This window comes from Lathyrus oleraceus, chromosome 2 (genome assembly GCF_024323335.1).
Source record: "Lathyrus oleraceus cultivar Zhongwan6 chromosome 2, CAAS_Psat_ZW6_1.0, whole genome shotgun sequence".
NCBI lineage: Eukaryota > Viridiplantae > Streptophyta > Magnoliopsida > Fabales > Fabaceae > Lathyrus > Lathyrus oleraceus.
Window position 1 is genome coordinate 485709252 of NC_066580.1, and position 72089 is coordinate 485781340.

The 72089-nt window shown below is 38.1% G+C and overlaps 2 protein-coding genes across 4 annotated transcripts; both read right to left on the reverse strand.

Annotated features, from left to right (window-relative positions):
* Nucleotides 1–19636: 19636 nt before the first annotated feature.
* LOC127120768 (endoglucanase) lies at nt 19637–22111 on the reverse strand. The gene is made up of 8 exons (XM_051051308.1): nt 21826–22111; nt 21469–21681; nt 21182–21382; nt 20947–21024; nt 20690–20842; nt 20489–20597; nt 20238–20404; nt 19637–20156 (listed from the first exon to the last, which is right to left on the reverse strand). The coding sequence occupies exons 1-8, from the start codon at nt 22066–22068 to the stop codon at nt 19806–19808; spliced, it is 1515 nt and encodes a 504-aa protein (XP_050907265.1). The 5' UTR covers nt 22069–22111; the 3' UTR covers nt 19637–19805.
* Nucleotides 22112–23285: 1174 nt separating this feature from the next.
* Nucleotides 23286–28964, reverse strand: LOC127120769 (meiotic recombination protein SPO11-2). 3 transcript variants are annotated; one of them, XM_051051310.1, is made up of 12 exons: nt 28286–28963; nt 27067–28160; nt 26897–26980; nt 26235–26364; nt 26005–26142; nt 25820–25908; nt 25294–25422; nt 25050–25144; nt 24769–24831; nt 24557–24633; nt 24307–24434; nt 23286–23454 (listed from the first exon to the last, which is right to left on the reverse strand). In XM_051051310.1, the coding sequence occupies exons 2-12, from the start codon at nt 27241–27243 to the stop codon at nt 23320–23322; spliced, it is 1245 nt and encodes a 414-aa protein (XP_050907267.1). In that variant the 5' UTR covers nt 27244–28160; nt 28286–28963; the 3' UTR covers nt 23286–23319. The 3 variants fall into 3 exon arrangements, with proteins under 3 accessions (XP_050907267.1, XP_050907268.1, XP_050907266.1); XM_051051311.1 differs by having other exon boundaries at nt 24283–24434; nt 27067–28964; XM_051051309.1 differs by having other exon boundaries at nt 27067–28962.
* Nucleotides 28965–72089: the final 43125 nt, after the last annotated feature.

Genomic DNA, 72089 nt, shown 5'->3' on the forward strand with positions numbered 1-72089 from the left:
CTAATCCAGGTTAGTTCAGTGCTGTCAAAAAGTCACAAAAGGAGTCTTGAGAAAAAGTACAATTGTTTTAGATACTTATTTGGCAAATAAATCATTTTATAAGCTCAACGGTGTCCCAGAAATTGATGCAAGGAAAGGTACTAATAAGATAAAACAGCATGCTTTCAGAAAGAAACTGCATCAGGTACAAACTGATACAGTTGAAGATAGGAATTCCAGTGTGCCAAGCTTCAAAGTTGCAATGAAGACTGCCAGAGATGATTTGTTATCTCTATAGAGTCCTAGGTGTTTGAAAGAAATTCAAGTGCAAGAAAGAACTTGAAATGCCAAGGTGTTTGTCAAAGCAACTTGATGGCAATGAATCTGAAGTACTGTACTATCTAAAATTTTGATTTAATGTTAAAATTTTGTAATTTCAGTGTCACTTGTTACAAAATTTCCACTTATTAGGTGCCATATATTTATGTCTTTTTTCCCCAGATACACTTGCATTACTGTTGTGTGCATTGTAGATTGTTTATGGCATCATCAACTGCTACTGCAAGTGATTGCTTGATGATTATAGAAATTTCGAATGACGGGTTGATTGTTTGATTCTAGATGAATTTCTTTAATCCATTACTCATGTTACTACTTTTTCAACTCTGTCCCGATATCTTAATGGCAGTAAAGATGTCAAAGGGTCCCAAATGACTCAATTGACAAACCCATTATCTAACTAACGTCTAGTGCTTTAATTAAGTTAATGTATGGATTTTGTTACACTTGAATAAATTATATGAATGTGAATTAGATTTTATCATTAATAGTCATATATTTTTACATTTTAATTATGTATTAATAATATTTAAATGGATAATATTTTAAATTATAAAAAATTTAGATAATTATTTATTCATTTGAATGTTATTTATAATAGTTTAAAATATTAAAGTGATAGTTTAAACTTGTGTCAAAAATATAAAAATTATAATTGTGCCTGATAAAACCACCTCAATCCCTAAACTAATAGTCGTAAACTTTTTTTTTCTTGTAGTGGGTTAAAGATTTTTTTTTTAAATTGAAAATATTTTTTGTTATTATAATTACCACATGAATTTTAAAAAATGGAAAAAAATTTAAATTTATTTTTGGTTTATATTTTCATTTTTAATCTTTTGATTCATAATTGGTCCCTACATTTTCAAAAAGAATTAGAATTTTAGTTCCCATCCAATTTGGATGTCATTTAAAATAATGTGTTTGTTTGTTTGTTCATTTGATGATGTAAAAAAATTAACTGACATAATAGAAATTACATATCTTTAATTGTTATTTTATATTACACAATATTAAAAGTCCTTTGTAGTATGGACTTAATAGAAGTACTATTTAAATTTATAATAACGACAATAGCAAAGTCCTTTGTAGGATGGACTTATTTAACTAATTAACTTGTTTTGATAATTAATAACGGTTAGAAAGATTATGTCAATATTGCAATATGGGGGAAATGGACTTGAAAAGGTTTTTTAAATTCTACTTTAAAACTTCTTAATCCTATATTGTTTAGGTGAGATATTTTAACTACCTCATTTCATTATATTAGAAAAAATTTTGTTTCATTTCAAAACACATCAAAAATTTATTTTGTTGAATTTTTCCTTCCTCACTCTCATAACTCTGCGTCTTTTGAATTATCGAATCGCCAATTTCTCCCCATTTCTTTCTACTCGTGGAATTTTCTGAATACTTTCTTGAATTCTCTTTTGAGAATTATGTTAATTTCTTCTAGTTTGAATTGAGAAATTATCAAGTATAATTTTTAGATTCTCTTTAGAGAGTTATTTGAAATTCTCTTTGTTTGAAAAATCATTGAGTGGTCAAATGACCATTATTGAATTCTCTTTGAAGAATTATTAGAATTTCTCTTGGTTTGAGAAATTATTATGACGAGTCGTTATACCAAATACTACGAGTGATATTTATACCATATTCGAATGGTCTTTGTACCATTAGAGGGTGCATTTCTAGATCGATTATCTATCGTACAAGTAGTAATCGTATAGTATAGGACTGAGCTATTTTATCCTGGAGGTGGTGCAGTAGTTCGAATGCTTTGCATAATTTTGGGTAGCATCGTGAAACGTCTTAAAGAGAGCGACCTAGTCCGCGACTCGACCCGGTAATTTCGTTAGTGGCTGATTTTCAAAACCGTGAACCAACAATTTTAAGACGTTTCAAAACCGCCATGGCTACTAAAGAAATTATTGGTAATATTGCGGTTGTTGTCTCTGACAAACCATTCAAGTTTGAGGGTCTTCACCTCAAACGTTGGCAAGCTAAAATGAAAAAAAAATCTAACCTTAAATAAGGTTATCAACGTTTTGACTGAGGATATTTCTGTTGCTCCTTCTGGATCAACCGAACAAACTAATGGTAAAAACTATGTGGATTTAGATGGAAATGCTAAAACTGTTGAATCTACTGTGAATGTTTTACAACTTAGGAAAGAAATCACCATATGGAAAGAGAATTATAATCTCTACAAAATCATATTTTGAATAGACTCGCAGATAATCTGTATGATTACAGTAGATGCAATACTGCAAAACATGGTTGGGAGACTCTGCAAAAGAAGCATGTTATTAGCTGCTACCTCAAGTATCAAATGGTAAAGATTAAAGGTCTATGGAGACTCAATGTTACGAACTTCAAGAGATTGATTATGAGAACATCATTGAAGGTGTGTGTTTAGATGAACAATTTCAAATTTATTTTATTATTGACAAATTGCCTCATAGTTTGAATGTTTAAAAAAAATTATCCATCACAAGACAAGAATTTTTAATTGAGAGTCTGATTATTCGCCTTCGAGTTGAAGAAGAATCTCAAAGACAAGATCAAAAAGAAAATTATTGGTTGTTTCAAACAACAAAAAGAATTTTGGTGTAGTTCTGAAGCTATTTGACAAATGATTAAAGAATCAGAACTGCAATATTGTGAACCGGATTAAGAATGAGAGTTCCTCTAGAGCCTCATCTGCTCTGATTTCTAGGCAACAACCACCACCTCAAAGAAATGACGCTCAGACGTTCATTTGTTTTAATTGTGGAAAGTCGGCCATATGGCTAAGAGATGTAAGAGCAGGTCTAAACCTGCAGCTGGCTCTAATGCACATGTTAACCTGATTGATCAGGAACTTGTTGCTATGATAACTGAAATCAAAATGGTTGGTGGATTTCATGGTTGATGGACATACATTGTCTCTTCTCGTCATGTCTATTATGATTGTGCAATATTCAAAACATACTTAATAAGAAAGCATTGTTGGGAGTTTCTCACACCACTAATGTTGATATTTGAGAAGTGGAGATGAATCACACCTCCGAAAAGGCTTTAATCTTGAAGGATCTCATGCATACTCCTGATATTATAAAGAATCTTGTTTATTTAATGGTAAGGGAACTGAATATTATTTCAGTTTATTTAATGAATTTTATAAACAACATTGAATTTTACATGAAACGACTGCACCATATTTTCCAGAAATGAATGGTAAAGCAGATAGAAAGAATAGAAATCTTACTGAACTAGTTGTTGTTATTATGTTTAATTCTGGTGTTGCATCTCACTATGGGGGGAAATTTGTTGACTATTTGTTATGTCCTGAATAGAGTTCCCCAGTAAAAAAGTAACTCTCTCCTTATGAGATATTAAAGAAAAAACAACCAACCTTATCTTATTTACGAACTTGGGACTACCTGGCTTATGTCGTAATTTTGGATCTGAAGCGAGTCAAACTCGTTAATAGAGCCTATGAATGTTTATTCATTTGGTATGCCACAAACAATAAAGCATATAGACTTTATGACCTAAATGCTAAAGTGATCATAGAATCGAATGATGTTGAATTCTATGAATACAAATTTTCTTTTAAATTGAGAAATAATTGGGGCACTGAATTGAATCACATCGTCGTGATTACAAGCACTGAAAGCAACAACAAAGTAGAAATAGAACTTCAACGAAGTAAAAGAGTAAGAGTTGCTAAAGACTATGGGCCCGATTATGAGGCTTATAATGTAGAAGAAGATCCAATAAATCTTCAAGAAGCCTTGTCATTTTTGGATGCGGATTTGTGGCAAGAAGCTATTTATGATAAGATAGATTCTCTGGAATCTAACATGACCTTGCACTTAGTAGACTTGCCTCATGGTTGTAAACCAATCGTTTGTAAATGTGTTTTGAAAAAGAAACTAAAACCTTATGGAACAATTGATAAGTAAAAGGCTCACCTTGTAGCCAAAGGTTTTATGCAAAGAGAAAATATATATTTTTTCGATACTTTTTCTCCAGACACTTGAACTACATCCATTAGGGGACTTATTTCAATGGATTCTATTTATAACTTAATAGTACACCAAATAGATGTTAAAACAACTTTTTTTAAATGGTGACTTAGAAGAAGAAAACTATTGGACCAACTGGAAGGGTTTGTAATTCATGGGCAAGAAAACAAGGTTTGTAAGTTAGATAAGTCTTTGTATGGTCTAAAGTAAGGTTCAATGCAATGACATGAGAAGTTTGATAATTTAATAAGATCGAATGGGTACAAAGTGAATGAAAGTGACAAATGCGTTTATTACAAATCTGAGAATTGCATTTGCATTATCATATGTCTCTATGTAGAGGATCTATTCATATTTGGATCAAACATTCAGGTCGTTAATGATGTGAAATCATTATTATGCAACAACTTTGATATGAAAGACCTCGGAGAAGTGAGTGTGATTCTTGGTATCAAGATCACGAGACACGAACAAATACTTTCTTTGGATCAATCACATTATTTGGAGAAGATCTTAAAGAAATATAATTACTTTGACTATAAATCTGCGTGCACGCCATGAAATCCAAGTGCGAAACTGTTTAAGAACATTAGTGAAAGTGCCAAACAAACAGAATATGCGGGCATCATTGGCAGTCTTAGGTATGCCTTGATTGTCCTAGACCCGACATTGCATATGTCGTAGGATTGTTGTGCAAGTTTACTAGTAGACCGAGTAATGAGCATTGACAAGCTATTTAGTGAGTCATGCGGTATCTTAAAAATACTGTGAATCTTGGTTTGCATTATCAAATATTTCCTGTTTTACTTGAAGGATATAATGATTCAGACTAGAATATCTAATCAGATGATTCCAAAGTAACTAGTGTCTATATATTTAATATAGTCAGATGACTTGTATCTTGGAAATCAAAGAAACAAACTATCCTGCCTCAGTCCACGATGGAGTCTGAGATGATAGCATTAGCGACTGCTGATGAAGAAGCAAGTTAGTTAAGATGCTTGCTAGCTGAGATCCCTTTGTTTAAAAAACACATGTCAGATGTGTTGATCCACTGAGATAGTACCGTGGCTGATGCAAAAATTGAGAACCATTATTATAATGGTAAAAGACATCAAATTATAAGAAAGTGCATCATTGCTAGAGATTGTATCTCTAAAGGAGTTGTAAGAGTGGATCATGTACGCACTTATGTAAATTTAGCAGATCCTTTGACGAAAGGATTAGCTAGAGAGAAAGTCCAAAATACATCAAAGAAGATGAGACTAATGCCTATAGAGAAATGAGTTGCTCATGATAGTAACCCGATCTAAATGACTGAAGATCCCAAGAAATAGTTTCAATGGGTAATAATAAGTTATGAGCAATATGAGGTGATAATGCTAGAGTAAATAAGATAATCATGAATCCTAAAGCGATAAGAGGATGAGATAATAGAAAATATTAATGAGATCTATACTTTGTATGAGGTAATATATATGCTACAGGAGTATTCTTGATAGACTCAGCTATGTGATTGTGGAACTTAGGTTGGTTCCTATGGAATTGCGAGGCATAATTCCTAGAGCCTTCACTAAACGTGATACACATGCAGGACCATTAAAGCATGGACCATTAGAATACACCTTAAGAAAAGGTTGTGTGAGAGTTTGATGTCTGAGATAGAGTTCAAGACAATTGTGTCACTCTTGTTGAATCGGAATCCTACTTCCTACGCAAAGGTTCAAGTCGTAGACACCTTTATTTATGCACAATCTTATAAATGTTTGACGTTACTTATAAAACACTTTTTTAAATTCAAGTGGGGGATTGTTGAAATATCATGTCAATATTATAATATAGGGAGATAAATTTGAAAAGGTTCCACAAGCCCCACATTGCGTGTTAGTTAAAAAAAATCCTTAGTCCCACGTTGCTTAGGTGAGATATCTTAGCTATTTCACTTTATTATATAAGAAAATTCCTTGTTTCATTCTAAAACACACCAAACACTCCTTTTGTAGAGGTTTCCTTCCTCACTCCAATAACTCCGTGTCTTTTGAATTGTCAAAGTGCCAACTTCTCCCCCTTTCTTTCTACTCGTGAAATTTTTCGAGTACTTTCTTGAATTCTCTTTTGAGAATTATGTTAATTTCTCCTCGTTTGAGTTGAGAAATTATCAAGTATAATTTTTATATTCTCTTTAGAGAGTTATTCAAAATTCTCTTTGTTTGAGAAATCATTGAGTGGTCAAATGACCATTATTGAATTCTCTTTGAAGAATTATTAGAATTTCTCTTGGTTTGAAAAATTATTATGACGTGTCGTTATACCAGATACTACGAGTGGTATTTATACCATATTTGTATGGTCTTTGTACTATCATAGGGTGTGTTTATAGACTGGTTGTCTACCGTGCAAGTAGTAATCATACAGTATAAAACTGAGTTGTTTTATCCTGGAGGTGGCACGGTAGTTCGAATGTTTTGTATAATTTTGGGAAGTGTCACGAAACGTCTTAAAGAGAGCGACCTAGTCCGCGACTCGACCAAGTAATTTCTTCCGTGGCTAATTTTCAAAACCGTGAACCAACAATAATAGCTATACAGTATTAATAATTTTTCCTAACCATTGGCATGATCAGTTTAGGAAAATTGTATAGTCACCATTTTAGTTTCAGCAAGCAAAGTTGCAATAGAACCTACAAAAGCAACATTCATATATGTGGTAGGTTTGGCATGTGAGTAATCAGATATTGCATCATTGTATTGGTAATTAGAATTTGATCCTCCAACAACAGCACAAACATGAGTATTAGGATTTGGATTAGAGGAAGAGAAATATTTTGATTGACCATCATTGCAACCCACTTTAGCCGAGTGAGCTTTGATCAAAGGAATCAAAGAACCTATATGATGTAGTTACTTTGGATATTTACTCCCATATTCCACCATGTATGACATCTTCGAGCATTTAACTTGACACCCCACACTTAGACCTGGCACTTCCTCACCGCGTATGAAAATATGACACTGTCCTTGTAAAATCGTTTCCAAGAATTTTGAAATTTACATTCTAGACACGTGAATTTCATATTGTTGGGGCGATACCGGAAATTTGGAGCAAGTACCGGAAATTTCAAAAACAGTGAGTAGTTATACCGATTTTTCAAATTTTTGGTATTTTGTATTTGAAATTTAAAAATTTCAGAAACTTCAATATTTTCGGTACAAAATCCCATTGAATATACCGGAAATTTCATAATTTCCGATAGTTATAAAAACCTGGTTTTGTATCGAAAATTATGAAATTTCCGGTATATATTGTAACACCCTTCTAAAATACCCCAAATATTTAATTAAAATAACAATAACAAATATATATCAGAGTAATTATGCACCAAGGGTGTCACACAATACTTCACACATTTCACCATAAAATCCAGTCATGCTCATTATTTAATTCAAAATAACATTTTTGCATAATTCGCAGCGGATATAAATCAACCAATTATTCAAAACATATAACATATTACAGGTAAAAAGGTTCAACAACCAACAATAAAACAATTAAAACATCCCGTCCCGATGTTACATCTATCAGAGCACGACCCACTACGGAGACTACACTAGACTCCAAGCACTAGCTTCTACTCAATCACTGCTCGTTACCTGAAAAATAGTTGTAAGGGTGAGTTCCTCAATCGATATAATAAACATTATAAAATATCATGTCATGTTAAGTAATTTAACACATTAATCACCCTAATCGTATCACACATTCAGTAACGGCACATCAACTCAAACATCATACTCAATATCAACACAAACACCACTTCTCAATTAAATTAAATATTCATACAACAATCAACTAAAATGCAACTCTAATGAGACTCGACTCGTCATGCATGTGGTACCATTCGGAGTAAAACTCCCAACTTAAAATCATTGCCATTTTATTGGGCATCAAGGCATAAGCCTTCAACTTTCAACTTAAAATTTGCCAATCCCGGCCAACGTGGTGTGAGCAAAGCTCCAACTTTTGCCAATCCAGGCCAACGTGGTGTGAGCAACGCTCCGACTTAATGCATATGAATGTATATGGCATACACGACTTCAAAATTCCGACAACATAATAATAACAACAACACAACACTGGTTTCAACATAATCAACTTATAACACAACAATGTTTTCAACATAATCAACTCATAATCAACTTTGGCTCACCAAACCTACAACTCAGTATTTTCAACAACTTTAACACAACTTATCAACATATTTGTATCAACACTTCATAACATAAACTCAACAAAGTTACTCATCGCAAATCAACTATAATAGGCAAATCTCCAATTATGTTCACAACATTAAAAATATCAATTTTTCCAATTTCCAACAGTGTTAACCGGTTAACGCCCTGGGTTAACCGGTTAACGCAGACAAAACACGCTTTCTGGCAAAACTTAACAGTGTTAACCGGTTAACGCCCTGGGTTAACCGGTTAACGCAGGCAAAACAACACATTTTCACAAAATATAACAGTGTTAACCGGTTAACGCCCTGGGTTAACCGGTTAACGCAGACAAAACAGCAGTTCCTGCGCTAACACAAGGCAGAATGCAGAATTCTCCGCATTTTCCGCCGTTGGAGGACTTCCGGACCTCCGATTCCAATTCCGTAAAAAGCTATACGTTCGGGGAATCACTACTCACACAATTACCGATTCAATTACAGCTTAAACACAGTTTACTCATCACGATTTTTTCAGCATTCTACAATCCCAATTAGGGTCAAATCCACGGTTTATCACTACCCATTACATGTTAATCTATAATACCCATTAAACGACGATAAACCCCCCTTACCTGAGATAATCCGGCAATCTCTAAGCTTCGAGCTTTTCCGTTCTTCGACCTTTGCTCTCTAGCTCTTCCTCTTTGCCCTTTCTCCACTTTTTCACCTTTCAGCCGCTTCTCTGTTTCACGTGAAAACTTTTTACCAACAAATGAAAAACCCTTTTTCCTTATTTCCAACTTATATATATATTTTCCACTAATTATTATTCCAAATAATAATAATAATAATCCAATAATTCAATTTATTTAATTAAATTAATAAATATATTATTAACTTAATTTAAATAATTCTCTTATGTGATTCGGGGTGTTACAACTCTCCCCCACTAAAAGAGTTTTCGTCCTCGAAAACATACCTCAAGCAAATAACTCTGGATAAGACTCTTTCATCTGACTCTCCAGTTCCCAAGTCACATTGTCACCTGCTGGTCCTCCCCAAGCTACCTTCACTAAGGCAATCTCTTTACCCCGCAACTGCTTCAACTCTCGATCCTCAATCCTCATAGGCGATATTTCAACAGTCAGGTTATCTCTCACCTGTACATCATCTACTTGGATCACATGCGACGGATCAGGAATGTACCTCCTCAACTGGGATACATGAAAAACCTCATGCAAATTCGCAAGTGACGGCGGTAAAGCGATACGATAGGCTACCTCTCCTATCCTCTCCAAAATCTGATAAGGACCAATAAATCGAGGTGTCAACTTCTTTGACTTCAAAGCTCGACCAACCCCAGTTATCGGAGTAACACGAAGAAACACATGATCTCCCTCTTGGAACTCAAGTGACTTCCTCCTCTTGTCATGATAACTCTTCTGACGACTCTGAGCAATTCTCATCTTATCCTGAATCATCTTAATCTTTTCCGTAGTTTGTTGAACAATCTCCGGTCCAACCACAACACTCTCACCGGACTCATACCAACATAACGGTGTCCGACATCTCCTACCATACAAAGCTTCAAACGGCGCCATACCAATGCTCGAATGAAAACTATTGTTGTAGGTAAACTCAATCAAAGGTAAATAACAATCCCAAGCACCTCCCTTTTCCAAAACACAAGCTCTCAAAAGATCCTCTAATGACTGAATCGTCCTCTCAGTCTGACCATCAGTCTGCGGATGATATGCAGAGCTCAATCTCAGCTTGGTTCCCAAAGCCTTCTGCAAACCTTCCCAGAATTTCGATGTAAATCTAGGATCTCTGTCCGAAACAATACTCGACGGAATACCATGCAAACTTACAATTTTCTCGGTATACAACTCAGCTAATTTCTCTAACGGATAGTCCATTCGGATCGGAATGAAATGAGCCGACTTTGTCAATCTGTCAGCAATCACCCAAATAGCTTCAAAATTCTTAATTGTCCTCGGTAAACCAGAAACAAAATCCATACTGATACTATCCCACTTCCACTCTGGAATAGCCAACGGTTGCATTAGCCCAGACGGCTTCTGATGCTCAATCTTTGACTTCTGACAAGTCAAACAAGAATAAACAAAACTCGCAATTTCTCTTTTCATTCCCGGCCACCAAAATAACTTTTTCAAATCATGATACATCTTCGTAGCTCCAGGGTGAATACTCAACCCACTACGATGTCCTTCCTCAAGAATACTCTTCTTAAGTTCGGTAACATCCGGAATGCACACCCGACTACCAAATCTCACAACACCATTCTCATCAACTCTGAATTCGCCACCTTGACCTTGATTCACTAGAGTCAACTTATCAACCAAAAGCACATCGGATTTCTGACCCTCTCTGATCTCATCCAGAATACCACTTGTTAACTTCAACATTCCCAATTTAACACTATTGTGAGTACTCTCACACACCAAACTCAAGTCTCTAAACTGCTCAATTAAATCCAATTCCTTAACCATTAGCATAGACATATGTAATGATTTCCGACTCAATGCATCAGCCACTACGTTTGCTTTACCCGGATGGTAATTCAAACCAAAGTCATAATCCTTCAGAAACTCTAACCATCTTCTCTGTCTCATATTCAGCTCTTTCTGATCAAACAAATACTTTAAACTTTTATGGTCACTGAAAACCTCAAATCTTGACCCGTACAAGTAATGCCTCCATAACTTCAGAACAAACACCACAACCGCCAACTCTAAATCGTGCGTCGGATAGTTCCTCTCATGAACCCTCAGCTGTCTTGAAGCATAAGCTATAACCTGCTTATTCTGCATCAACACGCCACCCAAACCCAACAATGAAGCATCATAGTAAACTTCAAATGATTCCGACGAACTCGGTAATATCAGAATAAGAGCAGTAGTTAACCTTCTCTTTAACTCTTGGAAACCTTCTTCACATTTTGAGTCCCAAACAAACGCTTGCCCCTTCCTAGTCAACATCGTCAATGGTAACGCCAACTTAGAAAATCCTTCAATGAACTTCCTATAATAACCAGCCAAACCAAGGAAACTTCGAATCTCAGCAACAGACTTCGGAGCTTCCCACTTAGATACCGCTTCTATCTTAAAAGGATCAACAGCAACGCCACCCCTTGAAATCACATGACCAAGAAAACTTACCTCTTCTAACCAAAATTCACACTTGGATAGTTTAGCAAATAACTTCTTTTCTCGGAGAACTTCTAAAACCACTCTCAAATGCTCAGCATGTTCTTCTTCAGATTTCGAATACACCAAAATATCATCAATAAACACCACAACAAACTTGTCTAGGTACGGATGAAAAATCCTATTCATATACTCCATAAATACTCCAGGCGCATTAGTTACACCAAAAGGCATTACAGAATACTCATAATGTCCATATCTTGTTCTGAAAGCAGTCTTCTGAATATCCTCAGTTTTCACACGAATCTGATGATACCCAGATCTCAAATCTATTTTGCTGAACACTCTTGCACCAACCAACTGATCCATCAAATCATCAATCCTCGGCAAAGGATACCGATTCTTGATCGTCACTTTATTCAGTTGCCTGTAGTCCACACACAACCTCATAGTACCTTCTTTCTTCTTAACCAATAGCACTGGTGCACCCCACGGTGACACACTCGGACGAATAAATTTCTTATCCAACAGATCTTCCAACTGACTTTTCAATTCAGTTAACTCAACAGCAGACATACGGTACGGAGCCATCGATATCGGCCTAGTACCAGGTACCAAATCAATCGAGAACTCCACTTCGCGCTCTGGCGGTAACTCATTCACCTCTCCCGGAAACACATCAGGAAAATCACACACCACGGCTAGATCGCCAATCACCAGTTTATCTTTAGCCTCCAAAGTCGCTAACAACATAAACAACTCTGCCCCATCAGCTACTTCCTCATTCACTTGCCTTGCTGATAGAAACAAACTCTTTCCCTCCTCAATCTCAGGAAAGACCACCGTCTTATCAAAACAATTGATAGAAACTCGGTTAAACACCAACCAGTTCATACCCAAAATAACATCAATCTGCACTAGTGGAAGACACACTAGGTCCATCCCAAAGTTTCTACCAAAAATACTCAAAGGACAATTTAAACAAACCGAAGTAGTAGTCACTGAACCCTTCGCAGGAGTATCAATTACCATACTACCAAACATCTCAGATATCTCTAACTTAAGTTTCACAGCACAATCCAAAGATATAAAGGAATGAGTCGCACCTGTGTCAATAATAGCTACAAGAGGAAAGCCATTAATATAACACGTACCTCGGATAAGTCTGTCCTCACTGGAGGTTTGAGTTCCGGTCAATGCGAACACCTTCCCAGTCTGAGATTTCTTTGGCTTCTGACACTGACTTCCAATATGCCCTTCTTCGCCACAATTAAAACAAATCATTTCCTTGTGCTTGCAATCAGCTATTGCATGACCAGTCTTACCACAGCGAAAACACCTCTTTATTTCAGCAGTGCATACATTACTCTTATGACCAGCCTGACCACATTTGAAGCAAACTATACCAGCAGGAGCACCTCCCCTACTGGTCCTCTGAGCCGGAGCAGCTCCTTGTTTCCCTTTTCCCACTGGGGCATCATACGGCTTGCCACGGTTTTGATGTTGCTTGCCCCTGCGGTCACTGACAATCTTGTAATGAGCATTATTGTCTTCTTCAAATATCCTGCAGCTATCAACCAATTCCGTAAAAATGCGTATCTTCTGATACCCAACAGCCTTCTTAATTTCAGAGCGCAGTCCATTTTCAAACTTGATGCACTTTGAAAATTCAGCACCGGCACCAGTGTAATGAGGATAAAATTTGGACAGCTCCACAAATTTCGCAGCATAATCAGTGACAAACATGTTTCCTTGCTTCAGCTCAAGGAACTCAATTTCCTTCTTACCACGGACATCTTCTGGATAATACTTTCTCATGAAATCCCTACGGAATACATCCCAAGTAATGACTTCACCTGCCACGGTCAACCTCTCGTGAGTCTCTAGCCACCAGTCATCAGCTTCGACTGCTAGCATGTGAGTACCATACCGAACCTTCTGAGCTGGAGTGCAATCCATAACACGGAAGATTCTCTCAATCTCTTTCAACCATCCCAAGGCTGCATCTGGATCATGCTTCCCTTTAAACACCGGCGGATTCTCTCTCTGAAAAGTCGCCAAGCTACGTGATCCAGCATCTCCACCAGCATTTGGCAAGTTCTGCACAGCTTGTGCCATCGCTTGCATTGCGGCAGCCATTGCAGCGTCATTCCTTCCAGCCATTTCAACTTATCAATACAACACAACTTAAAAGTTAGATTGGTAACAATGCACAATTGTTAGACAGTAACGACACGACAACTGGCCGGACAGACCGACCTGCTCTGATACCACTAATGTAACACCCTTCTAAAATACCCCAAATATTTAATTAAAATAACAATAACAAATATATATCAGAGTAATTATGCACCAAGGGTGTCACACAATACTTCACACATTTCACCATAAAATCCAGTCATGCTCATTATTTAATTCAAAATAACATTTTTTGCATAATTCGCAGCGGATATAAATCAACCAATTATTCAAAACATATAACATATTACAGGTAAAAAGGTTCAACAACCAACAATAAAACAATTAAAACATCCCGTCCCGATGTTACATCTATCAGAGCACGACCCACTACGGAGACTACACTAGACTCCAAGCACTAGCTTCTACTCAATCACTGCTCGTTACCTGAAAAATAGTTGTAAGGGTGAGTTCCTCAATCGATATAATAAACATTATAAAATATCATGTCATGTTAAGTAATTTAACACATTAATCACCCTAATCGTATCACACATTCAGTAACGGCACATCAACTCAAACATCATACTCAATATCAACACAAACACCACTTCTCAATTAAATTAAATATTCATACAACAATCAACTAAAATGCAACTCTAATGAGACTCGACTCGTCATGCATGTGGTACCATTCGGAGTAAAACTCCCAACTTAAAATCATTGCCATTTTATTGGGCATCAAGGCATAAGCCTTCAACTTTCAACTTAAAATTTGCCAATCCCGGCCAACGTGGTGTGAGCAAAGCTCCAACTTTTGCCAATCCAGGCCAACGTGGTGTGAGCAACGCTCCGACTTAATGCATATGAATGTATATGGCATACACGACTTCAAAATTCCGACAACATAATAATAACAGCAACACAACACTGGTTTCAACATAATCAACTTATAACACAACAATGTTTTCAACATAATCAACTCATAATCAACTTTGGCTCACCAAGCCTACAACTCAGTATTTTCAACAACTTTAACACAACTTATCAACATATTTGTATCAACACTTCATAACATAAACTCAACAAAGTTACTCATCGCAAATCAACTATAATAGGCAAATCTCCAATTATGTTCACAACATTAAAAATATCAATTTTTCCAATTTCCAACAGTGTTAACCGGTTAACGCCCTGGGTTAACCGGTTAACGCAGACAAAACACGCTTTCTGGCAAAACTTAACAGTGTTAACCGGTTAACGCCCTGGGTTAACCGGTTAACGCAGGCAAAACAACACATTTTCACAAAATATAACAGTGTTAACCGGTTAACGCCCTGGGTTAACCGGTTAACGCAGACAAAACAGCAGTTCCTGCGCTAACACAAGGCAGAATGCAGAATTCTCCGCATTTTCCGCCGTTGGAGGACTTCCGGACCTCCGATTCCAATTCCGTAAAAAGCTATACGTTCGGGGAATCACTACTCACACAATTACCGATTCAATTACAGCTTAAACACAGTTTACTCATCATGATTTTTTCAGCATTCTACAATCCCAATTAGGGTCAAATCCACGGTTTATCACTACCCATTACATGTTAATCTATAATACCCATTAAACGACGATAAACCCCCCTTACCTGAGATAATTCGGCAATCTCTAAGCTTCGAGCTTTTCCGTTCTTCGACCTTTGCTCTCTAGCTCTTCCTCTTTGCCCTTTCTCCACTTTTTCACCTTTCAGCCGCTTCTCTGTTTCACGTGAAAACTTTTTACCAACAAATGAAAAACCCTTTTTCCTTATTTCCAACTTATATATATATTTTCCACTAATTATTATTCCAAATAATAATAATAATAATCCAATAATTCAATTTATTTAATTAAATTAATAAATATATTATTAACTTAATTTAAATAATTCTCTTATGTGATTCGGGGTGTTACATATATACCATGGGAATTTATACCAGAAATTATGAAATTTCCGATAGTTGCTAATATTTTTTCCCTTCTTTTGCATTGAAATACAGAGACAGAGACGACACTATTATAGGAAAATTTGTTGATCAAGCAGTAGACTAGGCCAGGGCTGCCATGGGTGCTGAGACTAGGTCTTCCTAGATACGGGTTGGACGAGTGGCCCCAACCGATTCACAACAGAAGCAGTTGGCTGAGCATGGCCAATTCTGGATATCTCGTAGCACTCGACGTCGACCGGTACGGTCAGTAGAGCAGCCTAGAGATGAGGTGGTGCTAGATGTTATTATTGTTGATGGAGTAGTTGTTTCGATGGTTGAGGAGGTTATAGATCTGGTTGTTGTTGTTGAGAAGTCTGGTTTTGAGGAGGTTGTTTTGGTGGTCTAGCTAGATGTTGATGTTGTTGATTCAGTCTCATCTGTTACTACTAACACAGAGGTTACAGATTCTTCAATCGATCCCTCTGTGCACACCGAGTAGGATTCCTTTAAGGACTTATTAACCGGTCAGTGCTTACAGAGTATGTTAGCCATGTGGCGTTACGAGTATGTGAGGGTTAGGTATATGCCTTTTATGTTTAACTCTAATTTGTTTATTATTGTGCCATGAAAGCTAAATGCTAATTTTTTATATTTGTTTTTCACATGAGTGTCCCACATTGAAGGTGACATCTCACGGGTCGAAGATGAAAGACTTTCCAAAGATTTTGATGCCTGAGCAGGTCAGCCGGATTATACAGGACTTCCAGCTACTTGATTTTACCCATTGCTCCCTCACCGTGCTTAACGCTCCACTACTTAGTGTTTTTGTTGAGAGATAGCACAAAGAGACATCTTCATTTCATCTTCCGTTTGGGGAGATAACTATCACTTTGGATGATGTCTCCTCATTGTTCCACCTCCCAATTGGTGGAAGATTCCAGACGACTCTTGTACTTAGCATGTCCCTTGCATGTTAGATTGTTGCACGAGATTTGGGAGTGTTTGATGCGGTTGTGAAAGAGGAGTTTGGCGTCAACAGGGATGCGCATCTTCGTATATCTTGGCTTCATAAGATGTACGCCGAGCTTGTAGCGGATGGGAGTTATGAGGTTGGCGCTAGGGCGTACATGTTACATATAGTAGCATGTACTCTCTCTGTGGACAAGTCTGGTGTTTATATTGATATCTGATACGTGTGCTTCTTCAGTAGGCTCGAGGACACCAGTTGGGCTTGGGGGTGTGCTGCATTGACACTTCTGTATATAACCTTTGGAGTGGTAATGGTCTTTGAGACCAAACAACTTGTTGGCTATTTGAGTCTGTTATAGGTATACTTAAAATTATTAGTTGTTGTTGATTTCTTATTTAATTGTTACGAATAAAATTTCTTATTTATCATGTGTTGTGTCTCTTTTTTGATATCAGTGTTGGATATACGAGCATTTCCCTAGTATCGGTGACAGAAGGGTACAACATTGCCCAGTGGGGTCTCCACGGACGAAGAAATTGAAGGTTAGGCAGACACATCCCAATGGTTTTGTTGAGTACAGGAGGAGGCTTGATGCGCTGACTGTAGATGATGTTATCTAGACATCATACACTAGTCATAGAGTCCACTGTGAGTTCGAGGAGTCGTCATTATATTCAGGTTATATGTGGTGGGAGATCAAGGTTGCTAGACACTTGCTTGAGAGGTGTCTGCGACAGTATGATTATGTTTAGAGTATCCTATGACCAGTTCCAAATACACCATATGCGGGCATTGATTGGTGGTTTCAGAGTAATTCATCAGCTTCGGTAGTGTCATTAGAGATCAGGCAGTTAGGGTTCAACACTCATTGCAGTGTGAGGATGGTTACTTAGAATGGTACCTCATTGTATCACACCCTCACATCATTCCATCTACTGCTGATTCGGGGCCTTCTGGTGTTGGGGTACCTGTTGATGGCGTGCCGGCGTCGTCTCCTACAGCTGATGCTGATGTCCAGTAGTGCCTCCAGATGATTGCAGTTATTATGGATAACCTCATGTGTTTGGTAAATGCATATGATGAGGTTTATACTGGATTATCTCAGACTGCAGACATAGCCCGATGGGGGCCTATTTAGACATCTTTTGTATATCATGGATTTCGTATATTATGTATTATTTGTATACTATTCAGACTTTTTCATCATAACTTTTTATTGCATAATATTTTTGATGACATAACTTAAATATCAACATTAACTGAAATACAGATGCAACATCAACATTAACTTAAACATAACTTAAAAAAACAATAATAAATAAGAAAAACCCTAAACAGTACCAGATGATTATGGACGTTTCAACATCCTCATTATGTCATCAACAGATCTTGAAAGCCTAACATTTAACTCAATCAAAAAGTGAGAGATGTGGTGTCATCCAGAAGCGGGAACTCTACGGGAGGTGAAGCTCCGTTAAAGTACACTTTTGTCTTAATCAAAAATTGAGAAAATGACATTTTTTAGATGTTTTTATCAAACATGTCATCCAAAACTGTCGACAAAAACCTGAACGTTTAAAAAATAAAAAAAGTAACCTTATCGAAAATTTTGTTATGACTACCGGAAATTTTGTTCCGAATTTTTATTCAATTTACAGTCGGAGCAATTTAAACATCATCTTCGACATCTCGTAGGATTGTTTCCTAGTATGTAGTCCAGCTATCTAATAATGTACACATTCAATTTTTAGTTATGAACCAAAATTAAGAAATCAAAAACTCACCTTAATATAAGGAAAATCTACTAATTGTCAATAATGGTGTCATTCATAGTGAAGTTCGGTACTTGCCTGTCGTAGGTGATGGTTGGAAAAAAGTAAAAAATGATTAGAAAACAATCAAGCATAAAGCTAGATGGTTCTCCAAGTACTACATTGAACAAACCTACAAATGATTTCTAATTAACATAACAGAAGATGCAACAAAGACTAGCCTCTTAATTTTAGTTTGAAAATTAGTACTTTAATCAAGTTTATGCATGAATTTTGTTACACTTAATAAATTATGAGTATGAATTAGATTTTACATTAATAATTATATATTTTTATATTTTAAGTATGTATAATAATATTTAAAATAGATAATATTTTGAATGATAATAGTTTTATATTATTATTTATTCATTATTTACGATAGTTTAAAAAATAAAAAGAAACTGAATAATAAAAGAAAAAATTTATTTTATTAACGGTTTAAATCGGTGTCAAAAATATAAAAATTATAACTTAGGATCAAATTAACATGCATAAAAGGTTTAGCGACATTTGAACAGTCACAATTTTAATTTGAGACTTTTAAAATGTGGCAATAACCTTCAAAAATAAAATGTCCAACGAAACTTATGACAGTTATAACTTATAACTGTCTCAATTATACACTTTGGAGGCAGTTTTCAAACTGTCACACGATCGACCGAGACAACAAAAGGTTTTGCAACAAATGGCAAACCGTCGGAACGCAGGGACAGCGTCATTAGAATCACCGCAATACCTTAAAGAATGTCGCAAAAATCTTTTATTGTAGCTTAAAAAAAAATTAGTTTGAAAATAATTTTTATCATTATAATTACCAAGTGAATTTAAAAAAAAAATTTAATATATTTTTGGTCCATATTTTCATTTTTTAACTTTTGATCCATTTTAAGAAACTACATTTCAATATTTTTCAGAATTTGTCCCATCCAATTTGGGTGTCAATTCAAATAACATGTTTGTTCATATTGATGATATAACATAACTTAAACTTAAGTGACATGATAGAAATTACATATCTTTAATTATTATTTTATATTATACAATATAAAAGTCCTTTGTAGTATGGACTTAATGTTCCTTACAACTTATTTAAGTAGTTAACTTGTTATGATAATCAATAACAGCTATACAGTATTAATAAGTTTCCTTAACCATTGGCATGATCAATTTAGGAAAATTGCAGAGTCTCAGTTTTAGTTTCAGCAAGCAAAGCTGCAACAGAACCTACAAAAGCAGCATTCATATATGTGGTAGGTTCTGCATGAGAGTAATCAGATCTTGCATCATTGTATTGGTCATTAGAATTTGGTCCTCCAACAATAGCACCAACATGAGTATTAGGATTCGGATTAGAGGAAGAGAAATAGTTTGATTGGCCATCATTGCAACCCACTTTAGCCGGGTGAGCGTTGATCGAAGGAATGGAAGAACCTCTGTGATGTAGTTGCTTTGGATATTTACTCCCATATCCCACCATGTATGACATCTTCATAGGATTGTTTCCTAGTATGTAGTCCACCTATGTAGTGTGCACATTCAATTTTTAGTTTTGAACCAAAATTGAGAAATCAATAACTCACCTTAATATAAAATAATATACCTGTGATTTTGCAAAGGCTCTAATCTCAGAGGGGGAGAATTTGGCAGAGCCACAGTGGATTCCATCAATATGGTTATTCTTTAAGATTTTGGAGAAAATGAATAGCACCATGGTTGAGGTAGTGGTATATTGCAAATTACTACTATCTCTAATATATAGAAGCCCACCTGATTTAACAATAAATAATAGGCTAATTCAGCATCAATGCATATATAAATAATTAAATATAACATATATGTATATCTATATACCAGGAGTTGTTTTGATTTGTAGAGAACTACTTCCTGGCATCAATGCACATATAAATGATTCACCATCACTTTGAATTTTGGCTAAGTCCTTCTTTCCTCCATAGAATTCCTGGCGAAAAACAATTAAAATGAACAATTTGATTATTTTTCTTTTGCACAATGTTTACTAAAAGAATGCAATTTTGCGACAAATATAAAGACCTGCGATAATAAGGTTTGAGCTCCAACAAATTTGTTATCCCAGCTGAACTCAGACACTGCTTGACTCCAACCTTGGTTGTTTATGATGTATTGTAAGTACTTGCTTTCTCCACTGGCCTTGTGTAACCAAGAAGCAGCCCATAACAGTTCATCCTTTTTGTACACAATTTAGAATTCAAGGTCATGAATAAATGATCTATGAAAAATTAATTATTAGTCTTTAAACGTTATTTTCTCTACTAGCAACAATGTTTTACCTGGTAACCAGAGTATGAGCAGTAAAATGGGCAAGAAATAGAGTAAGTGCCTCTATACTTATCAGCAAAATCAAATAGCTGCGAAACATTGGTAAACCATTAGTTAATTTTGTTTAACTAAATATATAATCAAAGTGGAAATATTATTATCAACACCTGATAAATATGGATCATAGAGCCGATTGATCATCATAGTTCATAAATGAAAATAAAACATGTTCTTTGAGTTGCTTACAGATTTTGACTGGCTTAATAGTTTGGATGAATAATTGATATCTATTTTCTTAAAGACAATTGAAGCAGCAGAAAGAGCAGCAGCAGCCTCAGCTGCAGCCTCAGTTCCAGGGGAATTAGCATCAATCTTGTATGTTGTTCTCGGTGTATCCATGTCTTCTGGACGCTCCCAACAATTATGATCTACATTTCCATCTCCTACCTAGCAATCATGAAACAGCTTGACACACCATATATTTAAAATTTTCATGCAAGTACTCAATTACCATATGATATACAGAAGCATGCCTGTGTAAAGAGTGTGGTTGGAGAAGTGTGAGCTTGTAGTATGAAATCTGTGCCCCAGCGAATAGCACTGTGAAGGTAATCAAGTTGTTTCGCTGAAGAAATCTCACTTTCATATTCAATAGCAGCCCAACTCAATAAGCTTACAGTAAATGACATCGGCCATCCAAACTTCACATTATCACCAGCATCGTAGTATCCTCCAACCAAGTTCACCTGCCAAATGATCGTTCATACAGAACTAATATACGAGAAAACACACATACTAAGCCACATGCAAAACTTAATTCAAAGCCTTTATAACTATATAATTATGGATATAAAATTGTAAAAAATTTATGTCATGTTACATATATATACATTTTGAGGCTTGCCATCAGAGAGTGCAGAATCTCCCCTCCACTGCACTCTTTGGTCTTTAGGCAACTTCCCTGAGCGTTGTCCTTCAAAAAACAAGATGGCTTTGCCAAGAGCATCTGCATAGTTATAATTAGCTGAGGAATTTATACTAATTAATTCATCATCCATCATGGCTAATAATCCATTCTGACTACCCATGGCAATCAACAAGATCAAACCATTGATCAACAAACAGCACCCCATGATGGTTTTCTTATAAGTTTCTAACTCTGCAGAATATGCATATTCAGCTAAAATTGCTAGTATTTATAATATAGATAAAGCATGGTCGTTGCCTAATTATGCCTAACTACTACTACCTCAAATGGGATAGGAATGTACAAAGTAGTGCATGTGTATGAGAAAGATTATACAGTATGGAATGAGGGATAACTTGACGTGTGCTAGTCATTATATTCATATATAACAATAAAGTCATAGTAAATGAGTCATGAAGATGGTATAGGTAAATATTAATCACCAAAATATGAACAATGGCCATTCCCCCTTGAACGTCACATGCATGTATATTGTTTTACATGTTAGCGATGCTTCAAGACTACTATGATTAACTTTCTTGTTTTATGAATATCAACTTTTCATCCAGAAAAGCGGTGTTATAGATTATGACGATATCGTTACATGTTACTTTTTTAATTTTCATTTTAACCATCTCTTAAATATATATTTTTATATTATTATTATTATTATTATTATTATTATTATTATTATTATTATTATAAATATATCATTGACAAAAATCATTAATTTTGCATTAGAACTTTAAAATAAATAGTATGTATGAATAAAATTCTTCAATAAAAATGATTATTAAAAGAGATTAATTGAAATACACTGATAGTGTAAAAGAGTTTTACACCATCAGTTAATTATAGACGTTGGATATTAAAAGAAGTTTGATTTTCATTTTAAAAATCTATCAAGTAATACAAACAGGTGATGGTGATGAACCGACTGTGTAAAAATTTTTATACTGACAGTATATAGTAATTAATCTCTTATTAAAATATAGTTTGAATTCTAATTAAAATTAATAATAATTTGTCCACTTTACTTACTTAATCACTTAACTTCAGAATACGAGAACTCCATCTTCTAAGATCCGGAAACAAATGTGGAAGTTTAGCATATACAAAGAAGTTTTAGCCCCGGCAATAGCAAATAAGAAAAGGAAATTACATGAATTATATAACTTTTTTTAATGACATGAATTATATAACTTAGTCTAATCTGTCTAATACACAGCATATTGAAGTTTTATCTTAAAATTCACATAAAAATTGAAATAAACTAAAAAAATGGTGTAAATCTTCATGAAAATATTTTTTATTAATTAGGAATATTAAATTGTATAGCTTTTCAGGTTTGAAAAATTCAAAGATATATAGTATTATATTTTATGATATATTTTGTAGCTATACTATTGAGTAGAAATCATATATAATCGGACTGTACAATTTTCTTAGCTATGTACTTCCCCAAATAATCATATCCATGAAAGTATAGGGCTTCTATTTCAGCTCTCCTGCCGCTCTGAACCATCAACGCAACCTCTTCCTTGTAATTCTCCTGTTAAGCACCATTTTGTTAATTTGTGAGGAAAAAAACCCCTTTCATTGCAGAGCATATTCTGAAAGCATAATAGTTCTTATATAGTTTGGTTCTTATGCACTATGCAGGTACGTATATAATATACAATTCTTGTGCAAATGTGTTTCATGTTGGAAATAAAATGGATCTTTTGTTGCTTCACTCACAACTCTTATGAAGAATGGTGTAAATATCAAGATAGAAAGAGGGGAATTCACAAAAGGGAATATAGAATTTTGCAGATACACTTTATTGAATTATCTCAAACTATTTATGAACATTACGATTTCTAGTCCCATATCTAATGGCTAATGTGATTCTTAACTGTCACTTGCAAACAAAACAGATATTGAAACTGTTCTTTTAACCACCTAACTCGTATAGTAAGTAAGTCTAACAAGGATTAACTAATTCCTAACATTTCTTGTAAAAGCGTCATACCTAAGAGTGCATAACTCATGTAGAATCTACCATAAGGTATAACATCATAACAGCCTAAAATATGTAACTGAAAGTCAGCAAAACCAACATGGTATTGGAAGAGTTGGTAACATAATAGGAAAAGACTTTTCAATTGCTGGAGTCGTCCATTTGGGAGACAATCCAACTCCGTATAAAAACAATAGAAACAAATGTCTCAATTCGAGGATTAGTCTCGTAGTGTGTCCAAAGGTCCTAAGCTGTGTGGATACCTTGAGGGGCCTATTGGGAGGTCAAAGACCTTAATTACCGGGGGTCAGCAAAAGCAAGAAAGTGATGAGCAAAAACCAGAGATCAGTCCTGCAGGATGAGGATAGCAAGGGCTGCATTCAGTGTTTCCGAATGGTTTACCTGTAAGATTTTGGAGGACATTAAGCTTTGAGCAATTTGTAGGTCCTTTGTCTTCAATGGAACGAAAGATTGATCAGGAAGCATGGGTAGATCATGCCCCCGCAGTCCTAACCACTTGACATTGCAAGCTAGATAATGCAAAGAAAAACATTCCTCAAGGGTAAATTTGAATACAACACATTTGTTTGTTAGTTCATTCAAACATATTAGAGCTTTTGTGCTTTGTGATATAATGATCTTATAAAATTACCGTATCTATATGACTCTAGGCCCATTCCTACACTTCCAAATTTGAAGGTGCATAGTATAGCTAATCCAGCTGGATTCCTTTATAAGTTTAAATGTGAGAAAGGAGTTAAGGTACTAATTATGAAGAACATTTTAACAAGAAAATGAAAAGGTAGTGTCTGTTTATCATTGCGGAATAAAGTTGTAATTCAGAACAAGGGCAAGCAATTGTACCAATCCACCAAAGCTAAAATTGGCAAGTCTGGAAATGCTCTACTGATTCGATGAAGAAGAAATCTGCATTTAAATTTCAGTTTTAGACATTAAAGCACCCATCAGAAGGGTAGCTTATCAAAAAACAAGACAAAAAAAACCCATCAGAAGGGTAAGACTACTATCTATGATATTGATATTGGTATATTATCCAATGTGATGAGAGCAGAACTTATAAAAGCATCACATCAAAGTTTTTATGTAATTTGATTCTCTATACTGCCGACTAGTGTGCAGAGTACCTTGTGGCCATATCTGGGTAGCCTTTAGCCGTGATAAGAATGCTTGGAATCTGACTAAAAAACCTATCTTCAGCAAGCCGTTGAAATATTGCATGCTAAACAAAAGCAAGGGTTATATATTGTATCAAAACAATTTTTTCTTTGTTAGGGAAAATGTGGAACTTTTCAAATTCAAAGCAGTGTGATGTAATTGGTAACCAAAATAAGAAACATGAATAAATTAAATTACCTCAAACAAACTCACCTTTTCCACAATGATAATGTACCGTGCATCTGCATTTAGAACCAATTTATCTAACAAACTCAAATCACCAGAAACTGTATGTCCAGAAGATCCACACACTGAGCAATCAACGGCCTCTTTGCCTGGTTCCTATACATATAAAGTTGTAAACTCAAAGTGGTTAATGTTTAAATTTGCAGAATTGCATCAAGCAGTGATACAGAACATGTCTCTACTCCATTTACAATGGCCTTGATTGGATAAACAATTTTATTAAACACATACCTTAAGCATTTATAAATAAGTGTTTATGTATAAGTAATTTCTATAACAAAATTTGAAATAAAGTCAATCTGTTTTCATATAAGTTATAAGTTGTCTTCATAAACTTTCATCATGGAAGTAAGCTTACAACAATTTATGGACATGTTATAAGTTGTTTCCATAGGCCATCCCAAACAATGTTACAGGTGTTTATGCCGTAGATTAACTCAAATAAACAAGCAATCAGAATGCAATATCCTCGAATGAAGGGTTCATGAAGTACCTGCATAATCAGACGGCCAGCAATGAGTCCACGACTAGATGCCATGATTCCAAGACTGTATCTGCTGCACCGAAGCAACGCTACAAGATCTATTTTGGCGCATATTAGCAAGCCTTTTCAAAAACACCAAGACATCAAATCAAACTTGAAACAAACAAGACAGTGATTAACTGATTATAGATAACCTTGGATTGTCCTATTGACATCCTTTTGAGAAGGAAACAGATGTGGCGAATCACACAACAGTTTGTAGAAGAGTTCTCTCTGTGTGACACGCTTTTCCTTAAGCAATATCTGATAGCACATTTCCATTACCTTCCACACTACACGTAAGAAATTTCCAACTCAGAAACAGCGAAAATTATTGGAAGAATTAATAACTAAAGAAAAAAAAAACTAGGTTTGTAGTCTTTACCCCTAACAAAGGCTTTTCCAGCATTAGGTCTCATAAGAGACCTTATAGATACAGAATTGGAGAGAAAAACATATGATAATTCGGTTAACAGGCCATGATTCATCCGACTGTTGCTCAATTTTCTTTGAATCTGTTCATTTTTAGGAGTAATAAGCTACGGTCAGGAATGTGTGTCCGTTGATAACAAAACAAGCCAAAAAGAATTAATATGAAATAAATCAAAATAAAAATGCTTCACGCAAATTCCAAACGCTTGATTAGAACTTATTAACCTCAAAGTCTAAAATGGTGAATTAGCAAATTGTTACAATCGGCTTTTGCTGCATTAGGTCTCATTAGCAAATTGTGAAATAACTAAAAAAGGATTACTACTTGCGAATTCAAAATTTAAACAGTTGATTGAAGTTATTGACCTAGAACGATTAATTAGCAAATCATTACAATCAAATATATGGATATCAAGGTTTTAAAAAACCGTTCACTACCGCAACAAAACGATGTCGATACCGATACTATAATTCTCTGTTTTTATGTTAACCAACAAATTATGGTTAATTCACACGGCGACGACCGCAATTAGTGTTGCAACATTGACCGAAATCGCTTTATGCGACGGCGGCCTTTATTTAAAACCTTGATGAATATGAAGATAATGAGAATACCAAAGGCAAATCAGAGATTGCAGGGTTAGATGCATTCAATATTTTGAGGAAACTGAGCACTGACACTTCAATTCTTGCTCGAACCTGCATGAATCAAAATGAAGGTGAAGCTTATAAAAGTGAAATTAGAAAGAGGATGTGATGTTGAAAGTGTGAAAGAGTGTTATTACCTGAGTCGGAGGAACGATGTCAGCATAACAAAGCTCTTGATCGGTGAAAAACTTTAGCGTCGAATTTCGGAGATCTTCCATTAGAGAGTGAAATGATTTCTCAAAGTTTTGATTTCTGTTTGATTTGGCGCGCAAAACCGAAGTGCTGGATAGTTTTATATCAAAACATAACGACATGCCGTTTAACGGATAGATAAACGGCAATCATTTAGATGATGAATTTTTTCAAGGTGCCGTGTGAGATATATTCCAAAAAGTATAACTAACTCACTTTTATCCCTATGTTTAAATTTCTTCCAAAGTTTAATATTTAAACTTTTATCCTCAAATATTCATCTATTTTAGGTATGGACTCCGATACAAAGATTTTTTTTAAGGTATCATCAACAAGATACGAGTATAAATATTGTTGCTTACGTTAGTCTATGTATAGACGCGGATAAAAAAAATCAAAACACGTATATAGGAAATGGGTATTATAATATTATGTCCATTGTCATCCCAAGGCGTTGGAATATTAATCTTGTTCGTCAGTCACATCTCTGCCGTATAAGAAGTACATATCGATCGCAGCAAGACACAACTTTATTATCTCCTCTTTTATTTTTAGTTCTTAACTTCTAATTCCTGCTAATTTTCACGAAAAACCATTGTATTTTCACTAAAGATCTAAATTTTCTTTTCTTGAAGTTTCAACGATCTTTTTCCTTGAAGTTTCAACCTCATCCTCCAACAGATCCATCATCAGATTCATCAAGCATGGTGACATTCAAAGTCGCTTGATTTGTCGCTCAACGACAAGTTGTTACTCTGTTCGCTAAAGTTGTTAGAGCTCCACCTCTTCCTCTTCCTCCTCTGATAGAAGAGGGTCCATTTCTTGTGGCATCTTCTTCTAACCTACGCAGCAATATTTTTCTCGTCTAAGAATCAGATAAGGAGTATTCTAGGCTCTTCTGCTCTTCAGATTGACACAAAAACTTCACTAGGGCGAACCATCACACCGACCTCCTCCTCTACCTTTTATGCCTGGACAATAAATACTCATAAACCTTCAACTGTTGGAAGTGAATCTTGGAGTACATGGAGCCACTGACCTGTTGAACAACATTTATAACTTGGTAAACCAGCAAAACTCATAATTCTTGGATGAAACGATACTAGAGCTTGAAGAGAACATTTTATACACTTCACTAAGAGACAATAGTGTGTGGGAGGCAACCTCTATAGACAATTAGGTAGTCACACCATAGTTGATTCCCGTTGGCACAACTATGCCACAAGAGAAGTATTGAAATCACTAGTTTGCGACCAATACCAAGGACGAAGGGGCAGTCACGCTCCTCCCGAGGTTAGTCACCCTCGTCATTAATTGGCACGTCATTCCAAAGAAAGGGAAAGTATGACGTGAATGCTCTGGCTCCGAAGTGAAAGAGGAACCTGATGTCCGTCAGCATCCTCGACAACAGAATCCTGAGGTCTTTGGAGAAGACCCCAAAACTACATATTTACAAAGAATTTAGAGATCTAGACGAACATTTTGAGGATGTAGACAACAGTCTGGATTACTACGACTCCCAATGGGTGATGAAGTGTGATCTCTTCGCACTTACCCTGATCGAAGCCATTATGATGTGGTTTAAAATCTTTTTGATGGAATCATAGATTTGTGAAAGGACCTATGTGACATCTATATTGCCCAACTTATATCCCATAAATGGTAGCCCATGATGATGGTTGTGCATAATAGGGTCCCTCAAAAAAAGAAGGAAACTCTATGTGGGTACGTTAACTATCTAACAAAAGTGTCAATAGTGGTGAGGGAACAAATGACGGGCTGGAATGTTTGATGTTTAAGAAGGGGTTAAGACCGTATTTCATGTTTAGGGAAATGTTGGGGCTTGAGGGAGTCTATAATCTAAGTGATTTTTTGAATAGGGATCAACCCTATACCAATTATGAAGAAGAGCTTCTGGTTGAAAATGGAGAGAGACGTTAGGGAATAGGGAACTCCGAGTATGATCAAACACCAAAAAAAGACGGGGATCACGAACCTCGATCTAGGTTCAATGCATATGAATAAAAGTTCTTCTTGACCTTGATTAAAGTTTTGATGAAGACAAACACATCAACAAAAATAAGACAAAGCTTGAAGGCTAGCACAATCAAGCTCAAATGATCATAAGCTTTAGAAATCAAATGAAAGAATCAAGATGGTTAAAGTATGCATCACAGTTCATATTATATATCTTAATGGCTCATAACAAATTGCATTTTTCATATATAATCATCTCTACATGTTTTGAAATGATTTGGAAAGAAACTATGTTGTTACAAAGTTGTTTTTCACATTTTCAAACAGTTGTAACTAGTTACACAAAACTTGTAACCGGTTATAGGTGTAAATTTTTTAACAGATATGTTTTATTTTTCAACATCTATAGTTGTTACTGGTTACACAAAACCTGTAACCGATTACATAGACGAAAATTTTAAATTTACTTTTAACAACTACAGTTGTAATCGCTTACAACATTATGGTAATCGGTTACCACTAAAGTAGAATGTTTTTTTTGAGCTAACATGAGTCTAAAAGGTTGCAAACCTTCATGGAATTGTTTCTAAACATATGTGTTAATTCATATAGGTATTTTATGATGAATATAAAAGTTCATACATCAGAATTCGAAATTACCTATTGCATACATCATTTTTACATAATTCAAACAAGTTTTTCAAGTGTTCATATATCCATTAAAATAAAACTTTGTGCATAAAGAGAAGAGAAGATAAACCTTTTGCATACTATTATGATCATTTTAAGTATGTATGTTTGTAATATGATCAAGAGAAATAGAAGATTAATTTCTACATAATTGACCCAAGAGCCAAAACTTCTACATACACTATCAACATTTTATTATTGATCACAAAGTGTTAAGTGATCATTGTTTGACATAGAAAGTAGTGTGATATTTATTCAAGTGTAAAAGAAAGTAATGTGCTTTCTTGTTTATGTTAGTAAAGTGTATGAGTGACTTTGGTGTGAGGTTTATACAAATTCTAACATAGTAAAATCTCTTATGGGGTGTGAGGGGCATGGAGTACGCTTGTTTGGAAAGAAGAACTAGAATATGTCGATGTGTTCTTTATATTATGCACTTTAATTTTATGTTATTCATCATTCAAAACAACCCTGACATCTTATTCTAAACCAGAAAATTAAAAAGAAAAGGAACTTGATTAAATATCAAGAAAAATCCAACAAGTCTAATTCATCCTCTTTCTTAGATTGCGCACTCAATACTTACACTTCATACACTCCTCTGAACATCTCGAGGGAAAAAATCTAGAAAAGTGTGTAAACACTAAGTTCAAGAAAGTCGAGATCAAGAATCCCTACCCGATCGAAGAATCATCAAGGACGAACAAGTCCAAATAATATCGTTTCCACAAGAGTTACAACCACAATATAAATCAATGAATTCATCTGAAGGATGTTGACATATCTCAAAAAACGCAATCCTTCACGAAGGCGTTTGCACGCTCGCATAAAAGATGTTAGAACAGAGTCGCCACCGAACTTTATTTATTACAAAAGAGAAAAGGGAAAATATCTATAAAACTCACTAAACAAAAAAAAAGAAAATGACCTTCGCAACCAAATTCGGGTTCGGGAGTCGGTTATGCAAGGGAAAGGTGTTAGCACCCCTCATATCTGTTGTACTCAACAGGAACCTCTTAGTTAGATTTGCGATGGAGAGTTAGTGTGATGTTAATTTATTTCTAGTTACTGAGTGAGAAAAAGAAAGAAAAAACATTTTTTATTAAATGGGTGTCTGACAAGATTTCCCAATCCTGCTCCTACGTATCTCCAGGTGCTATGGAGAACTCAAGGCTATGTAGTTCTACTTAGAAAGAACTACTTGGTGGATTGCTTTTAAGGAGTGATTCTTTAGACATATCGAGTGATTAAACCTTTACTTGTTGCTCGCTTTTGGAGGCAGAAGTCTTTGTTTGTTTCACGTCGGATATGAATAAAGCATACTTATTTCTGAAATAGTTTTCAAAGTTGCGCAAGGGCAAAAAACCAGGTTTGATTTGTTGAGTGTTTTGTTGGATGACGATTACTTGAATGACCAAGTCAGGCTACTCGTATCCAAGTACTCGAGAAGAGGAATAGAAAGCTCTATACCATCTCTCTTTTCACCCTTAATTATGAAAGTATTTAGATAATGTTAATGTATTTTTGGATGGATGACTAATAGTCGAATAACCAAGTAAGACTACTCGTATCCAAGTACTCGGGGAAGGGAATAGAAGGCTCTAGACCACCTCTTTTTTCGTCCAAGTTTATTACGAAAATGAGTTTGACTTAAGGTTTGATTATGAAAGCGATTTGAAGTGAATCAAATTGGAAGTTTTTTAATAGATGAAAAATGCTCAAATGGCCGAGTAAGACTACTCGTATCCAAACAATCGATAAAAGGAATAGAAGGCTCTAGACCATTTCTCTTTTCACCCTTTTCGAAAATGGTGTTTAAATATGATTATGTACTTTGAATTTGATTAGGCAAAGGACACTCGATGTTTGATCGAAGTTTTTATTTGCGTTGAATTGAAACATGATTGAATGATTTAAAAGTTTTGAAAATGGTGGAGAAGTTGATAGTGGAAATGATTCTGGTTTGGGAAAAATGCTCGATGTTGGATTGAGTATTTGTTTTTGTTCTTTTCTAAAAGTGTTGATTTTAATCTTGAGTTAACAATCAATTAATACAATAGCAATAAAGGAAAGTTGTAAACTTATTATAAATTATGGGAATGAGGGGTACAATTTGACAAATGAGGGATATAGTACAGTAATTAATAAATACAAGCTCAATAAATAACTGTAAATAGCAAAAATCTCGTTGTAAGAATGCCCAAGAGAAAGGCAAGAGACCCGAAATAAAATCAGAAATTTAAACTACAAAATTTAGCGCTGTGTTAAGTAATCGTAACACGATTCATATAGGGAACGCCATATTAGAGGTCGATCAACAAAATTTTATGCATTTAAGTTGATGCTGAAGTTAAATTGAATTTTTAACTTCGAAACTGCAACGCATTTGTGAAAATTTGATTATTTAAGCGATATTTTTTAAATGAAAACAAACGACAACTAAACTAAAGAATTTAGCACTATGTTAAGAAGTCGTAAATTGATTCATGTAGGAATCACCCTATTTGAGGTCAGCCAACAAATCATATGGGTTCTAAGCAATTTCTGAAGTTAAACTGAATTTTTAACTCCGAAACTGCAATGCATTTGTGAAAAATTTATTATTTAAACGATATTTTTTTAATGAAAACAAATAACAATTAAACTAAAGAATTTAACGCTATGTTAAGTAATCGTAAAATGATTCATGCAGGAATCGCCCTATTTGAGGTCGATCAATAAAATTTTATGGGTTTTAAGCGATTTATAAAGTTAAATTGAATTTGTAACTCCGAAATTGTAATGCATCTGTGAAAAATAGATGAGACAAATAAATCGATTTTTTTCTTTTTAACAATTAAAAATAATCAATTAATTAATAAATAATATAACCATAATAATAAATAAATGATAATTATTATTATTATTATTATAATAAATAATAAAAATAAATACTAATAACAATAATTATTATCAATACTCAATAATAACAAAAATAAATATATAATGATAATAATAGAATAATAATAATAAATAATAATTAATAATGAAAATTAACAATAATAATAACAACTAGTAGTAACAATAATATTCAATAACAAAAATTAACAACAATAATTATCAACAGTAATAATTAATAATAATGATAATAGTTAGTAAAAATAATAATAGTAATAATTGTAATAAATAAATGTCAATGAAAATTAATAAATGATTAGTCATAGTAGTTAATATTAATAATAATAACAATAACAAGTTAATAATAATAATAATAATAATAATAAGAGATTAATTACTATGCACCGTCAGTGTAAAAAGTTTTACAGGTTGATTTATCAATTTAAAAAAATATTATAATAATAATAATATAGTAATAATACTAATAATAATAGTAATACTAATAATAATTACTAATAACTTTTAATAATAATCACTAATAATAATAGTAGTAAAAATGATAATAGATTTTTTTAAAATAAACAACATTTTCAATTAAAATACTAAAATAACCAAAATTTTAAAAAAATACTAAAATAACCACTTTTTTTAACTGATGCGTCAGTTGAACTAACACATCAATTAATATTCAAAGGAGGCGCCATTGGAGCTGGCGCATGCTCCCAATGCCATTGCACTTAGAAGTCATGCTTCTTGACACATGCATGTGTGATTTAGTGTGTGCGCCCATGTATCTGGCGCATACATATGTGTGTGGCGCCTAAGGCATTGACGCATGCATTTCATGGTTCATCTATAAATAACATGCGCATCTCCCATATTTTTGCAGACAACTTCTTACCCTCCAACCTCATTTTCTTTCATTCTACTTCAGTCTCCTTCAACTTTTTATTCTTTAATCATGTCTGAATACATTCACAAGAGAAATATCGATTTAATCTTTTCAGCAGTGCAACCTCTGATAAAGATTCGACTTTGGAATATAGAATCATTTGAATATCTTAATCGGATGTTGAACCGTTGGTTAGATGAAGAAATTACAGATGGTGAGAGGATTAGAAGAATTCAATGGCTTGAGTTCATGTTCAACCAAAATGGAGAAGTGTGTGTATGAATGGATATTAAGACTGACAGAGACGTTCACTGGATGATGTATAATATGTTCAAAATTGTTTTGATGGTTGTAATTGCTTAGTTATAGTAATGGTATTTTATTTGTTGTAGTCTCTTGTGTTGCTTGTGTGTTGAATGTGTTGTATTTGTTTGTGATGGTATTTTCTCCCGAAGTTATCATATGAAATAAATATTGTTTTTAATATAAAGCAAAAGAGGTACATGTAAAATTATCTTATTATGTTTGTTCCAACATTGAGACAATTAATACGATTGTGACCGGGCTAGCGACATGAACTACATGATCAAACCATTTTGTTCGCCGTATCCATTTCGGTTCGAATACGGGTGCTGTTTGGACAACCCTTTTCTTTCTTCGCATTACTTCATTGTGCCAGAGAATGTCCCCTTTATATTCAGGCCAGTAATCCTCTTTTGCAACAACTGAAAAGATAATTTTGTAAACATTTGATAAGCTTATGACTTTGTAAACGTCAGATAGTAAGTAGGATGGATCCCTTAGAACCTTTGAACATGCCGCAATGACATGGAATCAGGGCATACGAAAGACTTGGAACTTTCCACAGTCGCACCAACCTCTATCTAGTTCCACTCTGTATTGTCCCATTGGCATGCCTTCATTGTGATCCATGGACTCAGCAATATTGTACTAACCTTTAGTACGGTCAAACACTGTGACCACATGTGTGTTAGCTTTGGTAGCTTTGTGTCTAATGAATTTCATTGAAGCATCACTGAACAACTGCCCAGATTGTAACACTGAACTCCATTGGGAACGTCTGGTCTTAAACAACACCCTAGCCTGAAATATGTTGCTTGCACTAAAGTGGTTATAGGTAGGTTTCAGATGCCTTTGAAGATAAAGTCCATTGATTCCACAAGGTTTGTTGTCATATGGACCCAACATTGACCATTTTAGTATGAGCTAGTCCACTTCTCCAATGGAATACTATTGATCTATCATATTCCATCTACGTTATACAATCTGATATCTTCACGGTAGTGTTTGAAAAAAGGTTCTGTTAATGCATAACCTGCATTGACAACCTTCTTCCACAATGTATCTTTGATCTCTCGCATAAAGTTTTGAGCGATATGTCTAATGAAGTAGACATGCATCGATGAAGGATCCTGCCAGACATTCTCAATGTTTTTGTAGGCACTCACTATTGAAGGGTGTCAGTCAGAGATCAAACATAAGTTAGGTTGAGGAGCAACGTGCAATCAAATATTTTTTAGGAAAAAACTCCATCACTCGGCAGTCTCTCCTTCAACTAGGACAAAGATGAATGGAAAAATGTTTTTGTTACCATCTCGTGACATTGCCATCAGTAGCATTCCTTTATATTTACCGTACAACCATGTACCATCAATTTGTATAATAGGTTTACATAAAGCAAAACCTTTGATGCATGGTGTAACACCTCAAGATTTGCCCTCCTCTCTTGGGATTAGCTTAACATATTGCATTGCATTCTTAGGGCATTAGGCATTGCATAATTGCATATCATGTGGTTACATTGTGCAAGTCATCCTCATAAGTCTTGATCAGGAGATAAAGAGGTCATGATGCAAGCTAGGGTTTCATTGATTGAATGGACTGATCATTAATCATCTGAGGATGGTGATTCAAATTAGGGTTTCATGATTTCTCAAGGAGATTGGTCTTTATCTTGGTGGAAATGATACATCATCATCATCATGGTCTTGACGTCATCCAGAAGATGCAAGAAGATTGATCAGGTACCTTGAGATTAGGGTTTTGACCACTGGTCAACCCTAATCAGTTGCATTGGGCCAATCAGGGCATGGCAAGGAGATGGGGTCTATAATGGATATGGGGATCATCACATGATTATATTGAGCTTATGGAGGCTAAGGTTTCATCCTTGAGCCATTTCATCAGAGAATTGGGGCTCAACTTGATCAATGCATTGCCAAATTCATTTATCAGCTGGAAAAGTCAACTGTGGTCAACTGTGCTTGATTTTATGGATTTGGAGGTGGAAGTGAGTTGGATACACTTCATTCATGTTGGAACAAGTGTTATTTGACATTCCAAAGCTCAAGAATGAAGAAAATAAAGTCAGACAGAAAATTGCCAAAAATAGAAAGTGACTTGTAATGGAAGTTTCCAAAAATGGAAAGTTTTTCACCACAAAATTACATGTCCAAAAAAGCTTCAAATGAAAATTTGTTCAACATGAAAGTTGTAGATCTTGGTCTCACCTTTCCAAAAAGTCCAAGAACTTGAAATTCCCATGTATGGTTGGCAAGTTATGGTCCATTCATTTTCCAAAAAGACCTATAATCAAAGTGGCATAACTTTCACATGGAATGTCCAAAATGGATGATCTTTTTATGAGCAAACTCCATTTCACATGTACTTTCATGTTGCATAATCAAAATTCATCAAAAATGGTCAAGGCAAAAAGTCAAATTTCAAGTGGACTATTTAGCATTTTTGGTGTGAGATAGTGAATTTGAGCATTACTTGGATTTTTCACACAAGACCAATTCCAACACACTCCAAATGCCAAATATGACATGTTTGAGCTGTCATTTGCTGTCTTAGTGCCTAATTTGGAAAGGTCATTTTTGCCCTTGCACTTAAAGTGGCATTACACTAATCCAATCCAATTTTGCTAATTTGGATTAGGAAAGGGATTAAGGAGTGAGTATAAGTTTCTAATCATAACAGAATCATAATCACAATCACATTCTCCAAGAATCATAACAAACTTTCCCTCCAAAATTGCAAATTCTCCAAAATCTTCATCAAGCATTTTTCAAGATTTCTTCACCAAATCTTCATCAAATTGCATAATTCTTCTTGATTCATCTTCCATAAGCCTTGATCTACATCTGTTTTGACAAATCCGTGGATGAACCTTCAAGATCAAGGACTGTTCATACCTTGCTCATCAATGGTGATTTGATAATTCTTGCATCTGGATCGTGCTGGAGCTAAACTAGCTATTCCATTCATCTTCCTCAACCTTAATCTCCATCTGTTTTTGGCTTTGGCATCGTGAAACATCAAGATTCATCGCTGCCATTAACATAAGGTGTTTTTTCGAATCTTACCATTGCATGAATTGTTATGTGCGTTTTAAAGATCATTCAATGTAGATGAACATGATATGCATAATTTTTGAATTGGTTGAGTGTGGTGAGAGTTATCGTGTTTTGAAGTTTTGTGTTCATAACTTAAATTGCTCGATCCCGTTGCTGTGTTAGGAATTAAGGCAAAATAGTTACATATCTATGTTCCTTGTTGAAGGACGGTTCTAATGACTATATGCTTGTTGATTTTGGTTGAGGTTCGATGTTCTTGATTTTCTGGAAATTCTGGCATTGTTCATGTTGAAGAACACTTCCAAACTCGTGTTTGATCCGCTTGTGGCAATTTTCTTTTCAAAAGTATGTTTACCGCCAGTATGAGCCACTCAGAGCGCGCCATGCAATCTGTTTGAAACGGCGTCGTTTTGCGCCTGGACTTTAATATTACAAAATTGCCACTGCTACATTTTATTATTTATTATTTCATTTTCTTTTTCTTATTTTGTTTCATTTGATTACATGATCTTGTAAAATTCATAGATGACTCAAAACTTATCCAATTTTGGTGAGATTTTTTCCATGATACTCCTGATGATGTGAAGAATTTAATCATGATTTTTGTGGATTTTTTGCACGTGTAGAAAATTAATTGGCTTAGGGATTGATTTAATGTGTTCATTTTGTACATGTTTTGCCAAATCTCTCATGAAATGATGATGCCTTCAAATAAATGAATGAAATTTTTTGTGCTTGTTCTGAACATGTTGATGGTGATTTTCATGTAGAGTTTGTGATTTTTGGATACTTGGTTGATTAGATATGAATTTTTGATTAGAGGTGTGACAATTTGTGTCACACCAAGCTAGGTCAACTTCCTGATTTTATTAAAAATGCCTAGGGATGTTTGATTGAGCCAATTTTTTGCATGAATGATCATTGATATGTCAAGATAACATGTGATTTTTGCTGGAATTTTTGATGTCATTTTCTAGTTGATTGATAATTTTCTTCTCTGTGTGCTTGTTTGGTAACCTTGTGTGACACATGATTGTATTTTGTTTGTGAAATGCTCATATTGTATTGGATGAAGATGAAATTTGACATGTGCATTCTAGACACATTATAGGACATCATGGTTTTGATCCCACTCATTTCTTAATTGTTGTCACTGTTTTATGATTTATGGAAGTTAATGCTTGTTTGGATGCCTTGTTTTGGCTTGTATAAATGTGTCTGGACTTCTTGATTTTCATTGACCTACTTCCTTTTGTCCAATTGAGCTGAAATTTGACATGCTATACATTGAATGTGTCCTGTTTAGGTGTGAATTTTTGTGGAATTAATTGAATTGTTTTGGTATGCTTTTGATTGAGATAGTTCTGTTTGGTCATTTGAAGTTGCAAATTGCATGTTTGATACTAAATTGTGCATGAAATGATAATGGTGATTGATATAAGCAGGGGACCAATTGCATTTGCTTCTAATTTGTTTGAATGTGATTTTGGATAATTTTCACTTGCTGTTTAGGATTTTTTATCTCCTTTGGACCCTAGGCTTGGCCTAGTGGTCTAGTTTCTCACATTTGGTTTGGATTTTCAGGTTGAAATGCAAAAGGCATAAGGAGAACAATGCAAGTTGTAAATTGAGTTTGTTTGATGTTGTCAACTAACATTGATTTTGTGTTGTAGGATTTGATGCTTGAGCTTGAGCTCATGGCTTGCACTTGTGTGCATTAATTTGTGTTTGACTGTACAGATTAACATTTGCTGTTTACTGTTGGTTTGTCTGAGTACTGATGATACTTGATTGATTTCAGGTACATTTAGTCGCTTACAGTTCTTTAAGAACTTGCTTGCTGCTGCTTGGTTTTATAAACCAGTTGAGGTAGACTCTCTTGTCTCCATGTAGTCTGGAAGACCTGGCCTGTTACTTGGCCAGGCAACTGTCTGAAGTCCTCCTTAAGAGGCGATGTTTGTGATTGTTTACTTTTGTGCCAAGCAGGTAAAGACCTCTATGAGGCAATTGGCGGATCAAAGGGATATGCAATCTATCCCCCGTTATTCTGTTGAGTCGTCCCTCTGCTCACACCATTGTGTAGATGCATTGGGACATTAACCCAAGATCTTGTGTTGTTGCACAGTCGAGTCAGAGTCTTTGAGCGTAGAAGGGTCCCTCCATTCTGGACCCACGCTCCTTTGTCTGAAGCTCTCCCTGATCAGGGATAAGAGCTGTGAAGTCTGATCTTCACTCACCTTTCATCAGCTTCACCTTAGCCCCTCAATGGCAAGGTTAAGAGCTAACTCTACCCTTGTAGAGATGACTTGCCTCGGCAGTCCACCCTTGTTTGAGCCTCACTTGACTGGATATAGTGTGTGCTATGTGAAATGTTTGTTTTATTTTGTTGATGCTTGCATGCTTGCTTTCTTCCTAGATAGGATTAGCTTGTTGTTGTGCAAGTAGGTAGAAACCATAACATAGGGCAATGATGCATGATAACACTAGGCTCGAGTACAGCTCCCTGGTAGTGTGTCTCCCCTTGGTTTCTGGCTAGAATTTCTTTCCCTTTCAGGGGAACTACATCGCCCTGATCCTCGTTCCAGACGAGGTATGTAGGCAGGAGACCGTGCGAGGTCTCTCCGGGCACTTTTTTTCTTTTTTTGTGTGTGTTTGCTTGTTCCCTCTTGTGTGTCAGGATATGGATGTAAGCCCAGCGATTGGCTGTCCGTATCCTGAGTGTGTTTGTTTGGTCCGGAAGCCGATGTAAGTCCAGCGATTGGCGTTCGGGTTCCAAGTTTGCCTGTGTTTGTGTGTGTCTTGTTTGGCGTGCGTGAGCTGAACTACGGCAGCTCTGATTCTCGTTCCAGACGAGATACGTAGGCATAGGATGCGATGTCCTAGCGAGCCCTCTCCTCTTTTCCCCCACCTGTGTTGTCTTTAGTGTGTGTGTGTGATGTTTGTTTAGCAACCTTTTCTTTTCTTAGAGCGTGGATCCCGTCGAGTACGACGGACGTGAGGGGTGCTAATACCTTCCCCTTGCGTAACCGACTCCCGTACCCTTTCTCTTTGGTCGCGAGACCATTTCCTTTCCAGGTTTACTCTGAGCGTTTCCTTTCCCTCTTTTGGGATAAATAACGCACGGTCGCGGCTCTGTGTTGTTTTTGTTTCAGCCCGCCGGTTGTTTTTCGCGGATGCGACAGCTGGCGACTCTGCTGGGGAATACAGATGTTGACCTGTGCTGGTCCATCTTCCCTAAGCGAGTCTCTCCTAGCGTTCTAGGATAGTTTAGGTTGCTTGTGCCGCTTTATTTATTGCATTTATTATTCTGACTGTGTATATATTTGCATAAATACTTGCATGCATCATACTATCGTTCTGCTATCCTCTGTACAGGTGGTTCCACTGTTTTGGGGTGGGTGTTCTGAGTGAGGCCCAATACCCAAGCCTGAGTACACACCTAGGATTAGCGTGGTCTCATGTCTCTTCACATGTTGTACGACATGATGCGGAGACATGTCACCACAGCCGGACGAGGTTCATTTGAGAGAATCCTGCCGGGTGGAGTTATTCCGCTTAGGTTGGATTATCTCTTCTGGGCTATTGACTCCGGTGACCGATCATTCCCGGATCTTTGGTTTAGACGATCTTAAGGGAGCTACAATGGCACACCCGAAAGGGCAAACCCATTGAATATCTCTGCCCGATTGTCGAGACCATTATCCGCCTTAGGATGACCTGATTAGAATTTACCTGTGAGGGGAGGGTGATTCGTACAGATGCATGTTCAGATGGTGACTTTGATGGTGACTATTGGTTCCGTTGATCAGAGTCCTATTTATAAGTCGGATTTATGGCCATTTGTTTCTGAGACGCCGAAGTGCTGTCTGAGTTATTTATCAGTGGGGATCCGTTTATTTCAGGATTCCCCGAGCCGATTCAGAGATGGTTATGGGTATCTGCTCAGAGTTTGTCTGATGATGATGATGATGTATCTTTCAGTTCCGTTTATTTCGGAACTCCTAAGTCGGATTTGTGGTTACATTTTCCTTCAGATGGTTGTGATCAGGTTCAGAGATCAGGGCTGTGATTCAGAGCAACAGATGATCAGAGGACTTTGAGGATGGCACAGTGCATTGCATTCACGCATCAGCATCATTCACATTTTGCATTCATCGGCATCTAACTCACGTCTATCCATACTCAGGGTACATTCTCGATTAAGATTCTGGTTGAGAGACATCCTGAAGTCAGAATGCTATTGTCGAAATATTATCTGTCTCGATGAAACCAGGATCAAAAGACAGAATCTTCCTCATATGGATAGACGTTGCATTCATGCATATTAACCCATTTGCTGTTTTGTAGGTGTCAACCGGTGCGCATAGCTCGTTTGCTCAGATATCCTGCTAGGGCAAACAAATCCAAACTGATGGATCCTCCCAACGCCGACATCCTCGAACTGAAGAAGATGGTGAGGGATTTGTTCAGTGTTGTGCAAGGGCTTGCCTTGGGGCAGAAAGCCATGGCCGAGAGATTGGAAAGGATTGAGGGCTGGATGATCAAGGAGAAAGTTCAGGGAAAGGCTCCGTCATCCGAAGTGACAAATCCCTCTGGCTCTGTAGTGAAGAAATCCCTTGACAGTGGTCAGTGTAGCGGTGTATTCGTTACTATATGATCTATCAATTAAATCATAAGCAATGTATACAATGAATATAGAGCCGCCACCGCACTTTTATTTATCCTAAGGACTGGTTAAAAAGCGAACAAAAACCTAAGAAGTTTTACACGTAGAAAACTAATGGAAAAGATCAGAGAGTCTGAGTAAGGGGTAAATTACGCAATGGGAAGGTGTTAGGCACCCACTACGTCCTAGTTACTCCTAGGGAGCCCTTTTCACACTTGTTGTACAAAGTTATTATTTGTTATGACATAAGTAATGTGCAAACATGATTGGGATGATGAGAAAAGAATGTACATGTTAATTATTTTTGTGTTCGAACGGATGAATCCGTTGCCTACGTACCTTCCATCAAAGGTAAGGATCAAAACGCCGTAGTTCGGCTAAAAGATTTCCAAAACATTTGTGAGTTCATTTTAAACAATAGCACTTAAGGTTCTTCATTATCAATGGGAGAAAACTCGACCAAGACCAACATCCACCATGCGAGGATAGCTTCGACGTACTAGAGGGGTTAACCCTGTTTTCAGTACGGAAGTCTTATTGTCGACTCACTAAGGATAGGGTGAGGTTTACATCAACCACAATGAGAATTGAAACCTATGGCTAATGCATGAAAAGATTAACAAGAATGGACAAAGCCAAAACATTTGAGTGAGTGAAATTAGTTGATTAGGATTATTCACAAAAGGAGTCAAAGTATGATTAAAGTCAATTCAAAGAAGTATTTACAAAATGAAGTTTGAAAAATCATGGACTTAAGGTCCAAGTTTCTAATTTGAAAAGGGGTGAGAATGTTTGCACAACACTTATTTACAAGTTTGAAAAAGTCAACAAGTGAAAAGGGGGCTTGAAGTAAAAGGGCATGGATGAAGTGTAAAACTTCCTAGAAGTTCACCTCTTGAAATCATATAGGAGATGATTCAAGTGTGTCCTTAGGAGTGAGGCAACAAAGCAAATAAGCAAAATAAGGCGATACCGGATGCCATCAATGGTCTTATACCAATCTCACAACAAAAGCGGATGTCGGATACCAATATATGGGTTTATACCAACCTCCTAAAATAAAACAATGATACCGGATGCCATCAATGGTCTTATACCAATCTCACAAAACAAAACAAAAACGGACACCGGATACCACTCAATGGATTTACACCACTATCCTTAAAACAAAACAAACATGGAAGTTGGAAGCCAATCCGTCTGGACTTATTCCAATCCCACACATACGATCATGGGAGTACAAATGCCAACTTGCAGGGACTTACAATTGTATCCTCACATACGACAAACAAGTGCCCTAGGCACTGGATATGAGTGACCAAAGAGGTCTTACACTCTACCCCTTCCATGTCATGGGAACAGATGCCAACTTACAGGGACTTATAACTGGTTCCTCAATGGGCAAGCAAACAAATCACATAGGTATGAAATAATGGACATGCTACAAGGAGCAATGAATGATAGTAAATGCACTAAGGCATGCAAGCAATCATATACAAATGAGTAATAAATCACAAATAATCAGATAGCACACTCTATAGCCAAACAAGGAGGCTCAATCAAAGGGTTCGACTATGAAAGTCCACTGTAATAGGTAAGTGTCGCTCTTAACCTTGCCATTGAGGGGCTAAGGTGAAGCAGATGAAAGGATATGAGGGGTGTGCCTCATTGCTTCTATCTCATGTCCGAGAGAGCATGTAAATATAAGAATGTGGGGGAGTTCAGAAAGATGGAACTCTTTCCCCAATTGTTGACTCGATAGATCTTGGGTTAGGATCTCAATGCTACAACCATGTAATGGGAGCAAGGAGAAGACTCACAGAATAGTGGGGGATAGATTGCTTATCCCTACCTTCCACCAATTGCCTCAAATGAGGACTTTTCCTGCTTGGGACAAATATCAACATACACAAGCATTGCCTCTTAAGGAGGACTTCAGACAGTTTGCCCGGCCAAATAACGGACCGGGTCTCCAGACTACATGAAGAAGAAGGTGCAATACCTCAATGCTAATAGCTTATAAGCAAAGCAATGCAAGTTCTTAAGAGAACTGAGCAACTAAGGGTACCTGGAAAAGTCACACAGAATCAGCATCCCATTCAAAATCAAACAACAATACAAAGAATCAACAATGTACAATCATAATCAAACAATAATGTGCATAGCACAAAGCTCAATGTGAACCAACATCCTACAAAACAGCCACATTAGTTTACAAGTATCAAGCAAAACATCCCAAATGTGAAACAATATCCTTAAGCCTTAACTTCTTAACCTGAAAAGCCAAAGACAAGTTCAAATGTAAGTGACAAGACCACTAGGGCTAGCCTAGGGTCCAAAAGAAGGAAAAATCCTAAAACAGCAACCAATTCATGATCAAAGTCAAGCTATTTCAATTAAGAAGGGACTCCAATTGGTCCCATATCCAAACTATACACCTATTTCATTTTATGTACAATCTAAGGCAAGGTGATCAATGTTGAACCACATATGAGCGACCAGCAAGATCACATCCAAAAAAAATATCAAAACAGCATGGAAAATTCCACAAAAATTATATCCTAAACATAGGACATTCAACATACTACATGTCAATTTTCAAGCAATTTGGATAAAAGGAGCTATAGGAATTAATTAGACATGTCAAAACATGTAAAAACACAATCAAATGAAGTTCAAAAATATGCACCAACTTCAATTAATTGGTAAACAGTGATGGTAAATGGGAAATGGATGGGACCAAAACTAAATGATAGTTATACATGTCAAGAACTACCCTATCAATTTTCATGGTCATTGGATAAGGTATGTGGATATGGCAACATATATACAAAGGTGTCACCAACAAGGTCCAAAAAATGATAGGCAGAAGATAAAAATCCTAATCAATTTGGAAATGGATTGTAAAAATCCACAAAAATTCACAGTGAATGCTAACATGTTAATGGTGCTACATGCAAAAAATTAAGGCCATTGGCCAAGGGGAAGCATGGTAAAAAATTTGGGGAACTCAGCATATCACAAGGTGTCACATATTTCCACATTCAATTTCAATAAATCATATCTAAAAAACCAGAAGTCCAAAATTATGAAACCTATGTCAAAAATTCCAGGGAAGTGTTAAGAATTAATATCTAAAATTTCATTTAATTTGGATTATGCATGGTGATTATATAATTAAAATGGTGAGACATGTGAATTTGGCACACATCATGAACATCTCTATGGCAATTCAAATTTCTACCAAGCAACATTTTTATTTTTGATTCTATAAAAAAGTAGAGAAAAAAAGAAGATTAACAAAAAAAGTCTTGATTTATTTGGATTATTATTGAATTTTTTATGAATTTTTTTAAGTTGTTAAATATTTATTGAATAATTATTGGATTTAATATGGATTTATTTAATTAATTTATGAAAGAATGGCAAAACTGTAATTATTAACTCCGCAGCCAAAACGCTGCGTTCCGTTTAGATGAGGTGGCGCCGCTGGATTGGTTCTGGCAATGGAAAACACGAAATTGAAGCGGAAACCGGGCAATGAAGGATCAACCGTGCGAATTCTGCAGGAAATCTCAAGAACACGAGCGTGTTCTTCATGTTCGTCCACTCCAGATGAGGTTATGGCCAAATCTTGACGAAAATGCATAATCCATATACCGATCGAACCGGCTTCAACTCAGGATTGTGAATACGCAAATGATTTCGTCCAACAATTAATACACAATGCGAATCGAACGAAAGAGCGAAATGCATCTAAACTTCAATTGAAGATAACTCAGCCAACTCGTAATGAAATTTCAATCTACAAATTGATATGTAATCTACAAACAGCACTCTATCAAATCCCTAACAATATTGGAGCGATTATGAGATGCGATTCCAACCTTTCTTGGAGTTGCAGTAGCGGATTTCGCGATTTCGAGCTTCGATTCAGCAGAACAGATTGAGCATGATGATCAAGAAGACGCGTAGTGCTGTTCTGATAGCTCGAAGGTGCCCGAATCAAACGATTTCGTGACCTGTTGTGGAAGAACACAGATTTTGCAACAGCTTGATTCAATCACCAATTGGCTTCGTTCTTCCTCAACAGAAGCTACACAATACCTGCAAAATGTAAATCAGCAGAAAAATTGCACAAAGAATGGGAAGATCTTGATGAAGTTGAGCAAAAGTGTTATGAGAAATTTGAGAAAGAATGAGAGAAAATTGAGATTTTGGTTTTTGATTTCTGAGTTGTGATTGTGAAAAGTGATTAGTCTCAAATTCTGTTATGGATTATCTATATATATGGAGCACTAATTCAAGTATAATTATGATTAAGCCAAAATAGTGATTAGTGAGAAATGGCTTATGTGCATTTTGGCTCTTTAAGCCCTTGGAATTGTTAGAAGCATGACAGCAGGAATTTTTCACTTTCAACAAGTTGTAAATACCATTTGGAAGCTGATTGCATAGGTCTCAATTCCAAATTCCTCATATTTTGCATTTTCACCATGTGATGGCTTATGTGTCCATTTTTTCCAATTCATTTTCAAAACCAATTCTCAAACCACAAGGCCTAGGCATGTTGTGAATATTCCAACAAATTTCAAATGCCATTTGTGAGGTGTTTGTTGATACAGTTTTTAAGTGTCGGGTTTTGTTATCGTATCCACAGAGATTGTAAGATATCACTGCCGTTCAATGGTTGAATTAATCTTAACTTAATGTAACACTAGGGTTTTGGTTTTAATCAAGTTATCTTGCATACAAAGTAATTAATTGCGGTAAAAGTTATGTTTTGATTAATATGAGAAATATTGTCAAAGTTAGGTTTCAATGATTACATTTGCTTTGCATGTATTTGCTCGGTCAACAATCTTATAAACTCCTTTAGATGATAAATAATTTCACAAAGTCCTCTCAATGCGTTTCTCTCGAACACCCATTGTGAGTTTTGTCATTTTGATCCATTGTTTCTCTCGAACACAATCTATCAAAAAGACAACGTTTTGGTTCAACCTTATGGTGAACAAAATCATTCGTTACTATCTCTAGCTAACAAACAAGTTTGGATGAAAACCTAGGTCAAGAATCGGTAAACATCTCTCGATCAAATACCAACACAAAGAGTTTTAAATAGAAACAAAGTTTTCATCATATATTTACCGTTAAAGAGTTTACAAATGAGGATCCTTACATTTACACACAAAGCTTGGAAATCACCTACATCTAACCTTGACAAATGGAGACTTAGCTACTCATTTTCATGGTAGCTTGGTCGGCAAGTAAGAAAAGAGGGTTGATCAACATCCAAGTCGAATGATCGAAGTTGGATGGGAATCCACCTTCTTTTTGTGGAAGATGGTTGCTAGATGAAGAGAAATGAAATTAGGGCATAAAATCTCCCACAAAGCAATGCTGTAAAATATCTAAGAGAAAGTACAAAAAAATGGAAAAGTTGGTAAAAAGTGGTCTGGGCTCAAAAAGTGGCACCTGCTACTTATAGACAAGTGCAGAACTGTCACGTTCGCTAGGCGAGCAGAATGGCTCGCCTAGCGAAGGCCAAAAATGGGCACAAAATGCCCCTGTGCCCAGAGAAAACTGGGCCTGTGGAACTGTCATGTTCGCCTAGCGAACAGACCTTCGCCTAGCGAAGAACTCGCTTCAACCTTCGCCCCAGCGAGGTTGAGAGGTTTTGCTACTGGAATGCTCGCTGGGGACTCGCTAGAGCCTCGCCTAGCGAGCTAGTGCTGGCTGCTCTTTTCACCAAAACAGACTGAATTCGCTGCCACTTCGCCTTCAGTTCGCCTAGCGAATTAATTAACCAATTTACTGGAGCCTTTCGCTAGGAGCTCGCCTAGCGAAGGTTTTGCTTCGCCACATCCTCGCCTAGCGAGCTGGCAGATAGAATGCTTGTGAACTTGGTTCCTTTGCCAATTTTCTTGTGTCTTCATTTTCAATTAGTTCATGCCTTTTCCTGCACAATAACACACAAATCAAAGGCACCAAGCTTGCTTATCAATGTGATGCATTCTATGTAAAATGAATGTGGTTTTGACCACATTAGCAAGGAATAAGAGTGAAAGATGCCCACATATGATAGCTCAAAGAAGCACTTTTGGGCATCTAACAGTGTTGCAAAAATCCCCACTCAAAAATTCCAATTATTTCACAAGTTGGACGATTTTGCCCCTGGTTCAATTAACAGTCCCGTTGAAATTTGACCTTTTGCATTGAGCCTTTTCAAAGAAATCCAATTATGCACCATTGAAGTACACATTAAATGGAGTTTGTGCATATAAAGAACTTGCAATTTGGACAATCCATGTGGTAGTTATGCCCTCCTGATTACGGGTCTTTTTTGAAATTCACTGAGCCATATCTTGCAAACCATACATGAGATTTTCAAGTTCTTGGACTTTTTTGGAATTGTGAGAACAAGATCTTCAACTTTCCTGTTGGACACATTTCTATTTGAAGCTTGTATCATGAAGTTATCTTGAGGGGAAAAACTTTCCATTTTGGGCAGCTGAAATTACAGGTCCACTTGCCATTTTTGGAAACTTTCTGTCTGACTTCAATTCCTTCAACCTTGGTCTTTGAAATGTCAAATAGGACTTGTATGGACATGAATGAGGTCTTTCTAACCATCTCACACCTTCCAAATCCTGATTAAATGCACAGTTGACCACAGTTGACTTTTGTTGACTTTTCTTGACTGGGCCATGTTCTGATGAATTCCAAGCCTCTTTCACATGAGATCTTGATTCCAAATGATATCACAACTTAAATGAACTCTTTATGAATGATCATGGTGTCCAAATTCTTCAAGAATGGCCACCATCTATTGCTCAAGGCCTGATTTGACTGTTTTGACCTGGCTAGCTTCATCTGCAAGCAACAAGGTTAGATGACAATATTTTTGTACCTTTGGTTAGTAAACATATGAAAAGCAATGACACACAAATGCTATACATGCTTGGTGATCAAGAACCACACTCACAAGGTATCCCACCACTAGGAGGGCAGCTAGGGTATGCATTGATCCTTGAGGCCATGATATGATATGATATGGGCCATGAGGGATCTTAGGGCCAAAATTGGGGTCTTACAGTCAGCCTGAGAAGAAGGTTGAAACGGGTGGTGCGCAGACCAAAAGAGAACGCGGTAAGGATCGTTATCACCCATATGCTGATACGGTAACAATCCCTACTAGTAATCAATCTGCACAACAGCAGCAACCACCACCTCAATTGAGAACACAAAGAGCTGGGGGCCAAGTGAGAAGGAGGACGACAAATCGTCATTTCAGTAAGCCGCCCGGGACTTACGCCTCTCTGTTTAAAAGGTTGAAAGATTTTGGGTTGGTGCAGCCGAGGATATTGGTTCCAGGGAAACCAGATCAGAGGGTTGCCAGTTATGATGAGAATGTCAGGTGTGAGTTCCATGCAGGGGCACCCGGACATCATGTTGAGGATTGCAAAGCTTTTAAGCATGTGGTCCAAGACTTGGTGGATTCTAAGGCAATCAACTTTGCACCAACGACAGATGATAGTGCTAACCCCGTGACAAGGCATGGTCCTGTAAAAGTAAAAATGATGTCGAAGGACAAGAAAGGGATAGAGGTGACTGAGAAGGATCAGTTAAGAATGCCAATGTCTGTGGTCCAAAAACCTCGGATGAAGGATGGAGCTTTCCCTAGTGTTGATGATTGTTGTGCAGCTGTCGCCACAAAGGGGTGTGTAGTGATGGGGGAATCGGTCCAGAGAATGATGAAAGCAGAAATGGATGATGTAAGACGTAAAGCACCCAGTCTGGCAGTTGAAACCGTCAAGGTGGAGAACGCCATTATTGCTGAGACAGAGAAAAAGCCGTCCATTTCTTCTTATAAACAGGCATTGGAAGTGGTGAGAAATGGAGGGATCCTAGGCTGGGGACAGATCATAGGCATTGTGGTAAAGGCGGATATGTTTGGGATTGGTTATCAGCCAGATCAAGACTCATCTGAGCAAAACAGAGGACGTCGTCTGCTGTTTACATTCATCAGTGCGGGAATGCTAGACTCAGGTCACACCGGTGCGGGGGCTAAAGAAACTGACAGTGACTGGGAGATTGATCAATGGATAAGATCGTGCGTACCAGGAAGCTGGAAGGCCTAACAAGATCATCACTGTCACTCGTCCGGAAGAGTAATGATTTCTGTTTTTCAGTTTTATTTGCATGAAAGCCATACGTGTTGCCCGACACGTAGTGGTTCATTGTAAGGGCCACCTCATGTTTAAATTTGCAAATTTGCATCATTAATAAAAGGATGTTTTTCAGTCAAAAAAGCGGTGTTCCCTGTTTTTCATTTATTTTTGCAGTTTAAAAACAAATATAAATGGCAATGTTTGTTTTTTTTCCCTTTTTGATTTGTCTTGTTCCAATTTCGAAAAGATAATTCTCCGGATCTCGCTGATAACAATTTGGTTACACCTCTATATGACTTCGACAAACCGATCTATCATGCCGAAGAAGAAGGCGAAGAAGATTGTGATCTGCTGGAAGATTAGCCAGGTTGTTAGAACAAGAGGAGAAGGTGATTCAGCCGCATGAGGAGCGGATCGAGATTGTTATTCCAAGCGCCGCCGAGGTCAGGAAAGAAGTGAAAATTGGGGCCGCTTCAGAGGCGAGTCGAGAGCAGAATGGTAGCCCGTTGAAAGAGCATATGGATACCGTCACCTGGTCGTGTCAGGATATGCCAGGGTCGGGTACCGATGTCATTGTGCACAAGCTACCATGGAAAGAAGATTGTCCTCTAGAGAAGCAGAACGCTGATGCTACGTATCAGGGTGACTTTGTTTCATGATATGATTCATCATGAAATTGAATGCTATGTTGATGACATGATAGCAAAGTCCCATGCAGAAGAGGGGCATCTGGCAGATCTGGCCAAGCTGAGTGGACTGGTTGAGACAATTCAAACTGAGGTTGAATTCAGATAAGTGCACTATCAGAGTGCGGGCCGGTAAGCTGTTGGGGTTCGTTGTAAGAGAGGAATCGAGGTTGATCCTGCTAAAAAAAAAAAAAAAAAAAAAAAAAAGAAAAAGAAAAAGGAAAAAAGGAAATGCCTGAACCGAGAATGGAAAGAGAGGTTCGTGGTCTCCTGGGTAGATTGAACTATATGTCATGGTTCACATCTCACCTAACAGCCACGTGGGAACCCATTCAAAGAAAAGATCAAACGGTCAGGTGGAATAATGATTGCCAAGGGGCATTGAGAAATAAAAGAATAAGTGCAGGAGCCTTTGATTCTGTTGCCTCCCTATGGAGAGAGACTGTTAATCTGGTACTTGACAGCCCTCGAGGGGTCTATGAGGTGTGTACTGGGGCAGCATGACGAGTCTTGTCGAAAAGAGCATGCAATTTGCCTTAGCAAAAAGTTTACCGACTGTGAAACAATACATTCACTGTTCGAGAAAACTTGATGTACTTTGGCATAGGCTGCTCGCCGACTGAGACAGTATATGCTGGTTCATACCACTTTGTGGATTTCGAGATGGACCTGATCAAGTACATATTTGAAGAGCCAGCAATGACCGGACGGGTTGCTAAAGGGCCAATGATTTTGATACGATATTCAGTATACCTCCCAGAAGGCGATCAAGGGGAGTGTATTGTCTGATTACCTCGCCCATCAACCCGTAGAGGATTATCAACCGAGGAAGTTTGAATTCCCTGATGAGGACATCTCGAGGTGCTCTGATCGAAAGATTGAGAGTAACCGATCCCGGAGGAGGGGCCTGACCCTGAATCCGAACGGATTCTGATGTCTGATGGGGGAGGTTAAGGTGAATAAGCTTTTGTTGCCCGGATAGCATTTGAATGCACCAACGATGTGATTGAGTAGGAAGCTGGTATCCTGGGTATCGAACTTCGGTGCGTACATCTACTGGGGCAACTCCTTTCTCATTGGTATATAGAATGGAAGTTGTGCCACTGGTTGAGGTCCAGATTCCCTCTTTGAGAGTCCTGATGGACGTAAAGTTGCAAGAGGCGGAATGGGTAAGGACCCGGTACGAGGAGTTGAGCCTGATTGAGGAAAAGAGGCTGGCAGCCATCTGTCATGGGCAGTTATACCAGCAGCGGATGAAACGTGCTTTTGACAGAAAGGTGCGACCTCGGGTATATCACGTGGGTGATATGGTGTTGAAAAGGATCCTTCCTCCTCAAAACGATCGAAGGGGTAAAGGGACACACAATTATGAAGGTTCATCCGTGGTCAAGAAGGTCTTCTCTGGAGGAGCCTTGTTGCTAACGACCATGGATGGCAAGGATTTTCCATCCCCCGTGAATGCGGACGCAGTTAAAAAATACTTCGTGTAAATAGACCCGCTGGACGAAAAGAATAAAATAGTCCAGGCAAAAATGGGCATCCCGGCGAACCGAAAAAACAGAATGAAAGGTTCGGGCAAAAATTAGGGATATAAAAGAAAAATGTACACCCGGCAAGTCGAAAACCTGAAAAGGCGACTTGGGCAAAAAAGGGTATCCCGGTGGACTGAAAACCCGAAAGGGCGGTCCAGGCAAAAGAGGGATTGAAACGAACAACTGCGTCTGGCATGATCGTTTGCGCTTTGGTTAAGGCACGTGGATAATACCCGGTAGGGATCAATTGGAATCGTCTTGTTCAGAAGGCAGAAAGCGCGGGAAGTCTGAGGACATATGGGGTGTAACCGAGTTGGAACTCGATGAGATCACGGGTTTCACATTGCCATTAGGATAGATTTTTCCTTTTGTGCGCAATTACCTCTTTTCAGGAATTGCTTCCTTTGTATTTGCTCGGTTTTGAGCCCCGCCTTTTCAATCAATAAAATGCATATTCAGTCAAATAATTTTGTTTTTGTTTTTCATTACCGCTTTGATTGCAAAAACATCCGATTATTTTTGATAAAGAATCTTGCATTTTAAGACATACAGGTCCCTTCCAATGCTTGCTTATAAGATTGAAGCTTGAAATCTTATTCGGAAGGTTGAGTGACCCAAGTGTTGAAATCTTGACACGCCTGGGGCACGGTTTTATCTAACGATCTCTTTTGCAGGTGTTGTTAGGTATTTTCACTCACCTGCAGGTTGTGATGTGGAAGCTTTTGACAAGACAAATCCTCGTGGAGTCCGGTCAGGGACGAATGAATTGAAGGAATGACGAAAAGACGACGATGACGTACGACGATCCTGGAATTAATCAAGAAGACTCTTCAAAGTCGGAAAATTGAAAAGTCTGTATAATCCCCAGGAGTTCGATCTTCGTCGAGCGCGGAGCGGTTGGGAATACAAGATGATGGAGCAGAAAAGGTCCAGACGAGTCTGGGAATTCTCAAAAGTGGAAAGCTGATACGAGATTGGGAGGTGGATATCATGGTTCGACGAGTCGACGGGTGTTCTGTACCAACTTTTCTCATTTCCCCAACGTAGTCCCCAAGCAGAATTAGAGGACTAGCTCCCCAGCAGATTCAAGGTCTATGGTTCTCCTAGCCGAGTCAGGATGGTTATCCCCGGCAGGTTTAAAACGGTGTTTCCTCAGCAGCCAGGCCGAAGGTTGCTATCCCCGAGTGGAGCGGGTTTCAATGAAATATATCCCCAGCTGAGTTGATTCTACCTATGGATTGCATGGGTTGTCCCCAGTGGTGTGGCATTCGCTTCCCTAGCAGGGTCAGGATGGTTATCCCCAGCAGGTGTCAGATCGATGCTTCCCCAGTCGACAGGCCGGGAGGTTGCTGTTTCCCAATAGAGCTATTTGTGAGCATTTCCCCAGTGAAGTCGCCAGGTATTTGTGAGGGTTTCTCCAAGCAGAGGTGGATGTACATCCCCAGCAAGTCAGAAGACTGTTGTATCCCCACAGAGTGTTGGTGGTTCTTATCCCCAGCAGTTTCCCGAGCGGATTGGGTGCAAAGGAGGTTCTTCCCCAGCAAGGGTTACCTTTTCCCAGCAGCAGTGCTATTCCCCAACGGGGTGGAGATCGGAGTATTGACGAGTTCCTCAGCAGAGTGTCTCGAGCTCCCCGGAAGAATCCCTTGAGGGGGACGCTTTTTATGCATTCATCATGTAGAATAGGCATAGCATGTTGCATAGAAAAATAAATCGCGTAGCATTTCCATAAGTATGGAGCATTACGCAGAAAAATCAATCATGCATCATATTGCAAGCATAAGCTAGTCTCAAGCCGTGGTTACCATTTGAGACGTGGTGTTGCCAGTGGGTGAAGATGCTACCCAAGCCGTGGTTACCATCTGGAAATGGGTTTTGCCAGTCGGTGAAGATGTTACTCTGAGGAGTTTAGCATTGTGACGTTGGGTCAACGGTATTCCCCAGTAGTGCGATACTGGAGGAGATTTCTGTCGTGCGAGATGGAAGTTTGAAGGTGTTACTCTACGGAGTTCAGCATCGGAATTTTTGAGCAACAGTATCTACCGGTCATCAGTAAGTGTCTGGTCCAGTTCTCTTTGGTGTCAGTAAACATCATCATTCGATGTCTAGAAAACGTCGCGTTATTTCCCAGTCATCAGTAAGTGTCTGGTCGAGTTTTGTTCGATGCCTGTAAACATCATTGTTCGATGTCCTGTCAACATCCTTGTTTGATGCCTGTAGACATCATTGTTTGATGCCTGTCGACATCATTCTTCGATGTCAGTAAACATCATTATTCGATGTCCAGTAAACATCACTCTTTGGTGTCAGTAAACATCATCGTTCGATGTCCAGTAAACGTCGAGTTTCTTCCCAAGTCATCAGTAAGTGTCTGGTTGAGTTTTCTTTGGTGTCTGTCAACATCATTGGTTCGATGTCCAGTAAACGTCGAGTTTCTTCCCAGTCATCGGTCAGTGCCTGGTTGGAGATGTTACTCTAAGGAGTTTAGCATCATGATGTCAGGTCAGCAATGTTCCTCAGTCGTGCGATACTGGAGGAAGTTTTTCCGTCGGACAGAGATGGAAAGGTTATGCGATCAGCGCAATTCAAGCCGTGGTTACCGCTTGAAGTTTTGTTTCGCCGGATGGTGAAGATGTTACTCTGAGGAGTTTAGCATCATGATGTCAGATCAGCAATGTGCCTCAGTAGTGCGATACTGGAGGAAGTTTTTCCGTCGGAAGGAGATGGAAATGAAATCAAAGGATATGACGCGATCAGCGCGATTACGGGGTTCAAATGTGTCATACCCCAAAATTTGCCCATTAATATTTCAAGACATTTCAGGGCACTCCGACTCATTTTATGACACTTAAAGGAACAAAGGCCCAGTTCGCGAATGACCCAAACTGGCCTACACGCTCACCCAGTGATAATATGAAAGTGGTTTATTTGGAAGCGGAGGAAAAGGGGTGCAAAAAGAAAAGAAAACGAACCAAACAGCAAAGCCCAGCCCAAAGCGCAAGACACAAATATTGTGCCTGTGACGGACGTCACAGAGGGCGTGACGAGCGTCACGCAACACAGCCTTGTGACGGGCGTCACAGAAGGCGTGACGAGCGTCACGCAACACACCCCTGTGACGAGCGTCACACATGGTGTGACGAACGTCACACCATTCCCCTACTTTGTAGGCGCAGGTAACGCTTCGGAGACTTGAAGATCCGTTGAGGAATGTTGGGCCCTGCATCCACTATATCCATGCGCACGTTGAAGACTTTTTGGGCAGCATGCATGACCTAATGACACTAATATAAATAGCCACCTTGAAAACCTAAAAGGGGGGCTTTTTCACATTCCTTTTTCCGTGGCCGTTTTCGCTTTTGCACATTTACTTTTCCAACAGCTTAGGCATTGTGTTTTACAAGACTACTGTTTAACTTACCCCGGGTAACCCTAAAGGAAACCCTGAAGGAAAAGCCGGCGGCCGCAAAGCTACCTCCGTCCAATTCAATCCGGCTCGCCAACTCAAGGGTGCAATTCGATTGCAAACAGGTTTGCATTATTATTACAGCTTCATTTTCTCAATTTGCATGCGATATCGCTTTATGTTCTTAAATTGCGTGTGACATCATAATTTAACTCATAAATATATTTGAGGTTTGCATGTGGACTTAAGTATGCCTGGATACTTTGAATTGTTATAATGGATGCCGCTGTTTCTTCGCTCTGTTTTGATCCTTGCCCACCTGACCTGTTTTACTATAACTATGCTTTGCTTACCTGATACTATCACTGCTTTGGTGTAATCTTCGATTACACCCCGATTTGGTATTCTAACCCGTTTGCTGAATTTTGCAAAGGTTCATATGTCCCAGGAAAAGATTGCCGTTAGGTCTTCCACTTTATTTGTGGGATACCATTGTGAAGGCTCACCCTAAATTGCCTAATTAATGTTAATATGTTAATTAATAATTAATTTTAATGTGTTAATTTTAATAATTAATTTTAATGTAATTTTAATGTATTGATTTTAATGTGGAGGCTCATCCTCATTACCTACTTAACTTTAAAACATGACCTTTAAATAAGTGATCTTGGACCTCTTTTTGCTGCCTTACGGTACTACGGTATAACGGTCATGTCCCGCGAATGTGGGGATACCCTTAGCAAAGACCCTTCGGTTAAATCATCATAAAATAAATTATAGTCCCTCGGATGTTGCCTTCGAAAATACGACTTTGTCCCTCGATGTCCCTTCGGCGTAGCCTACGGTTAAATGATGATAGTCCCTTCGAATGCTAAGGTCTCCTCACAACTGTTGCCTTCAATGACCGATCGATGACCCTACGATGACCCTTCAACATCCCAAGGATAAAACTACTTACTTCTCAATAGTAAGGACAGTTTTACCCTCATAAGGATGGGAAATGCCCGGAAAGACCTCGGACAGGTGCAACCTTAATTGCTCATTCATAATAAAAGATACTTTTCCCACCTTACACCTTTCAAACATCCTTTTTTAGAAAATCACCACTTAGCATACATCCGTACTAGGATCATTGCCAAGTTATATTTTTCTAAACCATCTTCAAAATTAAGAGGGATAACCACTTTGTATACATTCATGCAAGAATCATTACAAAGTTAAAGTCTCATTTTCAAAACATCTTTCATACATTTCTCAACCACTTTTTCAAACTTAGAAAACATAAATGATTGAGCAATTAAGAGCCCATGGATAACCATGGATACGAAGGGTGCCTAACACCTTCCCTTCGTATAAAGTACCTCCCGAACCTAAGAATTTAAAATTAAGGTCTTTCCTGTTCTTTTCCACCTTTCCTTATGGGATAAAAGAAAAGTCGGTGGCGACTCTTGCTAACCGCGACATTGCGATTAAAACCACAAAAAGTCCAGTTCACCGTATGACAGAACTGGCGACTCTGCTGGGGACTAAAAAGAGAGGTCCATCTTGAAAAAAAAAAAAAATATCATTTATGTTTCCTTCTTTTAAGGGGGGTTTTGAGTGAAAGATCCTACACCCGGATCTAGTGTACCTTAGGTAAGTAGCAATAGATCATCGCGACTATCCGGCGTATACTGGAATGGTTAAAATGATAGCTACGGTTAATGTGACACTTTGGTCGTCCTGATGTTCCTCCTGTTACTCGAGGAAAAATCTGGCTTCCGCGTGGTGTCATCAAAGCATTAACCAGACCTTTAGAACCCTAATTGACTTATCCTAGCCATTAGAAAGTAGTGAGATAACTGATTTCGGTTCCGACTGAGGTTGGTTGATACTCGATACTACACTCTTTGAGATTGGACTTTAGGGAAGCTTCGGTCAACCACTTGGTGTTGCATTGAAGTGGACCCAAAAAACGGTCGATGATCTGAGATCCTTCTAGAACCCGGTTACTATTCTAGGACAGGTTGAACCAACCAAACTTCAGTGGGGAGGGTACTTACCTATGGAACTCATGCAAGCCTTAAAACCTAGGAATAATTGTTGTGTGACATGTTTGTGCTTGCATAACATCATAACATCATAACATCATAACATCATAACATCATAGCATCATCATACTAACCATTTCAAGGACTTAGGAACTTAGCTTTGCTCTTTGAACAGGTTATGGCTTCCAGGAAGACTATCCGGATCAATCTTGTAGCAATCTCTCCTCAACTCAAGGATTTGGTGTCAGAACTCCCAGATCATGCTCAGTTCAACAAGAAACATGGTCATCTCCTCAATCTGGTTACCACTGGTTTCAAAGAAGATATGATGAGAGTCCTATTCCAGTTCTTCGATCCTAAGCATCATTGCTTCACTTTCCCAGATTATCAGTTGGTACCCACATTAGAAGAATTCTCCCAGCTACTTGGGATACCTATCCTGGATCAAACACCCTTCAGCGGTTTAGAAAGGATGCCAAAGTCTGAAGAAGTTGCCGCAGCTTTACACATGACGAAATCTGACATTGAGACCAATTGGGTAACAAGAAGTGGAATGAAAGGTTTACTTGCTAAATTTCTGATAAGTAAGGCCCGAGAATTCCTGAAAGCTATGAAAGTGCATGCTTTTGAAGATGTTCTAGCATTGCTAATCTATGGTTTGGTGTTGTTCCCTAATCCGGACCAATTCATAGACATGAATGCTATTAAGATATTCCTCACTCACAACCCTGTGCCCACCTTGCTTGGAGATGTCTTGCATTCCCTTCACACTCGTACTATGAAGAAGCAAGGGACTCTCATGTGCTGCGTACCTTTGTTGTCTAGGTGGTTTATTTCGCACCTTCCTCAATCAAGCTTGAAGAATGATCAAAATCTGAAATGGTCCCAAAGGATAATGGCACTCTCCCATTTAGACATCCGTTGGTGTTCTAACCTCAGAGAAAATGTTACCATCATCGACCGTTGTGGAGAATTCCCTAATGTACCCCTCATGGGGATAAGAGGAGGTATTACTTATAATCCTGCCTTAGCCCTACGTCAGTTTGGGTATGCCCGAAGAGATGGTCCACATGAAATGATTATTCAAGGTACAGTGTTCGACTATGACAATGACCCTCAAAATCTCCGTCAAAAGTTTGTACGAGCTTGGGGCATGGTGAAAAGAAGCAATTTAGGCAAGAAAAATTCTATTCCTATGGAACCTTATCTCAGATGGGTCCGCGCCCGAGCTCGTGAACTTGTCATGCCATATCTTGCAGTCGGACCATTGATTGTTGAATCAGAGGTCGAAGGGGGTACTTCCCAGATCATTTCTTACCCAGATATGCCTACTGATGCTGAGGAATTGAAAAGATCCTGGACCCAGTTGAGAGAGGAGAGGGATACTTTCGAAGCTCAGTTCAATGCAGAAAGGAAGAAAGTATTAGAGCTCACCAGTCAGCTTAATGAGGAACGAAGACTCAATGCATATCTTCGCCCAAAAAGAAGTCGCCCCTGGGAGACTTGAGATTTCGTTGTATTTTACTATTATTCCTTTTGTAATGAACATTGATTAAAAAAGTAGCAATAAACATTTCTCTCTTGTTGGTGATTTATGCAAAGTTAAATTCCAAAAGTCCTTGAAAACATTTCATGCATTGCATCACATAACATTGCATAACAGGTATTCTAAAGGACCATATTCTCACGGTCTGCCTCTTAAACAGAAAAATGGACCTCGAACAAACTGTCAAGGATCTCCATGCTCAGAATGCTCAACTCCAGGAGATGATCTTGAACTTATCCAGGGGGCAGGAGGAACTGAAAGCTCTCTTGCTCGAGGAAAAGAAAGACAAGAAAGCTGTGAGTTACATTAACCCGGGAAGAAGGCTTAAAGGACAGGCTGCGGGAATCAAAATCAGAATTCCGAAGGATCAAGAAGAGGAAACAGAGACAGATTCAGAAGATGAGAATGCTGATCCTTTCAGCCCTGAGGATGACGATGAAGATTACGAGAATGAACAGTACTCTCCAAAGGATGGCAAGTACAAGTTGCTGGAAGAACGCATGCTAGCTATGGAAGGTCAGAAGGCGCCCGGTCTGGATTTTGAAAGTTTGGGTCTAGTCTCCGATGTGATCATTCCTCGCAAATTCAAGGTCCCCGCTTTCACTCAGTATGATGGGGCATCTTGTCCTCAGATGCATCTGAGAGGTTACGTGAGAAAGATTCAGCCGTATACCACTAATAAGAAGCTCTGGGTCCATTTCTTCCAAGAGAGTCTGGCTGGCACACAGTTGGAATGGTACTATCAGCTCGAGAGCTCTAACATCCGCACATGGACTGATTTAGCGACAGCTTTCTACAAGCACTATCAGTATAATTCTGAACTAGCGCCTACTCGGCTACAGCTGCAGAATATGACTATGGGATCTAAAGAAAGTTTCAAAGAATATGCTCAAAAGTGGAGAGATTTGGCTGGCAGAGTCAAACCCCCTATGACTGATCGAGAATTAGTGGACATGTTCATGAGCACACTGACTGGCCCATTCTACAGCCATCTATTGAGGAGTTCCTCATTGGGTTTCATTGAACTTATATTAACAGGTGAACATGTTGAAAGTGGCATTCGAAGTGGGAAGATACAGGCGACTATCTTTGATCCTCCAGAGACTCCTAATGGCATCACTGCCCCTCTACCTAATCATGACGAGACTGTCAATGCGGTGGAAGATACTGATAACGATTATGACTTGGATAGCTGGATTTTCCCAACAATTGGTGACGGACCCAATAATTGGAAGGCTGAAGACACTATCCCGATTTCCTTTAGTCAGGAGTAATTGTTATTGCTATTTTTGTGTTTCAAAGCATTGTGTCTATACCCGGGGCATAATAGCTAATTTTTCAAGGGTTTTGTCATTTCATAAGCATATTCATATTCAATAAATCAATGGACTTTTTGCATTCAAATATTGCGCTCTTTATCTTTCCTGTCATTTTTTTCAAAACAAGCTATGTTTCTTGCACACACGCACGTAACAGTTTTCCGATCCATATCCACTCTGGATCCTGTTGATAATAGTTCTGCTACTGTTCATTATGACTTTGAAAATCCGATCTACCAAGCCGAGGATGGAAGCGAGGAAGATTGTGAAGTCCCTGGTGAACTTGTCAGATTGTTACTACAAGAAGAAAAGACCATACAGCCGCAGGAGGAATCAATTGAAATTGCAATGGGTACTGAAATAGACAAGAAAGAAGTCAGAGGTTTCTTGGGGCACTCGAATTACATTGCCCGATTCATCCCACATTTGACTGCTACCTGCAAACCCATCTTCAAATTACCAAAAAAGAAAAATCAAGAGATGGTATGGAATGATGAATGACAAAATCAAGAAATATCTCCAAGAACCTCCAATTCTAATGCTACCAGTTGAAGGAAGACCTCTAATCATGTATTTGACCGTGTTAGCAAATTCAATAGGGTGTGCTGGGGCAACATGACGAGTCTGGTCGAAAAGAGCATGCCATACACTGCCTTAGCAAAAGGTACCGACTGTGAAACAAGATACTCACGGCTCGAGAAAGCTTGCTACGCTTTGGCCTAGGCTGCTCGCCGACTAAGACAGTATATGTTGAATCATACCACTTTATTGACTTCTAAGATGGATTCTATCAAATACCTATTTGAGAAACCTGTTGTTCCCTGAAAGAGTTATCACTGATAATGGTACTAAACTGAACTCGGCATGCAGTTCAAAATAAAACACCATAACTCTTCTCCGTACCGGCCAAAGACGAACGGCGCCATGGAGGCTGCTAACAATATCAAGAATATAACAGTAACATACAAAGACTGGCATGAGATGTTACCTTTTGCTCTTCATGGTTACCGCACTTCGACAGGGGCAACTCCGTTCTCTTTAGTCTATGGAAGGGAAGCCATCTTACCAGTGGAAGTTCAGATCCCTCTCTAAGAATCATGAAAGAGGCGGGCTTAGATGAAGAGGAACGGATTCAGACTCGACTCGATCAGATAAATTTGATTGAAGAGACTCGCGGCTGTATGTCATGGGCAGATATATCAGAAGCGCATGACCCAGGCATTCAACAAAAAGGTCAAGAGACGAGTGTACCGAATCGGCGACTTAGTTATCAAGCATATCATTCTACCACAAAGTGATCCCAGGGGCAAATGGACTCCCACATACGAAGGGCCATTTGTAGTTAAGAAGGTATTCTCTGGTGGAGCCATGATACTTGCTACAATGGATGGTGAAGACTTCCCACATCCCGTGAACGCGGACATAGTTAAAAAATACTACGCATAAAAAAGACCCGCTAGATCGACGTATCTAGGCAAAAGTAAGGGCATCCCGGCGAACCAAAAGGGTTCGGGCAAAAATTAGGGATAAACATATAAAGACGTACACCCGGCAAGTCGAAAACCTGAAAAGGCGGCTTGGGCAAAAAAAAGGGTATCCCGGTGGACTGAAAACCTGAAAAGGCGGTCCAGGCAAAAATTAGGGATTAAAGCGTATGACTATGCCCCGTTCTCTGTCTGCTCCAACCAAGTTCAAGGGACTGAACAAGCCAATCGCTTCTATCCGACAGCAGGAGATGAGATGCTTGAAGACATAATGACAGTAGTGGAATTAGAATCGATAGGACTTTTTCTGCATAGCTTTCTCTTTGTTTGCCTGACAATTTCCTCTTACTAGGATTTCTGTCTCCTTGTACTCAAATTGCCTATGTATAGGCCCTCTTTCAAAATCAATGCTATTTCATTTCGGAAAAAAATGTTGTTTTTTACTTTTCTGTTTTGGTTGCGTAAATGTCCATTGATTTAACTTGAATTGACTTATGCACTCGGATATGACCAATGTCTATAAAAATGCATGCCTAAAATAGCAATAGCAATTACTACACGACTTCAGGATCGAGGAGAAGGTCTAACCGTGCTTTCCAAGGAGGCTGTTACTAATTCGATTCCCCGGCAACGCCAGTTATTCCCCAACAGAGGTCGGCATCATCAGACAGATTGATCATCTCATCCATCCCCAGCCAGGCTCTGTTGAATATCTCTACCATCAGACAGAAATCACACCCCCAGCCGAGAGAGGGTCCTCAACACGAATATCTCCAATCAGTAGATGGGGATTTATTTTCCCCAGTAGAGTCCCCAAGCAGAACTTCTCATACGCATAACTCATTCATTACATCATTTCACAGCACACGCATGCATACAACATTTGCATCTCATGCATCATGACATAGCATAGCGCTAACCTTTCTTTGCAGATTAATTATCCTCCTGATATAGTCAAAGTAAAAGGCTCATTCAGGCAGACGCCTTTATCAATCACAGACAAGATTCAGATACATATTCCAGATGCAATTCATGGGAACATTCATTCTGACAACACTTCGATATCCTCCTAGCGATGGCATCTTTAAGCCCATCCCAGACATTTATTGCAAGTACAACGTATACAGATACAGCCTAACATACGGTTCATTCTGATTCAGCTCAACATATGACTCTTTCAACTCAGATACGATCTAACGTACGATCCAGTCTGATCTTCAACAACTCAAGTATGGTTTGATGTACGACCAAGTTAAACCTCCATCTTCTCAGGTGCTACCTTCGGACAGGTACATTCCTGAATGGTAGTCTAGTATACGGCTACTCCCTTTCTCAGGTGCTACCTTCGGACAGGTACATTCCTGAATGGTAGTCTAGTATACGGCTACTCCCTTTCTCAGGTGCTACCTTCGGACAGGTACATTCCTGAATGATAGTCTAGTATACGACTATTCCCTTTCTCAGGTGCTACCTTCGGACAGGTACATTCCTGAATGGTAGTCGGGTATACGGCTACTCCCTTTCTCAGGTGCTACCTTCGGACAGGTACATTCCTGAATGATAGTCTAGTATACGACTATTCCCTTTCTCAGGTGCTACCTTCGGACAGGTACATTCCTGAATGGTAGTCGGGTATACGGCTACTCCCTTTCTCAGGTGCTACCTTCGGACAGGTACATTCCTGAATGGTAGTCGGGTATACGGCTACTCCCTTTCTCAGGTGCTACCTTCGGACAGGTACATTCCTGAATGGTAGTCGGGTATACGGCTACTCCCTTTCTCAGGTGCTACCTTCGGACAGGTACATTCCTGAATGGTAGTCGAGTATACGACTACTCCCTTTCTCAGGTGCTACCTTCGGACAGGCACATTCCTGAATGGTAGTCTAGTATACGACTACTCCCTCTTCAAGCAGATTCAGCCTAACGGACGGCTCATTCTGCAACTCAGAACCGATCTGGCGTACGATCCGTTCTGATCTTTCATCCCCATCAAAGTCACCTGCCTAACGAACAGCTCACTCTGGTATTCAGATACGGTCCAGTGTATGACCCATTCTGATCCTTTATCCCCAACGGCATATGACACACTCCGACTCCCCAGCGAAGTCGGCAGCCTAATGGATGACTCATTATTCGGTCTAATGTACGACCCAGTGTGGCACCCATGTCTTCAAATTGGCCTAATGTACGACACAGTCTGAAGCTCCCCTCATCAAATTTCCGGGATGGCGTCTTTAAGCCCATCTCCACCAAGACCAATTGGCAAGCGCAAATTTTCGGGGCATTCTAGTGTTCAATAATCTTTCACCTCCAGACCACGAACGGCACATACCATTCTACTCTCTCGGTTCAAGAATATTGAACAGGGGCAGCTGTCATACCCCAAAATTTGCCCATTAATATTTCAAGACATTTCAGGGCACTCCGACTCATTTTATGACACTTAAAGGAACAAAGGCCCAGTTCGCGAATGACCCAAACTGGCCTACACGCTCACCCAGTGATAATATGAAAGTGGTTTATTTGGAAGCGGAGGAAAAGGGGTGCAAAAAGAAAAGAAAACGAACCAAACAGCAAAGCCCAGCCCAAAGCGCAAGACACAAATATTGTGCCTGTGACGGACGTCACAGAGGGCGTGACGAGCGTCACGCAACACAGCCTTGTGACGGGCGTCACAGAAGGCGTGACGAGCGTCACGCAACACACCCCTGTGACGAGCGTCACACATGGTGTGACGAACGTCACACCATTCCCCTACTTTGTAGGCGCAGGTAACGCTTCGGAGACTTGAAGATCCGTTGAGGAATGTTGGGCCCTGCATCCACTATATCCATGCGCACGTTGAAGACTTTTTGGGCAGCATGCATGACCTAATGACACTAATATAAATAGCCACCTTGAAAACCTAAAAGGGGGGCTTTTTCACATTCCTTTTTCCGTGGCCGTTTTCGCTTTTGCACATTTACTTTTCCAACAGCTTAGGCATTGTGTTTTACAAGACTACTGTTTAACTTACCCCGGGTAACCCTAAAGGAAACCCTGAAGGAAAAGCCGGCGGCCGCAAAGCTACCTCCGTCCAATTCAATCTGGCTCGCCAACTCAAGGGTGCAATTCGATTGCAAACAGGTTTGCATTATTATTACAGCTTCATTTTCTCAATTTGCATGCGATATCGCTTTATGTTCTTAAATTGCGTGTGACATCATAATTTAACTCATAAATATATTTGAGGTTTGCATGTGGACTTAAGTATGCCTGGATACTTTGAATTGTTATAATGGATGCCGCTGTTTCTTCGCTCTGTTTTGATCCTTGCCCACCTGACCTGTTTTACTATAACTATGCTTTGCTTACCTGATACTATCACTGCTTTGGTGTAATCTTCGATTACACCCCGATTTGGTATTCTAACCCGTTTGCTGAATTTTGCAAAGGTTCATATGTCCCAGGAAAAGATTGCCGTTAGGTCTTCCACTTTATTTGTGGGATACCATTGTGAAGGCTCACCCTAAATTGCCTAATTAATGTTAATATGTTAATTAATAATTAATTTTAATGTGTTAATTTTAATAATTAATTTTAATGTAATTTTAATGTATTGATTTTAATGTGGAGGCTCATCCTCATTACCTACTTAACTTTAAAACATGACCTTTAAATAAGTGATCTTGGACCTCTTTTTGCTGCCTTACGGTACTACGGTATAACGGTCATGTCCCGCGAATGTGGGGATACCCTTAGCAAAGACCCTTCGGTTAAATCATCATAAAATAAATTATAGTCCCTCGGATGTTGCCTTCGAAAATACGACTTTGTCCCTCGATGTCCCTTCGGCGTAGCCTACGGTTAAATGATGATAGTCCCTTCGAATGCTAAGGTCTCCTCACAACTGTTGCCTTCAATGACCGATCGATGACCCTACGATGACCCTTCAACATCCCAAGGATAAAACTACTTACTTCTCAATAGTAAGGACAGTTTTACCCTCATAAGGATGGGAAATGCCCGGAAAGACCTCGGACAGGTGCAACCTTAATTGCTCATTCATAATAAAAGATACTTTTCCCACCTTACACCTTTCAAACATCCTTTTTTAGAAAATCACCACTTAGCATACATCCGTACTAGGATCATTGCCAAGTTATATTTTTCTAAACCATCTTCAAAATTAAGAGGGATAACCACTTTGTATACATTCATGCAAGAATCATTACAAAGTTAAAGTCTCATTTTCAAAACATCTTTCATACATTTCTCAACCACTTTTTCAAACTTAGAAAACATAAATGATTGAGCAATTAAGAGCCCATGGATAACCATGGATACGAAGGGTGCCTAACACCTTCCCTTCGTATAAAGTACCTCCCGAACCTAAGAATTTAAAATTAAGGTCTTTCCTGTTCTTTTCCACCTTTCCTTATGGGATAAAAGAAAAGTCGGTGGCGACTCTTGCTAACCGCGACATTGCGATTAAAACCACAAAAAGTCCAGTTCACCGTATGACAGAACTGGCGACTCTGCTGGGGACTAAAAAGAGAGGTCCATCTTGAAAAAAAAAAAAAATATCATTTATGTTTCCTTCTTTTAAGGGGGGTTTTGAGTGAAAGATCCTACACCCGGATCTAGTGTACCTTAGGTAAGTAGCAATAGATCATCGCGACTATCCGGCGTATACTGGAATGGTTAAAATGATAGCTACGGTTAATGTGACACTTTGGTCGTCCTGATGTTCCTCCTGTTACTCGAGGAAAAATCTGGCTTCCGCGTGGTGTCATCAAAGCATTAACCAGACCTTTAGAACCCTAATTGACTTATCCTAGCCATTAGAAAGTAGTGAGATAACTGATTTCGGTTCCGACTGAGGTTGGTTGATACTCGATACTACACTCTTTGAGATTGGACTTTAGGGAAGCTTCGGTCAACCACTTGGTGTTGCATTGAAGTGGACCCAAAAAACGGTCGATGATCTGAGATCCTTCTAGAACCCGGTTACTATTCTAGGACAGGTTGAACCAACCAAACTTCAGTGGGGAGGGTACTTACCTATGGAACTCATGCAAGCCTTAAAACCTAGGAATAATTGTTGTGTGACATGTTTGTGCTTGCATAACATCATAACATCATAACATCATAACATCATAACATCATAGCATCATCATACTAACCATTTCAAGGACTTAGGAACTTAGCTTTGCTCTTTGAACAGGTTATGGCTTCCAGGAAGACTATCCGGATCAATCTTGTAGCAATCTCTCCTCAACTCAAGGATTTGGTGTCAGAACTCCCAGATCATGCTCAGTTCAACAAGAAACATGGTCATCTCCTCAATCTGGTTACCACTGGTTTCAAAGAAGATATGATGAGAGTCCTATTCCAGTTCTTCGATCCTAAGCATCATTGCTTCACTTTCCCAGATTATCAGTTGGTACCCACATTAGAAGAATTCTCCCAGCTACTTGGGATACCTATCCTGGATCAAACACCCTTCAGCGGTTTAGAAAGGATGCCAAAGTCTGAAGAAGTTGCCGCAGCTTTACACATGACGAAATCTGACATTGAGACCAATTGGGTAACAAGAAGTGGAATGAAAGGTTTACTTGCTAAATTTCTGATAAGTAAGGCCCGAGAATTCCTGAAAGCTATGAAAGTGCATGCTTTTGAAGATGTTCTAGCATTGCTAATCTATGGTTTGGTGTTGTTCCCTAATCCGGACCAATTCATAGACATGAATGCTATTAAGATATTCCTCACTCACAACCCTGTGCCCACCTTGCTTGGAGATGTCTTGCATTCCCTTCACACTCGTACTATGAAGAAGCAAGGGACTCTCATGTGCTGCGTACCTTTGTTGTCTAGGTGGTTTATTTCGCACCTTCCTCAATCAAGCTTGAAGAATGATCAAAATCTGAAATGGTCCCAAAGGATAATGGCACTCTCCCATTTAGACATCCGTTGGTGTTCTAACCTCAGAGAAAATGTTACCATCATCGACCGTTGTGGAGAATTCCCTAATGTACCCCTCATGGGGATAAGAGGAGGTATTACTTATAATCCTGCCTTAGCCCTACGTCAGTTTGGGTATGCCCGAAGAGATGGTCCACATGAAATGATTATTCAAGGTACAGTGTTCGACTATGACAATGACCCTCAAAATCTCCGTCAAAAGTTTGTACGAGCTTGGGGCATGGTGAAAAGAAGCAATTTAGGCAAGAAAAATTCTATTCCTATGGAACCTTATCTCAGATGGGTCCGCGCCCGAGCTCGTGAACTTGTCATGCCATATCTTGCAGTCGGACCATTGATTGTTGAATCAGAGGTCGAAGGGGGTACTTCCCAGATCATTTCTTACCCAGATATGCCTACTGATGCTGAGGAATTGAAAAGATCCTGGACCCAGTTGAGAGAGGAGAGGGATACTTTCGAAGCTCAGTTCAATGCAGAAAGGAAGAAAGTATTAGAGCTCACCAGTCAGCTTAATGAGGAACGAAGACTCAATGCATATCTTCGCCCAAAAAGAAGTCGCCCCTGGGAGACTTGAGATTTCGTTGTATTTTACTATTATTCCTTTTGTAATGAACATTGATTAAAAAAGTAGCAATAAACATTTCTCTCTTGTTGGTGATTTATGCAAAGTTAAATTCCAAAAGTCCTTGAAAACATTTCATGCATTGCATCACATAACATTGCATAACAGGTATTCTAAAGGACCATATTCTCACGGTCTGCCTCTTAAACAGAAAAATGGACCTCGAACAAACTGTCAAGGATCTCCATGCTCAGAATGCTCAACTCCAGGAGATGATCTTGAACTTATCCAGGGGGCAGGAGGAACTGAAAGCTCTCTTGCTCGAGGAAAAGAAAGACAAGAAAGCTGTGAGTTACATTAACCCGGGAAGAAGGCTTAAAGGACAGGCTGCGGGAATCAAAATCAGAATTCCGAAGGATCAAGAAGAGGAAACAGAGACAGATTCAGAAGATGAGAATGCTGATCCTTTCAGCCCTGAGGATGACGATGAAGATTACGAGAATGAACAGTACTCTCCAAAGGATGGCAAGTACAAGTTGCTGGAAGAACGCATGCTAGCTATGGAAGGTCAGAAGGCGCCCGGTCTGGATTTTGAAAGTTTGGGTCTAGTCTCCGATGTGATCATTCCTCGCAAATTCAAGGTCCCCGCTTTCACTCAGTATGATGGGGCATCTTGTCCTCAGATGCATCTGAGAGGTTACGTGAGAAAGATTCAGCCGTATACCACTAATAAGAAGCTCTGGGTCCATTTCTTCCAAGAGAGTCTGGCTGGCACACAGTTGGAATGGTACTATCAGCTCGAGAGCTCTAACATCCGCACATGGACTGATTTAGCGACAGCTTTCTACAAGCACTATCAGTATAATTCTGAACTAGCGCCTACTCGGCTACAGCTGCAGAATATGACTATGGGATCTAAAGAAAGTTTCAAAGAATATGCTCAAAAGTGGAGAGATTTGGCTGGCAGAGTCAAACCCCCTATGACTGATCGAGAATTAGTGGACATGTTCATGAGCACACTGACTGGCCCATTCTACAGCCATCTATTGAGGAGTTCCTCATTGGGTTTCACTGAACTTATATTAACAGGTGAACATGTTGAAAGTGGCATTCGAAGTGGGAAGATACAGGCGACTATCTTTGATCCTCCAGAGACTCCTAATGGCATCACTGCCCCTCTACCTAATCATGACGAGACTGTCAATGCGGTGGAAGATACTGATAACGATTATGACTTGGATAGCTGGATTTTCCCAACAATTGGTGACGGACCCAATAATTGGAAGGCTGAAGACACTATCCCGATTTCCTTTAGTCAGGAGTAATTGTTATTGCTATTTTTGTGTTTCAAAGCATTGTGTCTATACCCGGGGCATAATAGCTAATTTTTCAAGGGTTTTGTCATTTCATAAGCATATTCATATTCAATAAATCAATGGACTTTTTGCATTCAAATATTGCGCTCTTTATCTTTCCTGTCATTTTTTTCAAAACAAGCTATGTTTCTTGCACACACGCACGTAACAGTTTTCCGATCCATATCCACTCTGGATCCTGTTGATAATAGTTCTGCTACTGTTCATTATGACTTTGAAAATCCGATCTACCAAGCCGAGGATGGAAGCGAGGAAGATTGTGAAGTCCCTGGTGAACTTGTCAGATTGTTACTACAAGAAGAAAAGACCATACAGCCGCAGGAGGAATCAATTGAAATTGCAATGGGTACTGAAATAGACAAGAAAGAAGTCAGAGGTTTCTTGGGGCACTCGAATTACATTGCCCGATTCATCCCACATTTGACTGCTACCTGCAAACCCATCTTCAAATTACCAAAAAAGAAAAATCAAGAGATGGTATGGAATGATGAATGACAAAATCAAGAAATATCTCCAAGAACCTCCAATTCTAATGCTACCAGTTGAAGGAAGACCTCTAATCATGTATTTGACCGTGTTAGCAAATTCAATAGGGTGTGCTGGGGCAACATGACGAGTCTGGTCGAAAAGAGCATGCCATACACTGCCTTAGCAAAAGGTACCGACTGTGAAACAAGATACTCACGGCTCGAGAAAGCTTGCTACGCTTTGGCCTAGGCTGCTCGCCGACTAAGACAGTATATGTTGAATCATACCACTTTATTGACTTCTAAGATGGATTCTATCAAATACCTATTTGAGAAACCTGTTGTTCCCTGAAAGAGTTATCACTGATAATGGTACTAAACTGAACTCGGCATGCAGTTCAAAATAAAACACCATAACTCTTCTCCGTACCGGCCAAAGACGAACGGCGCCATGGAGGCTGCTAACAATATCAAGAATATAACCAAGTAAGACTACTCGTATCCAAGTACTCGGGGAAGGGAATAGAAGGCTCTAGACCACCTCTTTTTTCGTCCAAGTTTATTACGAAAATGAGTTTGACTTAAGGTTTGATTATGAAAGCGATTTGAAGTGAATCAAATTGGAAGTTTTTTAATAGATGAAAAATGCTCAAATGGCCGAGTAAGACTACTCGTATCCAAACAATCGATAAAAGGAATAGAAGGCTCTAGACCATTTCTCTTTTCACCCTTTTCGAAAATGGTGTTTAAATATGATTATGTACTTTGAATTTGATTAGGCAAAGGACACTCGATGTTTGATCGAAGTTTTTATTTGCGTTGAATTGAAACATGATTGAATGATTTAAAAGTTTTGAAAATGGTGGAGAAGTTGATAGTGGAAATGATTCTGGTTTGGGAAAAATGCTCGATGTTGGATTGAGTATTTGTTTTTGTTCTTTTCTAAAAGTGTTGATTTTAATCTTGAGTTAACAATCAATTAATACAATAGCAATAAAGGAAAGTTGTAAACTTATTATAAATTATGGGAATGAGGGGTACAATTTGACAAATGAGGGATATAGTACAGTAATTAATAAATACAAGCTCAATAAATAACTGTAAATAGCAAAAATCTCGTTGTAAGAATGCCCAAGAGAAAGGCAAGAGACCCGAAATAAAATCAGAAATTTAAACTACAAAATTTAGCGCTGTGTTAAGTAATCGTAACACGATTCATATAGGGAACGCCATATTAGAGGTCGATCAACAAAATTTTATGCATTTAAGTTGATGCTGAAGTTAAATTGAATTTTTAACTTCGAAACTGCAACGCATTTGTGAAAATTTGATTATTTAAGCGATATTTTTTAAATGAAAACAAACGACAACTAAACTAAAGAATTTAGCACTATGTTAAGAAGTCGTAAATTGATTCATGTAGGAATCACCCTATTTGAGGTCAGCCAACAAATCATATGGGTTCTAAGCAATTTCTGAAGTTAAACTGAATTTTTAACTCCGAAACTGCAATGCATTTGTGAAAAATTTATTATTTAAACGATATTTTTTTAATGAAAACAAATAACAATTAAACTAAAGAATTTAACGCTATGTTAAGTAATCGTAAAATGATTCATGCAGGAATCGCCCTATTTGAGGTCGATCAATAAAATTTTATGGGTTTTAAGCGATTTATAAAGTTAAATTGAATTTGTAACTCCGAAATTGTAATGCATCTGTGAAAAATAGATGAGACAAATAAATCGATTTTTTTCTTTTTAACAATTAAAAATAATCAATTAATTAATAAATAAATATAACCATAATAATAAATAAATGATAATTATTATTATTATTATTATAATAAATAATAAAAATAAATACTAATAACAATAATTATTATCAATACTCAATAATAACAAAAATAAATATATAATGATAATAATAGAATAATAA

Excerpts from the sequence above, each read along its gene's own strand:
- LOC127120768 (XM_051051308.1), bottom strand. The coding sequence starts at position 22,068 with ATGGGGTGCTGTTTGTTGATCAATGGTTTGATCTTGTTGATTGCCATG. Across the intron at positions 20,598-20,689 it reads CTCAAACCTTATTATCGCAG|GAATTCTATGGAGGAAAGAA; the intron begins GTCTTTATATTT and ends GTTTTTCGCCAG. Across the intron at positions 20,405-20,488 it reads ACAAATCAAAACAACTCCTG|GTGGGCTTCTATATATTAGA; the intron begins GTATATAGATAT and ends TTGTTAAATCAG.
- LOC127120769 (XM_051051311.1), bottom strand. The coding sequence starts at position 27,243 with ATGTCGTTATGTTTTGATATAAAACTATCCAGCACTTCGGTTTTGCGC. Across the intron at positions 26,143-26,234 it reads TGGAAAAGCCTTTGTTAGGG|TGTGGAAGGTAATGGAAATG; the intron begins GTAAAGACTACA and ends TCTTACGTGTAG. Across the intron at positions 24,435-24,556 it reads CCTAGAGTCATATAGATACG|CTTGCAATGTCAAGTGGTTA; the intron begins GTAATTTTATAA and ends TGCATTATCTAG.